Source organism: Hevea brasiliensis, chromosome 2 (genome assembly GCF_030052815.1).
Source record: "Hevea brasiliensis isolate MT/VB/25A 57/8 chromosome 2, ASM3005281v1, whole genome shotgun sequence".
Lineage (NCBI taxonomy): Eukaryota > Viridiplantae > Streptophyta > Magnoliopsida > Malpighiales > Euphorbiaceae > Hevea > Hevea brasiliensis.
In genome coordinates, this window is record NC_079494.1 from 107,447,955 (window position 1) to 107,520,043 (window position 72,089).

General features: G+C 30.4%; 6 protein-coding genes across 13 annotated transcripts in view; 1 reads left to right on the forward strand and 5 right to left on the reverse strand.

Annotated features, from left to right (window-relative positions):
• LOC110649183 (uncharacterized) overlaps nt 1-382 on the reverse strand; it is a 3,265-nt gene extending 2,883 nt beyond the window's left edge. For 3 of the 4 annotated variants that reach the window (XM_058137932.1, XM_058137940.1, XM_058137941.1), the window contains exons 1-2: nt 215-381; nt 7-124 (exon numbers count right to left, since the gene is read on the reverse strand). In XM_058137932.1, the coding sequence (XP_057993915.1) occupies nt 7-124; nt 215-315 (219 nt within the window). In that variant the 5' untranslated portion in view covers nt 316-381. Of the gene's footprint in view, nt 1-6; nt 125-214 lie in introns of all 4 variants that reach the window. The other variant, XM_058137937.1, reaches the window with a different exon arrangement.
• An 8,321-nt stretch (nt 383-8,703) lies between these two features.
• On the reverse strand, nt 8,704-10,899 carry LOC110649187 (probable inactive receptor kinase At1g27190). Its single transcript, XM_021803656.2, has one exon. The coding sequence runs from the start codon at nt 10,750-10,752 to the stop codon at nt 8,935-8,937; it is 1,818 nt and encodes a 605-aa protein (XP_021659348.2). The 5' UTR covers nt 10,753-10,899; the 3' UTR covers nt 8,704-8,934.
• A 3,471-nt stretch (nt 10,900-14,370) lies between these two features.
• On the reverse strand, nt 14,371-16,228 carry LOC110649186 (transcription factor MYB1R1). Its single transcript, XM_058137951.1, has 4 exons — nt 16,090-16,228; nt 15,632-15,956; nt 15,337-15,548; nt 14,371-15,255 (listed from the first exon to the last, which is right to left on the reverse strand). The coding sequence occupies exons 2-4, from the start codon at nt 15,939-15,941 to the stop codon at nt 14,812-14,814; spliced, it is 966 nt and encodes a 321-aa protein (XP_057993934.1). The 5' UTR covers nt 15,942-15,956; nt 16,090-16,228; the 3' UTR covers nt 14,371-14,811.
• A 13,233-nt stretch (nt 16,229-29,461) lies between these two features.
• On the forward strand, nt 29,462-34,730 carry LOC110645197 (protein COFACTOR ASSEMBLY OF COMPLEX C SUBUNIT B CCB4, chloroplastic). 5 transcript variants are annotated; one of them, XM_021798260.2, is made up of 9 exons: nt 29,462-29,620; nt 29,698-29,864; nt 29,997-30,096; nt 30,207-30,280; nt 30,773-30,954; nt 31,086-31,156; nt 31,492-31,575; nt 32,485-32,639; nt 34,474-34,730. In XM_021798260.2, the coding sequence occupies exons 1-8, from the start codon at nt 29,513-29,515 to the stop codon at nt 32,572-32,574; spliced, it is 876 nt and encodes a 291-aa protein (XP_021653952.2). In that variant the 5' UTR covers nt 29,462-29,512; the 3' UTR covers nt 32,575-32,639; nt 34,474-34,730. The 5 variants fall into 5 exon arrangements, with proteins under 5 accessions (XP_021653952.2, XP_057993937.1, XP_057993944.1 ...); XM_058137954.1 differs by having other exon boundaries at nt 31,492-32,639; XM_058137961.1 differs by lacking the exon at nt 34,474-34,730 and having other exon boundaries at nt 32,013-32,632.
• Nucleotides 34,731-35,183: 453 nt separating this feature from the next.
• LOC110645196 (glycosyltransferase family 92 protein RCOM_0530710) lies at nt 35,184-37,508 on the reverse strand. Its single transcript, XM_021798259.2, has one exon. The coding sequence runs from the start codon at nt 37,139-37,141 to the stop codon at nt 35,387-35,389; it is 1,755 nt and encodes a 584-aa protein (XP_021653951.2). The 5' UTR covers nt 37,142-37,508; the 3' UTR covers nt 35,184-35,386.
• A 21,004-nt stretch (nt 37,509-58,512) lies between these two features.
• On the reverse strand, nt 58,513-62,949 carry LOC110645194 (TORTIFOLIA1-like protein 4). Its single transcript, XM_021798258.2, has 5 exons — nt 61,840-62,949; nt 61,569-61,677; nt 60,811-61,385; nt 60,049-60,560; nt 58,513-58,848 (listed from the first exon to the last, which is right to left on the reverse strand). The coding sequence occupies exons 1-5, from the start codon at nt 62,650-62,652 to the stop codon at nt 58,836-58,838; spliced, it is 2,022 nt and encodes a 673-aa protein (XP_021653950.2). The 5' UTR covers nt 62,653-62,949; the 3' UTR covers nt 58,513-58,835.
• Nucleotides 62,950-72,089: the final 9,140 nt, after the last annotated feature.

Sequence of the window (72,089 nt, forward strand, 5' to 3'; positions counted from 1 at the left end):
AAAAACCTTCTCAGAGTAGAGGCAGGGAACGCAGGCGCCAGAAGGAGAGCAATCGAAGGTAAGGTTAGTTCCGCGAGGTTTCTCTTTCAAACCAAGTAACAATCTGCGCCCAACGCCTCCATTTCTGTATCAAAAAGGGGGAAAAAATAAAAATAAAAATCAGCATCCAAAATTTGAACTTTAATTTGATTAGATTAAAGGCAAAATTGCTTACGTTGCGTGATCAGAGGCGTGAATGGAAGATGCACAGAGTAGCGCCACAGCTACCAAGTATACAAGGAGAGGGAGAATCACTTGTGAATTCCATGGCTCCATCTCTCTTCTATTTCTCTGCGTTTCACTTGTGAATGGTTTTGCCCCTTTTTTTTTTTTGTTCAGATATAATGGTTGGTAATAATTTATATTGATTTGCAATAATAAAAATAATATAAAATATTAAAATAATTTATGTCTCATTATATATTTAATAAATTTTTATTATAATTACACTTTTTTATTTTTAACAACATTCAATTCAATTGCAAGCATTGTTTGAATTTACAGCATTCAGCACTCAAAATATGTGGTCAATTATTGTAGGTAGCTAATTTTCAAATGAATTTTATGTGTAACTTAGCTCTTGCAATGATAATAATAAAAAAAAAATTCGTCTGCTCCTGCCTCTGTGAATTTAAATTAAAAAAATAAAAATAAAAAATCCATAATATGATCTATTTGCAAACAGATCTCTGCAAATAGAATTCAAAGTTTAAAAAAAATAAATAAATAAGAAACGAAGAAGATTAAGAGTATGTTTGGATATTTTGAAGGGGAGGAAGGAAAATAAGAGAGGGAAAATAAAATTATTTTCCCTCTCTTATTTTCCTTTCTCATGTTTGGATAAATGAAAAATAAAAGAGGAATGAAAGAAAAATAAATTTATTTTCCTTTGTTTGGAAAGAGATTGAGTGGAAAGAAAATAATATAAATTACCATTTTATCCTCTTTTATAAATTATATTTTTACTATATACTAGCAAATTCATAAATAATAATACAATTAAACTATTTAAATAATAATAATAATTCCCTCATCCTTTCTACTTTTTCATGTAATATAGACGGAGATAAGATTAACACAAATAATATAATAATATTTCTTTCCTAAATAAAAAATAATATAATAGATTTTATAGATCACATAATACAATTAATTTTCTTACAATACTTAGATGCTTGGCATTCCTATAGCCATAATTAACATTGCCTATTGCTGCTATTGTTTCAAGCAAAATCTAATTCCAATATTGATGGTATGTCTTATTAACCATTAAAATTTATACATATAAATCAAAATACTATCATTTATGCTTAATATTACATACAAAATAAATTCACATAACACTAAATATCATCAGTTAAACAACATACAGTCAATTAGCCTTCATCTTTAAAACACTTGTCATTCACAACTCTCATCAACCATTTCAAACGCCTTGCACGTGGAACACCAAAAAATGACCTTGTTGCTGATGGATTTTTTGAAAGGTAACAATAAGCTGTCATCACGAAATCTGGATGGACCCCTATTAATTCCAACTCTGTAAATAACTCTTCCTCTTTATAATAATGGGGTCAACCACTTTCAAGAATTGCAAGAGACTTTTCTGCAATAGCATTTCCTCTTTCTAAGACTTCTGACACCCTTTCAATTCTACTATTTAACCTTTCATATTGCTTTTCTAACATCTCCATCATTGAAACTTTGCATTTATAACCTCTAGAAGAAGTGCCCTGAGAATGAAGTGAAGGTTCAGGACTATTCGTATTGTTATCAGTGACCTCATTAGCCCAATTGAACTCACTGTCAGACATTATGACATTTTCAAATGTGTCATTCAAATCAATTTGAGATGAACTTCCCTCCCGTTGCCAGCGTCTAACATTTTCTCTTGCACTTTCTGCATATTCACCTGTAGCTCTTTGGTTACCATAAAGCTCATATAGCTTGTCATAATTATTAATTGGTGTATGCATCCACTTGCGTGCTTCTAGTTTTTCCTAAATTAAAAAAAAATACCATTTTATTAAGTAAATAATTACTTAAACAAATCTAAATTAATGCAAAAGCATATAAATTATACTACTAAACTTTAACTCAATATATTCTTATAAATATTATAACCTTTACCTGAATTAATTGCTCCTAAACATCAAAAGTAGCTTCAAACAATTTTGTTACAGGATTCCAAGTAAAGCCACTAAGACCATGAAATAAATCCTTACACTCAGCAAAGATTCTCTTCAAGGTCTTCATTCGATTCTTAATGTTTGATTTTTGAATTACAGGGCCAAATGCTGCCCTTAACACTTGTAGCATATTGTCAAGAGCTCTAGTATTCAATGTTCCTTCAGGTCGATTCCCTTATGATCTTCTTCCAACATAGCATTTATCAACACATTGTCCATTTCATTTGTCCATACCACATGGTCTCTTACTGACATTGAACTTTCCTAGTTTGGAATCTTTTTCCTTCTTGGCATTTTTTATCTGCAAGAAAATTACATAACATATTTTTGCTGAATAGAAGATATTAAACTTGGAATGTAAATTGTATTCCACACATGTATATATAATAACAATAAATATCTTAGCAATATATATTTACTTATTAATGTTAAGAGATCATATATACTAGTTACACATTGCTAGTAATTGTGATTACAAGTTATTATAATAGTCATTCCACATTTGCAATGCTATTTGTTCCCTTAACATAACTTCTATTCTATAATCTGCATCCGTTACTAAACCACTAGTGCCCACATGGTGATCAGCCTCGGCATGCATAAGCTCACGATCAACTTCAGCAATTAAATTTTCATCTGGATCAACACCCATTAAGAAGTTGTGTATTATACAACATGCCAAGACAACTTCATTCATTGTTTCAAATGAGTAATGGGGTTCAGTGCCACTAGCTATAATTGGAAACCTTTTCTTAAAAACACCGAAAGCTCTTTCAATGACATTACGGAGTGATGCATGACGATGGTTAAATAATTCTTTAGCATTTTGAGGTCCACGTCTGGAGTATTCATTCAAATGGCAACGAACACCTCGATATGGTGCAATTAATCCACTCCTCAATGGTAATCCAGCATCCATGAGATAAAATTTTCCTACCAAAGGGGGAAATTAATGAATTTTTGTCCAATAACATACTTAAATGCAAAAGCTTTCCATATTCAATTATACTTACCTTGTGGAATTAAAAGTTTGTCCTCTCTATCCAATGCATTTTTTAGGATTCTTGAGTCAGAGGCAGTTCCTTCCTAACCAGGTAACGCATAAGTGAATTTCATATCAAAAGAACATGCTGCTAACATATTTTGTGTAGGCCATTCTTTTCTCCCACGAAATCTAGGGGCAAGTTCTCTTGGCACTTTAACTCGAATATGTGTTCCATCTAATGCACCAACACAATCCTATATAGACAAGTACATGCACCTAGATCTTCTTAGAAGTTATAGTAACTAAATAAAATACGTAATATATATTCATTTGACCTGAATTTTGCTTACCTTGAAGTATGGATAGAATCTATTATTATTCAAAATTTGAGGGGGAACATCAGCTCCAGTTGGTTGATTAAGGAACTTGGCTTCAAGTGCCACTACTGCTCTCAAGACATTATGAAAATAACGGCTTATTGTCTCACCTGATCGATGGAAAAAAAAATCCCAATGCGCGATTTCTAAAGTTCTGGCCTAAAAATTGTAAGAACTTAGCTACTTGCTCTTCCACTGTAGCACGTCTAAAGTCCTTAAGTAAACCAATAGCTCTGAGCTTTCCACAAAATTCAGCAAATGCGACTGGACCCATGCGAAGAATATCACGACAAATGACTTCATTTGCAGTGAGCTCACGCATTAACTTATGTAGTAATGCATCTCTTTCTGCATTTATACTGCTTAAGGGTTTAGCAATAATCATTGCTTGGATGTTCAATAACCATAAAAGATTAACGATATAACATAATAACTGAACTATAGCCTCCACTCGTTGTCGTTGCCAAGTGTCCATAACATGTTTCCACATATTTTCAAACTCTAAACCATCATTTGTATTGGATATTGACATGTCATCACTTGCATCATCTACATTATCTTCTAGGCAATTTTCTCCACTATGTTCCCTATCCATCTACAAATTAAATTATTAATACACTACTCCTAAATAATAAAAAATAAATGCATCAAAATATGGCATAATAAGATAAAGTAAACTATTTAATTGCAAACACATCTATATGTACTTATACTTTTTTGTGTTAGATTTTATAAAGTTTAAGTTTTACGTAATTGCTTTGTTTAATGATTTCTTAAGGCAACCTTAAATATGAAATTTAAGCCAACATAATGAAAGTAATACCATATCTAATGAGTAGCATGAATTTAAAAGCATTATAAAGTAGAAATTGTGCACCTCAAATTCAATATGTGATTCAAGAATTGACAGACTTCAACACGGTTGGCACCTTTCCAAATGCACTAATCAACACTTCAGGAAGAATCCGCAAATGTCTAAAGAAAGCATGCAAGTGTAGCAAATTTCTAAATTACAAAAACTAGTACAAAGTCATAAATAAATAAATATATATATATATATATATAAACACACGCATATAAAATAAATGAAGATAAGAGAAATTAATTAATCTTAATCTAACTCTTTGCTAAGTTGTGGTTGAGCATTTCAGATTTTCTTTGCAAATGTTCCTCTTTTATTTGTCCCTCAACCAGTTAGCATGCTTATGGCCTTCTACCAGTCTAATAGAAGCTATTTTGTTTCTTTCATTATATATATGTATATTGTAAAAGATTATTATTTGTTTCTAACAGAGTTCCACCCTCATGAACATAATTCCATAATATTAACAACAATTACACCCAGCCATGATCTAGTTCAGGAAAAATATTTCCATAGGCCCAAACTAGATAGGAACTGGTTTTCCCTCTCATTTCAACCAGACTAGTCCATGGTGGTATAAACTTCAAACTAGCATTTTTTTTTTGTTAAAAAGGAAAATCAACATTTAGATTGGATCAAATTTCTCACCCCCCTCCCCCCCTGGCCCGGCAGTCAATCCCAAACTCTTAGTTGTAAGGCCTAGAACCAGCCGCTAGCTAGGTCAAACAACAAATCAACAATTAATTAATTTTACTGGAAGGTGTTTCCTTTGATGGTACATTGTTTCATAGTCCATTTTCTCAACAGTTATTGAACATCAAAAACAAATAGACCCAAGTATGTTTAAATTAAGGTGCCAAAACATATGCCACAGTTAGAAGTGTCTAGTAATAAAAATAATCTCACAACATCTAAGAGAGTCAAGAAATAGGTACAAAAAATCAGACTTGAAAAATATACAACATCAAGGAAATAAGTGTGATTATATCATTGCAGCATATTTCCTAGGCAATTTCTTTAAATAAACAGCACAAACATAGTAGGAGCTATCAAAAGAAAAAAATCATTTATACATCAATAAAGCTGACAGGTGATATTCAATAGCCATTCCATTAAGAGAACTGGTTTTCCCTCTTGAGACTTATCAAATGCCTTAAGCTTGAATATTACATAATGCATTCATCTTTCTCCTTTTTCCCTCTTTTATGGATACAGAAGCATACAACTTAATGGACAACAAAGAAAAATTGAAATTGTATACTTTTTGTCCATCAAATTATGCATACAACAATGTATTCAACTTCTTATGATTGTGACCAATTTGAAATTATTAACTATAATATATAAAATAGGAACAACACCATCAGGTCATAGGTAGATTTTTTTGTTAAGCTCACAATGTATGGGAAGTGAAAGTTCTCATAATCATAAATTGAATTTCAAAAAATCATAGATAAATATGTAAACCTTCACATGAACAGATAATTTTATCTTAATCAATTTATGCTGGACAATAGAACTCTAAAAATAAATTTACTTTTCTCAAATTTCTCCATGATTTCCCGCCATCCAAACAGAAAAGGAAACAAAGCAATAATACGTATTTTAGTCTCTCCCATCCAATTTAAAAAAAAAAAAAAAAAAAAAAAAAAAAAAAAAACTCAAGCCTCGCCAATGAACAGAATGCATGAAAGGTAAATAAATCAAAATAATGAAATTCAAATGTTATTCTATCCTCATAAAAACCAAAAAACCATTTCAGTTAGTTTCTGTACACTAAAACACACACACAGAGCATAAGATCGAAAAATTTTCCTCTCAAATCACTCACTTTCCTACTAACCAGGGAAAAAAATTAAATATGAAGTGTACCGTATTGGAAGGCCCAGCTCTCGGTCGCTTGAAAGTCGTTAAAGAAGCCCAACATTGAACCTTGGCTTAACCACAGTACTCCAGTACTTCAAAATGCTTATCGCTGCAACTTGTCATACGATGATTTATTAGATTAGAGAGTTAACTCAAGAATTGAGAATCAGTTGAAGATCTAGAGAAGCAGATAATGAAATGTACCTAGGGTTTTTGATTTGGTAGATAGCCACTCAATAAGAAAGAAGAAAAAGAACAAAAAAGCAGAGACACTAATTTTTCTCCAATGTTTAGAATCTTCACTTTTTTGCTGGAGTAACAATTTATAACGAAGGCAAATCGATACTGAAGGAAATATCTTAAATCGTTTTTCAGTGGTAGATGAAAAGGAATTTTTGGCAGAGGGTTTCATTTGCCATCGTCAGGCAGAAAAAGAAGATATAGAAATGGAAGGGTAGTTAAGTAATTTAATATGCAAACACACACTTTGCCCTCTGAATGCTTATTTTCTCTCCGATTTGGAGAGAAAAAATATAGAGGAAAATAATCTCAACTTTCCTTCCCCCTATTATTTTCTCAACTTTATCCAAACAAGAGAAATGGTCATATCAAAACTATTTTCTTTTGCTTATTTTCTTTTCTCTTCCCTTTCTCCCTTCCCAAATAGAGTGTAAAAGAAGAGAAGGAAGAAGAAGAGGAGGAAGAGAAATGAAGGAAGGAAACGTGGCAACTGCTTAGGAAGAATAAGTTAAAAAAATAAAATAAAATAAAAGAAGAAATGATTATATTCGAATTTTTTAAAAAAAAAATTAATAAGGTACGTACGAGTGATTTATATTGTAGCAATTTGTTTATTTTTTATTATTAATCTAATAAGCAGCTCGAAGTTAGATTCCTCAAGGCCCATGGGCCTTTGAACATTGTACTTTTTGATGTTTGGGAATTTAAGATTTCAACACTTCCAGCTTAACATTTTTTTTTTTAATTCCACGCTCATGCATTAATAACTTTTTTTTTTAAATATTGATATAGATATATATCCAACTCAAAACCACAAATAATGAGGTTAATCATTTTAAAACTTTATTAAAGTTGTTTTCAAGACAATAAAATCTCACACAATAAATAGACGTTTCTCATATAAATTTGTGACTAATACAAACAAGATTATTGTCCTAATGATTAGGAGATTATCTCATTATTGTGTAGTTTCAAGCTAGTTGTTAAATTTGATGAGTTTGGCAGGCTCATATTAGAATCCTATTCTAATATTGATTGCATTCACGCAGTGGGAAAGGCAAGCAATTAAACCATCAATTGAATTGAAAATATATGAGCCGATTCATACGATACAAAAGGAGTGGGGTCAGGAACATGTGCTCATGCATTCAAGGGACACGAGCTATGCCCCTAATCCCCGGAACACAAAATAAAAGCCATGCTTCGCATTAGATGTGTGCACAAACTCTGCTGGCTGGGGCTAAAAAGGTGCCATTTTTATGGTCCCGACACATATAAAACAAATGAAGAAAAGGTTAGGTCAATATCAGTATGATGGAGACAATGTTGACCATCAAGCTCAACCTTCTCCCCCAGGACAATTGTTAATTGTTTTCACGAGAAGTTTGTGCCTTCTCAGATGGAGAAATGATTGTTGTATAATTTGTTTCCTCTAGACTTTTGTGCCTAGTGACTTGGCCACCCGGAAAGGATCCAGATAGATTTTGATTCAGCTACACAGAAGTGTCGTTGCGCTTCGGGTCATCGAGCATTAAGAACCAAATCAATCAATTCTCTGTTTGATGATGAGGAAATAGGTAAAGTATCATTTTAGTCTACTTGATAACCTTTTTAAGGTGCTTTACGAGGTTTATTATTCTACTTTTTTTTGTGCCAGCTTCATTACTTCCCACATTAGCTAGAATTTAGAGAGGGTCCCTTGGGTGATTTAACTTGGTAACTTTAATACTTCATAACAGTAAATGGAGGCCCTGCTCCATAACGTTTTCTTTTCCACTCAAGTACCTTTGAAATTGAGATATCTCTCAATGAAGTCAGCAAAAAATCTTCCCAACTCCAGCTAACACCTAGACTTGTGAAAAAGCCAGTATAAAGATGACTCCTCAAATAAGCATTCGTGGAAAGAAATTATAATGAGATGCTAGCCATTTGACACAATAATTTTCAGACATAATATCCTAATTTTGGAAATTACCCAGAGATAAGCGAAAGATGACTAACTATTACATTTGATATGAGTATGGCAACAAAACGAGGAAACTGGTCATCCCTTAATCCTTATGCAGCATGATCAACGCATAAACTTTAAAAACATGGAAACAAGCATATTACAAATGAGTGAACAAATATTCAGAAACAACTTGGTGATTGATGACAACAAAAATTACCTGAACTGCATTAAAGCTACAGTGCATGATTGATTGTACAGAATTATCCAACAAATGAGAGCATAACAACAAGGAATCCCATTCAAGTAGAAATCATATCGTTCGCTTGAAAGATCTTCCATAACATAACAGAGAATGAACCTAATGCTTCTATTCTCAACTACAATACAATTAATTTTGTTCTTCATATAATCTTGTCTCCCTAAGGCTACTCTTTATATTCAGGATCTTGTTTACCAAAGATCAACGGGAATTCATCATGCTGGTCAGAAAAACCATGTTTCTCGGCCATGCTCTTTAAAGATTCATATACTCGGTACATAGAAGGCCTATCCTTGGGCCTGGAAACCACACAACTCCAAGCAATCTTCAGGAACTGCATTATTTCATCATCATGACCTTTCCCATATAGAGCTTTATCCATGGCTTCCTTGCTTCGACCAGTGCTCACTAAATGATTTACCCAATCCACCAAATTCCCTTTGAATCCTTCCTCTGCAATACTAACTTCCAAAGGCTTTTGCCCTGTAACCAACTCCAAAAGCACGATCCCAAAGCTATAAACATCCCCTTTAAATGAGGCAACCATGGTACTTGAATACTCAGGAGCAACATAACCAAACTCCCCTAAATCTCCATTAACAAAAGAACTATCATTAGAATCTCGAGAACCAACCAACCTTGCCAAACCAAAATCAGTAAACCTAGCATCAAAATCGTCATCGAGAAGTATTACATTAGAGCTAATATACTGGTGCATATATGGTGGCTGGCATCCATGGTGGAGCCAAGTAAGCCCTCTAGCTGCACCAACACCAATCCTAAGCCTCGTAGGCCAATCCAAAAGACCAGAGGGACTGAAACCAAACCCACTCCCATGCAATTGAGAATACAAGGTCCCATTAGGCATATGCTTATAAACCAACAGCCTCTCTTCTTCAACAACACAAAATCCCAATAAAGGCACCAAATTTGGATGCCTAAGTTGACCTAATCTGTTCATCTCAGACCTAAACTGCTTCTCGGTGAGCTTACAATCACTAAGCCTTTTAATAGCAAGAGCAGACCCATCAGGTAAAACAGCCTTGTACGAAACCCCAGTTCTAGTTGAAATCACAATATTTTCCAAATCAAAATTATTAGTGGCTAGCAATATATCTGCCAACTTGATCTTAACAATGGGCTTTTGAAACAATGAGACTTGAACAAGCTTATGTGACCTCAACAACTCGACCCAGCTAGAATCATCCTTGCCACTACCAAACCCATAACCTTTCTTTTTGTCACTTGGCCTAATATACAACCACCACCAAATCACAAACCCTAAAATCAAAGACCCAGCAGCACCAATAACACCAGCAACAATGATAATGCCAAGGCTCTTACCACTCAATCCGCCGCATTTACCAAGAGGCCTACCACAAAGCCCGTCATTCCCATCAAAATCAGCCTCAGGGAATGTTGCCAAATCAGCCGGTAGCGAACCGGACAAATCGTTATCCGCCACCGAAAACCGTTTCAACCGGGCAAGGCTGCCGAGACCGTAAGGGATCGAACCGGACAACTTGTTTCCATTCAAAATGAGATTGTTCAAGAACTTGCAGTTAACGATCTCAGGCGGAATGGAACCCGAGAAGCGGTTACTGGAGAGATCTAGAGTAACAATATAAGGCAACCAAGTACAGATTTGGGAAGGGATCGAACCGGAAAGTGCATTGCCGGAGAGATCTAAGGTCTGGAGGCTGCGACAATACTTGAGAGAATCAGGAAGCTGTCCGGCAAGCTGAGACACCGGGAGCTGAAGGCTGATGATTCGGTTTTCCTTCTCATTCCAGCAAGAAACGCCATTAAGCTTGCAAATAGAGGCAACGGAGTTGTTGGTCAAGTCCCAGGAAGCCAGTCTACTGAGTGGGTCAGTGAGCGAGTTTTTCAAGCCTTCAAGGCAAGTAACGTCATCCTCAATGGCAAAACAGAAAGGCAAACTAAAGAGAAAGAGAAAGAGAAAGAGCAAAGGCAAGATCCCCATTGTATTTCTAGTCGGTGAGAGCTGTAGGAGTTAGTTGGAGACGGTGAAGTGGAGGTGGAGAGATTGTAGTGTCGAGCTATTTTTATCAACGAGTCCTTGTTTGGGAAGTTCAACGACATCGTTTTAATTCCACTACAGCAGCGTAGGCCGAAACTGGGGTCCCTTTAGCTAATCTTGATAAAGGGAAGCTGAAAGTTCACAAGAACAAGGGATGTCGACAAGTAGAGTTCAAGTTTAGAATTTGATTAGTTGAAAATCCTTACTTGTTTTATTTTTTTTTTTTGGGTAAAATCCTTACTTGTTTGGGAGTGGCCGTGAATAAATATTTATATTTAAATTTATATATTTATTATATATTATAATTAATTTTATATAAATTTTAATATACATAGTTAATCTAATAACTATTAACTCGTTATCAGAGCTCATATTATATGCACAATCTCTATTTATTATCAAACCAGCAAGCAAATGATGCTTAGTTAAATCTTTTTGTTGCCTATTTAATTTTTATCAACGGCCCCCTTTAGGCATATAATATGGATAGTGGTGGCCCAGACACTCCACAGTTAGGACTTGGACGGTTGAAACGCAGGCTAATGTTTCTTGTCTTGCCCAATAATTCCTCCATAGAAAGCAGAGTTTTCTCAGCAGATGATTCTTGCAGTTGCCCAATAACTCTTCTCAATTATGAATGGTGCAGCCCCACTTGAGACGAAGGACAAAAAAGGAGGGCAATTCTTGGAGCAGGAAAATTATAATGAAATATGGAGTTCGTGTCCCATCAGGCTCCGATGACGACGCACCTGGGACCATGCCACGATCTTGTAAAGTCTATGCCTTTCAATGGCACGCACCTTTGGTAAAAGAAGTGGACAGTAGCTTTCAATAAAGCATTAAATATATTGAAGTTTATTGGCATTAAAATTACTTTTTAAGTATTTAAATCGATTTTAAAATTTTAGATTTTTAATTTTAATAAAATTAAATAAAAAAGAATAATTAAAATCTTGTTCAAAGATTTTTTTTTTCTTTTTTATTGAAGTGACTGGATTATCTTAGTAAAGCCAAAGTACTCAACTTTCGCGCAGTGGGAAAAAAAAAGTCCTATGATTTGATCTGTCTTTAATAGCAAATATTAGTTCCATCTTTCTGAACTTTATTTTAAAGTATGGTATGTTATGTGATTTCTACTTTTCTATGTTATATATAGTGATTTTTTTTAATTTAATTTATTATATATTTAAAATATAAAATATAAAAAAAAATTTATTTATTAAATATATAATACATAAATTTTATACATTTAAATTTTAAATTCATAATGCATTGAATTTAAGCAATAATTTCTTATTTATATAACATTTATTTGGTATTTTTTTATATCAATATTGAAATTATTATTAAAAAATATATGTTTAAATATTTTTTAATTATAAGAATTATAGAACAGTTAAATAGCTATATGATCCTTTAAACATCTAAAATGATGATTTTTTGAAGCAATTTTTTTTCTTTTAATCCTCAATCCCTAACTAGGCCATAGTCCTACATAGAGATTCATATATTTTTTTTCAAGAACCCAAATAGGAAAATGGTATGAAAAAAAAAAAAAAAACAAAACTCGGAAAACTTGGAAAATTTTTAAAATATAATGTCTGTATAAACAATGCTCATATTATGATTATTGATCATGATGGTTCCCATATTAAACGATCATAGTGGAATCGTTGTGTGACTAGAGTATATACATATGGCACCTATTGGCCACATATTGTTATCAAACCCAGAATTATTTGAAGGAGGGTAAAGTGTGCTTGCACACAGTCTAATAACGATGGCGGTACTGTTGTTGATTCTCTCTGCACATATAATAATGAATGAACTATACGTCACGCAATAAAATTAAGTTGATTAGGTGGTGGTGGTGGTTCTGGAATGGAATTTGTCATCATAATTCAAATTTGGTTTATTGGGATAGATCATTTTCTTGGTCGTTCAATTCCATGATTTTGAAAATTGTCCTGAGCTTATAATTATATTTTGATGATGCTAAATTAATTACTCACTTAAAAAAAGAAAATTATCAGATATAGTTGGATTACTGTTCTATGGAATTCCATATAAATGGATGATAAATCTCTTATTGCGAGCAATATTATTGGTTTATTACCATAAATAATCACCTAAATATTCCCACTTGTTTATCATTTCTCTGCTGTATCTGCAGCTTTCAATAGTTGATTATTGTAAATATAGAGCTATGGCCTGCAAAGATAGAAACGAAAAGAAATGCCCTTGTGAGATTGCCATGGAGTTGGTGGGAAACCTTGTTAAACTGTCATCTTTATCTCTTGCTAGCATGAGTTTAAGCTCAACTCTGAGAAGATTGCCCGCAGCTGCCACTGGGCACCTTGTGCCTGTGACCGGAACACTTGATGCCATAAACATATCATCTGTGTCTCAACAGCCAAGAAATATCAACATACAAGGACCGGAGGAGGATGATATTGATACAAGAGCTTCAAAATATATCAGAAGGATGCGGGACAAGAATTCAAAATATTGAATTCTGCGTCCATATATAAGTAGAGAATGGTGAATTGATCTTGTTCTTTCTGTTCTGCTTTCTTTCTTTTGTCAAAAACCATTTCAAGAACTCATCCAATGCAATGAGGGATTTCCCTCTATTAATTTGTAAAAGACAATTAATCAGGAACGTTGTTTTCAAGGGAAGGTACTACCATAATTCCCACTAGAATTTGTGGCTTGATAGTTTCTTCTGATCTGAATTGAAGGGCATTTTGCATGTGTAGATGAAGGCAGTTTCAAAGTAGCTTTCAGTTTCCAACTCATTATCGAAGGTTGGATTGTGTTAATTATTTAGATGAAATCCTTATCAAACAAGGTTAGATCGAAATCTTTCTATTAAACGCAGGTTCTGATAAGAGATTACCACCAGAAAAAAAAAATGTGGTGAAGGGATATATGGTCATTTTGTACTGAACAAAGGGGTAGTTCAGAATATGACACATGAGCCCTCCCTCCATTATTGTCATGCTGCAATCTTTAATAATCTGGAAATGAACATCTCTAGCGCTACAACAACAACCCTTATTAATTAGGAAATGATTAATAAGTTTTAATTATATACGAATCCAAAATATAAATTAATAAAAGAATGCATTGTTGCCAAATAAAAATATTTGTTTTTAAGTGACATAAAATTTTTAGGCTAATTTTAATGTTTAGAGGTATTTTCTTATTATGAATTCAATCCAATTAAAGACACAAACATATGATATTATTTAATAGATAATTTCATCGTATATTTAGTATCTTATATTTGCGATAGATCGATCTAAATAAGAAAAATTCATTAATTATATAGCTTATCAAAAACAAAAGCAAATCCTTCATTAATCTAAGTATAAAAGATAGGTTTATCAGTACTATTTCTTGATTTATTCGAAAACTATCAAAACTAATTTGGACAAAAATGGTACAATATCATAAATACCCGTTTGTGGTATATCTCTTTCGTTTTAGTAAATGAATGAAAGGAAATACAGTGATTCTTCACCACATAAACACCAAACCAAAACTTCAAATTGGAAATTCACATAAAAACGGAGTAGCATATATTTAATTATAAGCTTTGTCAGATATTTTGTTTCCTTGTTGAGAGTCCTGAAACAACACCGATCAGCTAGCTAGCTAGAGAAGAAGGCCAAATTGAATTCAAAGAGTACTGGGTGCTCCTCTATCACTTCACCGCAAAAAGGATGCAGACAAATAAACAAGAATCCAATATGTCTTCCCCACAAAAGAAAACGACGTCCCATCTTCTTTTTATTTTCTTCCCCTCAACCTGTACAAACAAGGAATCACCTAATAGTAATAATCTAATGATAATAATAATCAGCCTAGCTATTTTTCTCCTAATTAATCCTTTCCCTTCTCATTTTAATTATTAGCTAATCACATATGTTCTATTTCTACAGCGATTAAACAACACCTTTACAGCTCCTGCCCCACCCCATATGCACAACATATTCTTCAAGCAACACTAATGACGCTGTCTCCACCTGACATGGCCTGAAAAGTTGAAGAGTGTGTCGCTGTCGCTGTCGCTGTCGTTGCCGCCGGCGACTGCTCTTCTGAGGAAGGAGTAGAGAGCTTCAGTGACAGTGGTACGGGTTCTATGGTAGGACTCTTCTGGTTCAAGTTAAGATCAGCCATTTTTGAAGATGGAGGAACTGGAATAATTGGTATTGGACGAATGAGCTTCGGTGATGTCTTCAGTTTGGCGTTGCTTGATCCTAATGAGAGGTTCTCCATCGTGTTGTCGCCGGCAACCTCTAATACTGCAGGGCTAAGCGATACTGGGAAAGTTGACATGGGGAATCCTACAAGAGTATTGCTGAAGTGTGGCTGTGGTGGCAGTGGTACAGTTGCAGTTTCTTGGTGGACTTGCTCTTCTTCCATTGATGAACCCAAGAACTGTAAAAATTGAAACCAATATAAACAGATAGCAATAGCAATAGATATGTACGTAATACGCTAAGCTATGATGAGACTTACTGTATCAGTGGTGATGTCAAAGAGACTAGATCGGCGGCGGCGGCGATGATTTTGGTTGTTTCGCCGGAGAAAGTACTTTTGAGCATGACTAGCCACCTGGGTAGGCGTACGTGTCTTCACAAAGTTTCTTGAAATTCCTCTCCAGTCTCCTTTCCCTACTTTCTGCAACCCTAACAGGAAAAGCTTGTGTTCTTCCTCAGACCATGGCACCCCTAAAATAAAATCCAACCAGGAAAAAAAATCAGAAATCAGAAAATTCATATTTACAAAAACTAATATTCGTAATAAAAAATACCTCTCTTTCGCTCGCGGCTCCTGCCTGAGGCGTGAACGACGTCGTCAGATTCATAACCGGCTGCAACATCAGCGTTGGGGTCCTGAGGCTGCGGCTCATACTGGGAAAGATTATTCATACTAACGCTCTTTCGAAAGGAGGCACCTTCAGTAGTGACTCTGACACCAAAAAGCATGATACCATTCTCTCCTCCTGTGGCGGCAGAAGAGGAGGCGGCGCCACCACCAATAGGACCAGCAGCAGCAGGACTCTCCCTGCATGTCCGAGAGTTATGGCCATTATTTCCACACTGTGAGCAACTGCGAGACATCCTTGGCCTTAGATGCTGTGAGAATCAAAAGTTAGAAGAGAAAGAGAGAATACAGCGTTAGAAAGCAAAACAAATAAAAGAGAAAATGGTATAATGGAAAAGATGAGGGAAGGCTGCTTTGGTTGATATACTAGTTTAAAGAATGTACTTATTTAGAGCTATGGGATTGATTGTGCTTAAACAAATATGCACTACTGGCATGGACTTTTCTTGGATCACAATGATGTTGCTACCATGCTACGCGAGGGGGATTCAGAGGGTTGTGTTTTGTGCTTTATAACGAGGGGATGCAATTTAATCATGATTCTTGACCGTCCAATTTGTTGACTTTGTGATATCATCGATGTAGACAAGGAACATAGTCATATAGTGATGTCTTAAAGATTATTAGATGTAACTGGTTTATATTCATATTTTATAATTACATAAAAATTATTAAAAATTATATTTTTGTAAGAGAAAAAATATTATTTTTATATATATTAAAGATATTCTATAATTTTTTTGTAATGTATTATTATCTTTTAAATTAAGGTAAAATTTAAGTTTTAATGTTTAATATTTCTTTTTTTTGGTGGGCGATATCAAAAAATTATATGTAAAAGAGGAAAATTTTTAACTCGATTAATTGTAAACCCAATAAATATATATGATAAGATGCATTTATTTTTATTTTAAATATGTGATTAATTAAGTCTATGGGTATATTCTTATGTTTCTACCAATCTGGCTTTAGTCATTGGTTGCTTTCTTTTGGTTTATGTATTCATCATGTGAAAATTGTTTAGTATTGCAATCAAACATGTGTTTCCAAATATTTAAATACTAATATTATTTTTTATAAATATATAAAAGTAATAATTTTTTTTCTTCCAATACCCTTTACTCCATATATTACTGTACTATAATTTAAATTAGACATTTTTGTATTTCTACCATTTTTCTAATCTTTATGTGGAGAATAAATTTTAATTTAAAGGAAAAATGTCATAAATTAAAAAATTATTAAATTTAATTAAAAATTAAAATTTTAATATATATTAATTATAAAATTTAAAAATAATTAAATTATTTTTAACTTCTTTTAAAATAATACTTCTTTAAATTTTGTTTTTCTCCCAATTTTAAAACCTTGGTTAATAATATTAACTGTTATAGTAACTATTAATTTTTAGTTGTTAGATATTAATTGTTAATAATTAATTTTTATATAGTGATTTAAAATAAAAGTATTTAATAAAAATAAATAAATATAAAAATTGTATTATCATCTTGGTAACTCTAATCAAAACGCTTTCTCAATTTTTAAAAATTATTAGGGAAGTTTTTTCATAAACTACTCCATTAATCTTTAAAAGCTAGTATAAACATCATATCATTTAATAATATAAATAAGAGGTATAATATAAATAAGGGATATAACATTTTGACTAAAGTCAATATACTAAATGTGAAGAGCCCTAATTCTAAAAGGATCATTACAAGAAGTTGACAAATTATTAGATGCACCTGTAGTGTATATGCATATTTACTAAAAAAATAATAGATCTCATTTTTTTTATTTTTATTATGTAATTATTTTTATATAAGTATACGATATATTATTTTTTAGTGCATCTGATATACTTTATAATTTATTCAATAAGTTATGCTTTTATGCACAAATTCCAAAGTCAAAATATGATATACGAAACCATAATGGAAAATTTTTTCCTACAATGTGTATGGCTTCACTTTATACATTAATTCAATAAAAATAAATCATTAAAAAAATTTAAGAAAATTTTACATAATGTTCAAGTAAAATTTACTTTTTAAAAAAATTACTTAATTTTAACTTGTCATCCATATATTAACTCAATATATAAAACTACTTCGTGATAGAATTAATCAATAATTCTAAGTATATGTTATTTTTTTCATTTGAAAATAAAAAGATACTTCAAAATATGTGAATATAAATACATTAATTTTCATAAGATTCATTTAAAATAAATTATATATAAAAAAATTTTAAAAAATTATTACATAATCATACTTGAATTTTATTTCTTTAAAAAAATTTTAAATTAAAAAAAATAATTTTTTTTTATTTTAAACATAAAAATTAATAAAAAAAATAATTAAATTAAAATTTTATAATCAATTTAAAATTAAGTGAAGCTCGTCATAATTTTAATTAAAATAATAATTACTGATAAATTAAGTGTATACAAGCAATAATTACTAATTAGTGAGATATGTCTGTCCACTAATGGAAGCTAATGCAAACGGAAATAAAAAATAAATGATTAAAAAAATGAAAAAAAGGGATGGTGGAGAAGCAAGTGCGTCTCTCCACCGTGAACTTGGCATATCCTCTTCCCCTATGAGGAAGAATTGCTTGTCCCTTCTCCGATGTCCTCCCCATAATTAATTACTCTGATGGTGGTGGTGGTGGCAGTGTTTTTATGGTTATAGAATAGAAGAGAACATGGGCCCACCCATCATCTACAGTTGCTTGGCCCGGATTGTATATTTTTTAATAATATTTATCAATTTTAAAAATACTATAGTGTAAATAAGTAGAATTTAAATATTTTTTAGAATTATCAAATTTTTATATATAAATTATTAAGTCAAAATAAAATTTTATATACATTATTAATAAAGTTATATAAAATTAATTGAATTTAGATAATATTAAAATAATATAATTAAATTTCAATTTATAGTAAATTTTAATTAAATTCAAAATGAATTTAAATATTAAAATAATTAATTAAATTTAAATGCAGTGATTTTTATGGAATGAATTCTATAATTTGCCCAATTGCTTTATAATTCTTTTATTTCAACCTAGACCCACAATTATGTTATTATAATTATTTCGCCCTACCGATCATTCTAGATGGGCCATTTATAAATCTTGCATAAACGATGTGGACATTTTTCCTAAATACATATAAAACCCATTAATATTAATTAAGGTATTAATCAAAATTCTTTCTCCTCTACCTTGTTTGATATTCTATTAATTAAATGCAAATATCTTTAGTTTTAGGACACGTGGCCAAGGACATTGACTAAAACCAACCTTGAATATAAAGGTTGATTTGCAAAATGGTAATATATGTGAAAATCACACCATTCGTATTAAGTTTGGTTAATATTTTTAAATTTTAAATTAATTTTAAATTTAATTAAAATTTATTATTAATTATTTAAATTCATTTAAATTCCATTATTATTATATAAAAATATATAGATTTATTTAATTTTATATACTTTAATTAATAATTAATATAAACAATTTTATTAATAATTTATATTTTGAAATTAATAATTTCACAAAATATTTAAATTTTATTTTATTACAAATAAAATATATAAAAAAATTATAGTTATTATTAGAAAAATATATATTTTATATTACTCAATACGTAAAACTTAAACTCGACTTAAATATTATTATTAATATTTAAATTTATTTTAAATTTAATTATATATTATTAAAATTTATTTTATTAATATTTAATTAAATCAGACATTCATAAAAATTTGGCTAGTTACTATCTCTATTGATTAGCATTAGACTAAACAAATTTTGTGACATCAAATCCGTGGACTCTCCACTCGTTGAAAGAGAAAGAAGTTGTTCATATGTGACCTTAAGTTCACGTATATCACATTATTGGATTTGGATTAATCACATGGATTAAAATGCGGTGCAGCATTACATCAGCCGTAAAAGCAAGCTGCCAAAATATCTAATCCAAAACATTGACGTTTAGGTTTGCCTGCCTAGTTTATTAGATCATGTCTAATGCCTAGTTTATTAGATCATTGTCATTAAATTAGATTCACTAGTCGACTCTCAAATTAATTTAAATTTATAATTAAATTAAATATAAAATAATTAATTTAAATTTATTAAATAAAGTAAAAAGTAAAATGGGTGAATTAAATCGTAAAACTCTAATTTTTTTAAAATAATTATTTTATATGTAATTATATAATTTTTTATTATTTTTAAGGATTCAGAGGGGCCATATGTTGTTGATGAATTGTGATTGTAAGAAATTTAAATTTATAAGTGTTATTTGAATATTTTTGCAGGATGAATAGGTCCTAGGTGCAGGAGAAACTCTTTCAAATTTTTAACATAAAATATGGCGTATTTGTTTCTTAAAAGTCTTATTTAAAATTTGTTTATTGATAAATTTGTTATATAATTATTTTAAGTGAGTCGGATCAACCTTCCTTCTCCACCCAATCGCTGCAATGACATCCTGTAAAATTATAAGTAGATATTGATCTTATTTATAATTTCAATATTAATATATTTCAGGCATGCTCATGCATTACTTATACATATATGTATGTAGTTAAATATTAGGTATGCTCTGTTTTGCTTTATATTTGTTGATATTTTCTTGGTTGTTGTGTTATGACATTCTGGAGCTGTGTGTGTGAGTTGGTGTATATGTGGTGTTCATGGGTATGGGTAGGACAGGTAAACGCGGCTGGAGCTTGGCTCGCTGGGACCCGATCCTTATTATGGATAACTCGGGGTAGGCACGACTTTGAGTTGATCTTACTGGCACAGGTTAAAACAAAGAGAGCTGTGTAGGGGGATCAGCTCCCCATATATGTATGTGCGAGTATGGATGAAGGAGCAGAAGCATGAAAAATATTAGTTTAGATCATTGAATTCAAAATTTTTCTTCTAGGTTCTCATGCATCATGCAAGATTTATTATTTACCTATTTGATTTCAATGTTTAATAGCATATTAAAATATTTTTAATATGCTTTTAGATCTACATTTGCCATTTAAGATTTTAGAATTAATAAATTAATTCATTAGAATCCTATATTAAATAAAAAAAATGTGCACTAACTTTTTGATGCACTGTAGTTGTGTTTGGTACCTTTGGGAAGCACCTAGGATACTAGATGTTGTCCCTCTAGCTTGTCAACACTAAGATCACCAATGGCAGCCCCTTGAACAGCTTCTCAAGCCTTTCTAATTAATTAGAAATTGAGATTTTGCCTTTTAGAGATATTACAGATGTATATAGGATACTAAAAACGATTTCTAATAATTTTAATTCAAAAGAATATTGACAATTCTCTTTGAATTGATGAGAGATGAAGAAGAAGAGAGGAGAGAGTCTCTTTGGGTGGCGGCACACAATGAAAGAAATCAGATTGTATTATTTGTTTTTTTATACTTTCCCTTATATAGCTAGGTCATCACTTAAAACCCTTACCACATGTCATCTTTTGATTGGCTCTTAGTTTAATTGATACAATCACATTGTGCTAAGTATCAAACCTAAATTAATATTTACTTTGATTATCTTACATGATTAAAAGATAAATGACAAGCTTATGTGTAGTGCCATGTGTCACCATCTCATGGTGCCACATGTCATCCTGTAAAATGATCAAATTACCCTTGTGTCTTAATTTTAAGTTCTCAACCCAAAATAATTATTTATCTTCTTATAATCAATTTATATCAAATATAAATTAATTAATTAATCTCTATTAATTCATTTCTCATAATTAAATTCATATTTAAACACTTTAAATATAAATTCAACTTATATTATACATCCAATAACCTAGATTTGGTTTCAAGCCATGCTAGGGACTTTGCAATCTAATTGCAAACTAAACCTATTTAATTAATCAATTAAACTCTTTAACTAATTAATTAAATCACATTTAACTTTGTGATTACTTGTGTATGTGTGTGACTTAGTAGGCTCATCACTAATTGGCAATGAAATATGATATTAACTTTTAATATCATCAGAACTCTTTCTTACCATAAATGATTTCTCTAAATCATTTTATGCACCTCATAGACTATGGTTAATGATGTGGCCCAACCGCAAGTGCACGGGTCGTACAAGTAATATAAAAAAAGATATCGTTCCTATGAGGAGTTGTGTTAATGATCGAATTTTTGATATAAAAAATTACTAATTTAAACTATTTTTGAAATTAAAGGAATAAATTGATAGATGTTGAAGTGTGAAATCTATATGTGTAAAATTAATAATCTATTCAACAATGTAAAGATTTAACTAAATTTGCATCAAATTAAAATAAGCAAATTGAAATATGGTAAGATTTAAAATGGCAAGTAATTAAATTCGATTAGAAATTAACAATGATAAAAGAGCGATTTCGGAGTTCGGGAGTTCATATTCAAGCTATTTTGGGATTTTTAAATTGGTAACCCAATCTTATGGAATTTACGGGTTTTAAAGAGATTAATTCTTAAATCTTTTGAATACTCTTTCTAGTGGGACAAATGGTGCCTTAATCAATCTAATCATACTTTCATGGTGTTAAAATTAATCAAGACCCATAAGTTCTTTAATTAATCTGTAAATCCTCTTAATCCTTAGTCTATTTCTAGATCTAAGTTAATTAAGTTCAATTTCTTGATTATCTATCATAATATTTTTTTTCCTTTCGTTGCTTCAACCATGGATTAAGAACAATACTTAATGGGATCCTACACTAAGCATGTCATTGAGCACACAAGAAATAAATAAAATTTCATTAAAACCACAAAATATGGATTACCTAATCAAAATCCACAAAATTTCTCAAATATTATATCCCAACTCCAGAATCTAATAAAAACTATTCACTATCTATAATATTTACAAGAAATTATGAGTTATCTATGGAAATAAATCTTAAATCTAAGCTAAAAACTAAAAAACCCAATACAAGAAGGGTAGGAAATAGGGAAGAAGGGAGGAAAACTCCAAATCTGGTCTAGGAAAACTCCAAACTATTTACTATCTATAATATTTACTTTGTTTTCTGACTCTTTCTCTACTGCTGCTCATTTTTTCTCCTCCTCCCTTTCTAAAATGAGATAAGGACATATATATATCTTTTTTTTTTTTCTGACAAGTAGCCCTAAAATGGTGTGTTTAAGATGTAGTTTTCATGAGAAAATCTTCTGTTAGCTCATTATAAAGACTCTATAAAATTGCATAAGTGGACTGCATAAGTTATGCAGGCTCTTATGTAGTTTTCGGCAGGTTTTGAGCCCTCTGTGTGAAGCTGCATAAGCAATGAGTAAGTCTGCATAAGTCATGCAGTGACTCATGTAGATTTCGGCAGGAATGGAAAAATTGCTTCTTCTCCCTGTGCAGAACTGCACAACTTATGCAACAAGTTATGCACAATTTGGCCATTGTATTCTTCAACTTTCCAACTTTGTTTTTGACATCTTTGGCTATAAGAATCACTTCTCACTGGTAAAATTTCTTTTTAGTCCCTCAAAAACACCATTTTACCTACAAAACAAAGCAAAAATTACAATTTAATTCAAAAATTGACAATTATGAAAAACTATCTAAATAACTAATAAATTTAACTAAAAGTGACTAACAAGTGAATAAAATGGCCATGAAATTAAGCTTAAATGACTATGTAAAATGCATGTATCAGTTAACACCTAGCATAGCATGCCATGGCTAACTAATTAGTAATAAGGTTTACCTTAAATGAACCTATAATCATATGTTACCATGCACTAGAATATCTCTATTACAAAATTCCAATTCGAGCTGGAGTCATGATTTATGTCAAACCCCATTTGCTATGAATATTATGTTCTCTTTTAATTCCACTTCTTGATTAAAAAGATTTTCTCATCAGAAACTCTTTTCTGATAAAATCTATCTGTCATGGCCAGGAACTTAAAACATCAAGAACAATTAAATGAACATAGAATTTTATCCCTATTTACTTAGGGTAACAGATTCCATCTTGATCAACACCTACCTCCATATATAACTAGTAGGAGCCAATACATGCCCATATACCCATACACAGTATAAATATAAAAGCTGTATCAAACTTAAACTACCTATATACAAGATAACTGTGCTATCTCAGGTCTAAAAATTATATGCACTGATATGATTTATGACAATGTATTAACAAGAGTAAACTCCGTGTGCTTTTCATAAATGTCACCGGTTCGGCCTACTTAGCATGTATAAGTACCTATCATGTTTGTTATATGGTATGAGACTTACCATTCCATCTTATTTATATCTCATATAAATACATTGGGAACAAATATGAATATAATTTTTCTGGATAAGTCATATCCTGTGTGAAGTATCCTCGATTGTGAATCAATTTATGATACTTTGTGTTAGAAATACTGTCACTCATATTCTTAACAACTTAATAATAAAATTTCTAACAAAATATCAATGGACCTCTTCCATTACACATAAATATATTATGTAAACGGAAAAATGAAAATGCATTTTATTAATAAAAACATGTACAAGATACATACTAAATGATATGCTCTAGGGCATACTACTAACATTTGACACGGGTGTATGAGTGCCACAAATTGTCTTTGATATTATTTGACCTGATCTATATGGTTTGTATGAATATGATGCATTTCATTTATAAGAATACATTAAAATTAGATAGTTATAGAAATTGTATGTAAAATCAATATTTTACTCTATGAGTCGAATGCTCACTCCTGTTCACCTTATTTTTCCAGGTTATAGGAGAGTTTTTCTCGTGTTTAACCCGCCTTCTTCTTCGCAGGTATACTTGTCATTATTTTCATATTTTGAAATGTTAAATTTGAAATTATAGACCTCCGCATGTGTAGGATCATAATATTTAACTAGATTGTAACATTGATTAAATTGTGGGTAATTTTATAAACTATATGTATGTGTAATTGTGTGGATGAATACCTATGATGGATGAGGGAGTTGGGCTCCCATTTGGCTTTATATGGATTATGGATGATAGTGTGGGTGAGCTCAGCTCCCCAAATGGATTGATTTTGATATTACAGGTGAGTTGAGAACTCCCCGTTGGATAGTCCATATTATGGTCGAACTTTGTCCAATTCTTTTCTTGAAATTGGGCAAAATATGGGCTTTATGTTTAGGTTGGAAGATAATTGGGCTTACTATAGTTTTTAGGGGTCTTACGCTGACCCAAATCCTAGTGTCGGTCCGACTCGTGAGGTCGGGTCGTGACATAAATCTCAAAGTAACTTACTATTTCTAATTATATTTTACCATAGGCATTTCTATTTCAAATCTTAATAAGATTTCAAATAATTTATTAAAACAAATATATTTGTTTAAACGTTTCTAATATTATTTAATAAGTTATTTGTAAAATTTATTTAATGACTATTGAAAATTTAATTAAAAAAAAGTTATTTCATGTAAAGCACAACTCACGAATAATATCATTTTATGCATTTAAATTTTTATAATTTTTTTTAGTATTTAATCCACAATAATAATAATAATAATAATAATAATAATAATAATAATAATAATAATAATAATAATTTCTAATCAATAAAAAATTTTAAGCAACAATGATCAGCCAATTATTATAATTCATTGTTTCAAAATAATATAGTGTCTTCTTTCTTTTGTTTCTGGTATTAAATTTAGGGCTTCTTTTAATTAATTAATGAAAATCAACTTATATGCATTTTATTAATTTGAATTTATAAGTATTTAAAATTTTAAGTAGTTACGTATTCTATTGAAATACTTATAAGTGACTGATAAATAGTTACTGCGTTTAGTAAAAAAATTACTTATAAGCACATTTATTATTAAAATGATTAAAAATTATATTAAATATGTGATTTTTCTTATTTAGACCTGAACTATCATATACCTAACACACAAGATATATGGTGAAGCCCACGTATTAAATATATATAGGTCTAGGTAAGAGTTTCCTATTAATTTTAAAAATTAAATGAGAATAATATAATAAAATATTTTATCAAACTAACTTGTAAATATATAATTTATAAACACCATGCAAAATGAAAAGTTATATCTTCCAACTTATTTTTTTTAACTTATAAACTCAATTTATTAGTTCAAAAATTATTATAAATAAATAAATATTTATAAAAAATTTATAAACAAATAAATTAATTTATTTTTAAAATTTATAAATTAATTTTATCAATTTATAAGTCCAAGATAAATATACTTTTAAGTGAATTAAGAGTTAGTAAACAACTCTATCTTGTAGAATCGATAAAAACCAAATCAACCTTTACAATAGTACTAAAATATATAAAAAAGAAAATCATATAAGAACAAGATGCGGTGCATTTTCAAATCCTAGCTTGATAAGATAAGAAGATGACTGCAGCAGTGCCCTATCCAAGAATCCATAGCCATTCAATGAAACGGTGCAATTTGCGTCAATTTTGTGAAAGTTATAATTAATATGTGATGGGATATGGATATGAGAACGTGCCAAGGGTAACAAAATATATGAATCATGGCTTGGAAGTTTCCAAGTGGACACTTGAGCATCAATAAAGTAGATGGTCCATGCTACTACCCTAATTAACACGATAAGTACCTTTTATATAAGCTCCCATTTCTCCTTCCAATAGATAAATATTACTTTCATTTATTCTTATTTTTCATATTAAAATTTTTGTTTTATTTATATATTTAAAAAAATAAAAAAATATTAATTATATTTTTTCTTAATTATTATACAAAATCCAAATGCAACAGATAAAAATAAATAGAGATAATATTAAATAAAATAATCATTTACTTTAATAATAAATTATAATTAACACAAAAAAAATCATTTTCAAAATTGAAATGAGACATGATAAAGTTATTATTTTTGGGAATAAATGTAGTTATCTAGTGCATCATAATTTTAGCTTCAAGATCACAAAATCTAATACTTTTTGAGTTTTGATGATAATAAAACTAAATTTAAGTAATATTGAGATGAGTTTTGAATTTCTCTTTTTCTTTTTTTTTTTTATAAAAAAAAGTGTTTAAAGTATTTGAAAATCAGGGAAGATAAAGCTTTAAGTGCTTTGGAAGCTTGAAGTATCAAGAAGATTCATTAAAACTTAGTACTAGAATTTGTAAACAAGTAAAGGGAAGGTATTGAACTTGAAACAATATATATTTTGGTCTTTTAAAGTTTTAGAAATGTTTTTGAATCTTATCTTAATCATTTTAAAGGTAAAAATTAATTTTTGATAAGTCTTCTAAAAATCAAAACTTTGAAAGGCAGTAGTAAAATTAGTTTTTAATTTTAAAAATCATATGTTTGATTTTGATTATGCTTGATAAATGATATGTGTGTTTTTTTTTTTTTTTGTTAAAGAAGGAGTAGCAAAATTAGTTGAATAATTTTGAAAATTAATCAATTAATTTATGAGATATATGGAAGTCACTGTTTCATGAAAAAATATAAAATAATGAAGAAGACAAATTACTCATTTTAAGAGGGTGTTTGTCTTAAATTATAAGTTCTAAAAATAAGCTGAGATGACCAAACTTTTTATTTTAATACTTATAAGTCACGTGCTTATAAACTAGTATGATAAAGTATTTTACTATATTATTCTTATTTAATTTTTAAAATTTTATCACAAATCTCATTTAATATTTTTTTAGTTATTTTAATAATAAATGTGCTTATAAGTTATTTTTTACTAAATACATAAATTATTTATTATATATTTATAAATATTTTAATCAAATACGTGACCATTTAAAATTTTAAATGCTTATAAAAAATTTTAAGTATTTTTTTAGATATTTATAAGCTGATTTAAATAAGTTAAGCCAATCAAATTATGAAACAAAAAAATATTCAAGGATTTTCAAAGAGTTTAATTGCTTTTCATTAAATTATGAAAAACATAGTGGTTTTTTATTAGCAAATTTCTCTTATTTTCTCATAGGTTCTATATAAACATCTTTATATGGTCAATGGTTGGCATTGAGAAGCACAAAAATTGAAATTTGTGGTTTGAGAGTTGGGAAAACTCTTGTATTTAGTTAACAAGCAATAAAGAAAGCTTGTTGGGAGAGCTTACTTGAAGGATCTAGTTACATTTATAATTACCTTGATTAAATTTCTTTTTATAATTTTTAAATACTCTCTTACATTTTATCATTGAAATCTATTTCCTTTCCATTAAGTTAAAATATAAATAAACTCTACATAAATATATATTTTTTATAATAAAAAAAATTAAAATTGCAACATTATTAGATACTTGCCTACTCATAATGAATTTAATCTTTCCTACCCATTAATGATTTTAAATTCTTAAATTATAAGAAGATAAATTATAGTCTTGATTCAATATCTAAATACAAACTCAAGTTTCTACTCTCTCTCTCAATGCTCTTATAAAAATAATAAAGTTATTCATTAAGGAAATATAAAAATAATAAAAATAAATAAGTTTAGACGCATAATTATTAAAAAAAAATGTTTAGACTCATAATATATAAAATTAAATTTATTAATATAAAGATTATAAGAATATTTTATTAAGATCCTAGCTATCAATTATTGTTCTAGTGTCAACATCACCTAATAAAAATTGTATTACAACCCCATCTATTTCTAAAACTTCGCTCTTCCTTTTCTCTAGAAAAAATCTTATTCTTCATTATAATTCAATCTAAAGAGGAGGTCCAACTGCTTTGGCTGTCAACTCCCCTACCCCATTTCTTTAGATAGTGTTTTAATCTATTGGTTGTTTTCTTTCTAGTGTTTTCTCGGTCTCTAGTTATGAAATCCTTATACCCCTCATTTGGACTTGGAGGTGACTTCCCTTTTTATTTGCTATGAAGCTTATCGGAACAGGTAATGGTTGGCAACTTCAAATGTGGGTATCGATCTGGTCACCTTGACACGCATTTTTCTGGATTTGTCCAACAGTCCCAGATTCTCCTACGGTTTGCTACATTTTCTCCTCCTTTTCTGGGCGTGCATGCGTTGAGCAAGGACAGCATCTGTGTGTTGAGTGAGGTATTTTTAATCTCCTTCTGATGTTGATGATCTTCCTCTTGTTGTTCAAGCTACCAGCCGATTTCTTTTGGAAGACTAGTGAAGAGTTTGCTAGTGAAGATGAAGTCGGCATTGGCGACCGTGAAGCTTGATTTATTAAGTCCTACTTATTTAGCCATGAGATTCAGGATTGTTAGGGTTTGGACCTTTTTCTGGACTTAAGTTGGAGTTTTATGTAACTTTATTTTAATAGGTTTGATCATTATAATCCTATTTCATTTAATGAAATATCATTTATGTTATAATAATAATAAATTATATCACTCCATAATAGAAATAACAATATCATGTTGTATGAAACAAGTTGATTAATTAATTAAGGCAATAATTAATTCATAGATTGGGTTTAAAAAAAATAATTAATAAATTGGTTTATTAAATACTAGGTGAGGATTGGGGAAGGGACATTCTAATTATCTCTTAACATTGAAAATTAAAATTCTAGATTAATTTCAACTTTCAATTGATACCTTATTTGATCAATAATGGTAGTAATAATAATAATAATAATAATAAATTTTAATTCAGGGATGCGGGAGCTGTCTCAAATTTAAATTTATTAATTATAAAAAATATAATAATAATAATAATAATAATAATAATAATAATAATAATAATAATAATAATCCAACGACCAAATCCAGAGGAGAAACGAACCATTTGATCGCAATGGAAGCGGGAACTTTCCTCCACCTCCATGCCATTCCCTGGAACCCCAAACGCAAAGCTTCACTCCCCAATTTCCGTCGCTTCGTTAGGGCTTCTTCAAATTCGCAGGTGAGTTACTTTGCTTTTCTCTTTCTCATTTACTTGCGCTTTCTTCGTTTTCTTTCTTTCAATCCCCACATTCATAGGCACGCTATAGAGGACCAAAGCCCTACAGAAATCTGGTCGCAGATTGGGTATCCAACAATGACGACACCGTACGAACCTTCCCAATATTCGTCGGAGGAGCTTCTCTCTTGGCTGTGCTCTTCAATCGCGCCGCTTCTGGTATAGCTCCAGTTGCCGATGCTAGTAGGTAAATTGCTCTTCATTGTGTGGGTTTCTTTCAATTGATTGCTTGCAAATGTGAATAATAATGTGTGGAAGTTGATTATTTCTGTAAGATTGGCATCTATCAGGCTTTTGTTGTAATCTTTGAACTTGGCAGTTCACAGTCCAGAGCTGATTTATTGACACTTGGATTGGCTGTGACCAATATATTAACGGGCCTGGTATGGCTCACAATAAGGCCAAAGTCAATATCTCCGGTGAGGACTCTGCATATGCTCTCTCTCTTACGTGCGAGTGTGCATGCAGTTATTATTGATGCTTCATTTTTTCCTCCTGCTGATTGGAGAACATAATTCTTTGGTTTTAGGTAAATCCTCAAGGTGTAGAGTGTCGAATTATATCTTCCTCCCTCCCTGACGTTGTGGTTTCTGAGTTATTATGGTACTACTTCTCGTTTTCAATATGTCCACCATCCTTATCATAATTGATGACTTTGAGGTGCAAGTACAATCTAATTATTGACACAAAATGATGTAACCTCGACTGGCTTGCCATGGTTTTGATCTGTGAATTTTGGGATCTCTTTGAGAAAAATAAATAAAACACAGAAAAGGAAAGTGGCTTCTGCTTGAATTAATATTTTTCCAGATGTTCATGGTCATTCCTGACATTTTAAATTTTGTGAAAGCTTTACTACTTTTTGAAAGAGTGATTAATTCTCTTGGTGCTAGATGTCCAGGTTGAATAAAATTGGCTAAAAAAAGTTATTTTCTTTATCTGTTTACCAAAAATGAAAAACAAAAAAGAATAAAACTATTAATTTATATTAAAAAATGTTGGCTTCCTTCCCCCAAGCTCCCTTCTTTCATGAATTATGAGAGGAAGATAGGTAAGGTATTCACCATGAATAATGACTTTTGGTGCTTATTCTAGGGTATGGGAATCCCTGTCAGCTGTTACTTGCTGCAGATCTCTAGTTGCTGTTTATGATAGCATTTGTATCCTACAAATTGGTATGGCAGCTGAATCTCCAAATGACGGTGAAGCACTGCCTGTGGATGCTGCCAAATTGATGCAAGGATCGCTTTTTCAAGGTGTTATGAAGTCTGGAGCTCGTAAGTAATTGTCAGGATTTCTAGGATTTGTTGATCTTTTTTTAACTTTTTTGGCTTGCTATTCATGATTTTAAATGTACACTTGCTGAAGAAATAGCTTAAAAAGATGACCAACTTTAATCCGTTTGCAGAGAGCTATTTGGCAAACCTATCTCTCTATCCTGGAAGGTCTGAGCTGCCATTTTTTCCTAAAAATACACAGGTTATCGTGCTTGTTTCCCTGAGTTTATATTCACCACAGTTTACAAGACAAAATACCCTATTGCTAATTATTCTGTGCAAATGATGTTTGTTTTTCACTTATTCTAGCGGAAATTGATTTCCTTGTAAATTAGAAACTATATTGTATTTCTCATTTTATACTCTATACAAAAAAGGGAGGTAAGAAAAAAATAACAATCATATCATCTTTATGGGAAAATTTTTTATGTTATGAGTTTTTCTGAGCTTGAAGGCTTATTTTATAAATTCAAATGCACAGGGTTTTTAATCCCTCCTCATTAAAAGAATTGCTAAAACAATTTTGCTATTTGCTAGGCAGTTATTTTGCAACCACTTGGAGATAGAGGAATTGTGATAATTGGTGGTGACACAATTAGGGGTTTCACAACTTCTGACCAGGTGCTCCTTTTCATATCTTTATCCGTATCTGAACTCCTGGAAACATCTATTTCATGCTTCCATTTTCTTTCTGCTGATTTTAATGTCTCTCATGTCCCAAATGGATTACCTGCTAGGGGAGTTAAAAAAAAGTCAGATAAACCTGTCTGACCTTACCAACATCAATTTAACTGACCTAGATTTATCAATATCACTGCAAAATCTATTGGGTTGGCTTAATCTTGTAGGAATACTATCAGCTCCATCAGGTCAGGTTCAGTTTTTACTTTGGTGATGGTATCGTTTGTAATCTGACTCATAATTTTAGAAGCACAGCTTGGCTTTCCCACATCACTTTGCTTCTTGGATATGTGATTTTTTTCTAGGACTTTTTGATGTTGATGGACTTTTTGTTGATGTCACTCACGTCAGTATTGTTGCTGTTGTTCTCCTTCTAGGGATTATATGGTTTACAAGGAGCAGTGTTTGGCTGGGCACCATAATGGTTGCGTTCTTGGAAAATGGGAAGTCTGTGGCCTGGAATAGGAGATATTATTGGCCCTACTTTAATTGGGCATATTAAAGCTAAAATGAATATAAATTTTTAATGGAGAGCTGTAACTGCAGTTAGCTGCTCAATCTTGATAGGAAGATGCCACTGGACATTTAAATTGATCCAACCTAACAAGTGAACTGATGACAATCTATTCAGATTGGCAAAGAAATATTGAGTCCGGTCTACATATTTCATAACCAGATTGAAGCTCAGTTCAGGCTAAGACCCAACCAAAACTGACTTAAATCTTTTTACACCCCTTATTACCAACATTCTAATTGGTCATGCCTTTTTTTTTTCTCCATTTATCTGCAACTCGGATTTAGATTTAATTTTATTTTCTGTTCTTTTTGAATGTTCTCTCTTATCTGCAGGCATGGATTACATTTATTGGAGAGAAAATTGATGCTACACTAGGAAAATACGTGATCAACAATCCATTGGCAGTTCAAGATAGAGTTTGAAACTACATACTTTCACGATTTTTGAACTTAAATGGGCATTATATTTACTGTATCCTTTATTCAAGGTAATTTTGGTTTTAGCAATATGCTATCTTGCTCTTACATTACTAGTTTGAGAAACAAGTAGTAATGTATTTTGCCCTGTTTCTTTCTTTTCCTTTTTTTATTTTTTATTTTTTTCGTTACTCATGCTCTTGGCCTTCTAACATGTCTTATCCCTTTCTGTTCATATTTATAATTTATGTCTGATAGCATCTTCGATATCTATGTTCAAAGTAGGCTAGCAAGCAAAATTTTTGTCAAAGACATCAATCTTTTAATTTATCATCTATATATCCTAACTCATGGAAGTGGCAAATCGAAAAGTTGAAAATGGATCAGCTTGTCCATTTATTGATTAATTAAATTGTGCACATACCCAAGCCACCCTTTAGCAACAAACCATTAGGCAACAAAGTCAAAGTAACTAAACTACCAGGGGCAAATAATCTTTTGGTATATTGAGATGTTAATTAAGAGTTATAATTGGGGATAACCATCCTCAATGCCATTAATCTTTCTTGCATCTCATCCCAATGGAATTTGATCTTGAGTACCTCCAACTTGGAATTCTCAAGTTCAAACTTTTGAAGTGTCTTCTTAACAACAAACAACATTTAGCCCAGCTCATGTATCAAGTGTGAATATTTCTGCAGATGTTGGATGCATCAACCTTCAGCTATCATATAATAGGTGTACAGTCAATTCAGTTTTTAGCTTACACAAGTAACACAATTCAGTTTGCTACTCCTCTCCCTCGACAAACACAGGTTACCTAAAAGTTTTACAAAATCACAACCTAGTAAAATTCCAGCAAAATCAACAATCAACAATCCTAGTTTTCAAAACTAACTAGTTTTCAAAAATCAACAAAATCAATTGCAGAAAACCCAACTTGCAACGAAATCGATACCAAACAATGTCATCAATATACCACCAGAACCATCAACAAAAAGTTTTTCTCTACATGCCAATTGCTTCTCTGAAAAGAATTGTGAAACATTTTGAAATCCCTAAATTGCATTTGTGGCTTCTAATGTTAGAGGAAAATGAAGTGGGGACAAAGAGAGCTGGTGCTTGTGGCGGCGAAGGCTTATTTGAGGGGGCTATGGCACAAATCACAGAGAGCCAAAAGTAACAGAGAGTGATGGGAGAGAAAAAATTAGGGATTCTATATATATGAAGGCAAAACGACTTAGCATTCCAAATTTTGGTCGATTTGATTTTTTGGTGAAAATAATTGAATCTAACCGAAGACTGAACTTTCTAAAAATACTAATCGAACCGAATCTTTAAAAATAAATTAAAGATGTTTGGTTCAGTTTTTTGGTTTTAACTGATTTATGCTCACCCCTGTTTTCAACTGTTGGCCATTGTTTCATGTTGTCCCTCTGAATGGTAATGTTGAATCTTGAAAACATGCTTTTTTCATGGCTAGTGCCATTGTAATGAGATGGATAGAAATGGAATATCTTAGGGTGGATAACACTTTCATGTTAATTGTTTCTGAGCCTTATTTCAAAATTTTGGGCCCTCAACATTGTTCCTGCTTCTCTATCCCAGTGGTCTCTGTCCCAGTGGTGAAAGTGAAGGCATGTAATTTACTTTTACCTCTCATCTGATTGCTTTTACAATCCATTAGAACACAAGTTCTTGGGACATTACTGTTGTGTTTTATTTGTTTATGTTCAAAACATGCACAAAGATTATTTTCCTTACCGTATACCCATTTTGGGATTTTTGATGCTCTGTTTCATGAATCTTGTTTGGTGCATACGTCGATTTTTTTTGTTAGAAGTTTGTGATGCTTTTTTTTACGTTCACATAAAAGAAATCTAAGCTTTATCTTGTCATCTTCAGGCTTCCCATGCAGCAGTTTGTGTTGAGGCTGGGGGCAAACTTACGAAGATTCAACATCACAGTGCCACCTGATCTTCAATTTGATTATCCATCGGTTGAATATTTTGGATTCTTACTTTCTTGGAGATCATAGTTACCATCATATGGCATTTCCCATTTTTGCATGAATATTACAAGGAATTGACGGTATGTGGTTAATGATGTAAAGAATAGGCATTCAGATGATTTTTAATATTTATCTAATCTTCCCTCTTTCATCTGCTGCATTACCTTTGATTGGTGGATGGAAGGATGTTATTTTTGTTGAGCATGTCCGGATTAGGTTTGAAGGACACTCGTTAATTAACACAAATATAGTTTATCTCAAAACTTGCAAGATCAAAGTGGCATCAGGTTTTATATGCCTTCTTAATTATTTGGACTATTTCTCTTCATGGCCGTTTTGGAAATCTAGACATGGATCACTCACTAGGCATGTCTATCAATGTTGAATTTTCAGAGCATCTGTTCTACCAATAATATATATATATATGATACTAGTATTACTTCATTTAATAAAAATGAAATCCTCCAGTTCTCAAACTTTCAGCATTTAAATTTAACATGACTCTCTTCATTGGAATGTATTTATTTGTGAACCACTGTATTCAACTTCACATCATCTTTAGAACACGACTTCTATGGGAACTGCATTTTGAAATGAAGAGCAATGGAGCAAAAGAACGAAGAAAAGAATCATTTCATATTTTAGCAACTTTACAACCGTGTAACCGTGTAATTTGAATGTTTATGACAAACCAAAAAAAATAAGATACAAAAATTGCTGAAGAAACAAAAGAATGGAACCCTGCGTGTATGATTAATCTGTTTTACAATGGCGCCTACCTGCAAGCACCTTCAAATCGTGAATTTGTTAGAAAGGAGACCTCTCCCAAGGAAGAAACCCAGTTGCAGTATCAGCAAAGTTGGCCAAGACAAAATCCTTAAGACCAGTGTCCCAAACTTCACAGAACCGTAGTCGCCAATCAGGAGGTTCTATGGCCACTGTCCCTAGTCCAGGTGCTCTGTCTTTTGAACCCTTGTTTTGGTCCTCTTGCCAGTTAGCAACATAGGTAGAAACTCGCCTGAAGAACTTGGTTTTGAAAGTATCCCACACCTGATATTTATAGTGGTTCACTACAGCTTTACTTTCAGGCACATTCAGGTACCTGTATCCGCGCTGTAGTCTAAAGTGATGCACCACATTGAGAAGGGTTGCATCGAGTAGTTCTGGGCGCACAATAGATTTGTGCCGTTCAGAAGCTTGAAGCCGGCAAGTATAACCAACGGTTACTCCCTGTGATGGGGCTGCGGTCAAACCAGAAGGTCCAAAGCTGTGACAAATTATTCTTATCTCTGCGTATTTTGGTGAATTCGTGTACTTCGCAACCAGGGTTCGAAGTGAGCTCTGACCCTGCATATCTCGTGCACGGTGACGAGGGAAGAAGAAAAACTCGTCCACATCAAAGAACCCCAGCCACTTGCATTCACTCCTTGCTCGCAAAGCACAATGTGAAAAACCAGCCTCCTGTGCTTTAGTCCACGGCCAAGCATGCCTACTGACATTGTAGTTCTGCAAATTAAGCTCATCAATTACCTCCTGAATCTCATCGTCGCTATTGTTGTCATAGATGAACCATCGCTCCACCCCCAGCCAAGCATGGTAGACAATCCACTCCCGAAGAAAGGAGGCTTGGTTCCACAGCATTGTACAAGCACAGAGCTCATACTTTTTCCCACTGTAACTCCTCCGCTTATACGTCTTTGTACCATAAACTTTGGCTACAGAAGGCAGAGGTCCATCAATGGCGTTTTCATCAGCATCAACACGGCTAACTGTCACTCGAATCCCCATAGCCTTCTCTGGATTCCTCCGAACACTTCGGGGCAACAAACACCTAAGAACCTCTTGTGCAGCCGCGGTTGCTTCGGTAGTGAACACAAATCCTTCACCCTTATCAAAGTTGGTTAAACTAAAGTGGCACCTAAATTGGGTTGGATCTGAGTCCTCGTGTGGACGAAGATTCAATCCTTTAACGAACACAACCGCTGTGTTCAAATCCAATACAGCCTCATAGACCACTCTATTCCATGAAGGAACCGCCACCGCCGCATTACCCCGCAACAACCCATCACCTTCCGCCACCTCCCAAGTCCGCCGCAAGTTAACGGCGGTAGAAAAATTCATCGGCGGAAGCTGGCACCTAACGATGGACTTATCCCCACGATACTCATCTACAGATATAGCAGGCTTTAAAACCACATCTTCAGAAGACGAAGAATTGAACAAACTATAGTAAACACACAGAAAATTGTCACTGGTACGAAGTTTATTAGAAACAATGAGCAGCAAGTGGTCAGGCAACAAGACCCTATCCTCAACTATCAAAGACAGGGATCTAGCACCAAAGGAATCTCGAGTTAGAGCCAGACGAGCAGGCAAAAGCGACAAAGAAGCGGGTACATAGAGAACTGGGCGAAAAGACCCAGTACGGATAGGAGAGCGATCTGAAGAAATGAAGAGGAGAAAGACGAAAAAAGACAAGCAAACGGTTAAAGACCTTACAGAAAAGAAGTTGGCGTTCGGTTTGTATATTCGCTTCCGCTTGCGGCGCTGCTCAGAATCCATTATTCGGTGGAAATGAAGAAACAAAGAGAAAGAAGCAAAATTGGATTTTGAAGGATGGTTTTGCAAGCAGATCTGAAGCAGACAGTAGCTGTTCTTGGTCTCTTGATTTATGGGATTGTTGATTTTCGTCGGAGAGAAAGGAAAAAGGGCAGCATAACGCGTAAATGATGAGAGGACGGTGGCAGCGAAGAAGGAAGGAAAATGAGTATATGTTTGGACACTTGTTTTTGAGGAAGGAGGAAGGAATTGTTTTCCTTCTCTCTCGCATAAATGGAAAGAAAAGGGGAGGGGAGGGGAGGTAGATCAGGACTGGACGGGACCAGACTGTCTCAAAGCTGATTTCTAATGATTTCAGTTTTTTGCTGTTTCGGTTTCAGTATTGGTGTGCTAATTCAGTCTGATTTTAATTTTAAAATCAATTGGAATTTTTCTTAATTATAAAAAACTTTTTTTTTCAGAAAATCAGTATATTTTTTATTATAAAAATAAAAAAATTACATGTGTATGTGAATATTAAAAAAATAAAGTGAAGATAGGTAAAAATCAATATTTAACTTCTTTAAAATTCTCTCAAAATATAACTAATAAGGAAAAAATTGATGTTCATCAATTTTTTTTTTAGAATAAGATTAAATTTACCCCATATACTTATTGGGAATGTTTAATTTAGTCTATTTTTAAATTTTTATTTAATTTAACTCATAAGTTTTGATTTATGCTCAAATTAGTCAAATTAACAAAAATATTATTTTTTAAATTATTTAATTATTTTTTAAAATATTAAAATATTATTTTTATATTGTATAATTAATTAATAAAAATATTATTTTTATTATTCAATATTATTAATTAAACTGAAAATATAAAATATATATATATTTTTATATTTTCATATAATTAATTAAAATTAAAAATTATTACTATTCCAATTAATAATAACGAATAATAAAAATAATATTTTTATTTAATTAATTATACAATATAAAAAATAATATTTTAATATTAAAAAATAATTAGATATTAAATAATTTATTTAAATAAACTATTTGATATATAAACAAATTAATTGATTAATTAATTATACAATATAAAAATAATATTTTAATATTAACAAAAGTCATTTTTTAATATTATTTAAACAAAATAATGAAATATTTTAAAAATGATATTAAAATATTATTTTTATATTATATAATTTGTATAATTAAAATATTAAATAAATTATTTTTATATTATATTTTAATATTAAAAAATAATATTTTTGTTAATTAGACTAATTTGAGCATAAAGCAAAAGTTATGGGTTAAATTGGACTAAAAGTTAAAAATGAACTTAATTGAACCTGCCTAATAAGTATAGGGATAAATTAAACTTATTCCAATTTTTTTAAAAGGATTAAAAATTTTTTAGTAGAAAAAATGGATAATAGCGGATTTATCAATGCTATAACAGTTTTTTTTTTCAATAATTAGTTTTGATTAAGATTCACAATCATACGAAAATAACTATGGTATCACTAAATTAAAATTTATTGATTACAACAATTAATTTTTTAAAAGGAATTAGGAAGTGCATCTCTTAGGTACACCATATATATATATTAATTAATTAAAATTAAATTGAATCAAATCAAATCACAATTTAACATTTTTATAGATCAAGCCACAAGATACATAGAATGTAAATAATTATTGTGATAAGTTCACTTAATTAATTTGCATGGAGATTATAAATAAAAATTTTGCCTATAAAAAATCTCACATGATAATAATATAAGTGATTATTTGACTTGAAGTATCTAAGTTATCTCATATAAAAATTACGATATTTTGATATTACTTACATGTTCTAATCATGGATGATATATGAGATGGTCATTAAACGTATGGATGTATTTAATGATCAAGGTATAATAAATCATCGTAAGTAATTTTAAGGATAGTGTTCTTCGTATTCTTTGTGGATGATGATTGTGAAATCTTTGTGTGAGATGAAATAAGATTTACATATAGGATTGAAATCTTATTCATTTAATAAATTATTGTTGTAAAAATAAATATGACTTAGATATAGCAAACATATTTCATGCTTAAATGTCTAAATTTAAAAATTATAATGAAAAGATTGAATTATACTAAGAAACTTATCATTGGTATATTTAATTAATTGTGAAATTGATAATAAATTAAATTGTAATTTAATTTTGTTTAAAGGTTATTATTGTATTTGTTATTAACATATTAAAAACTTAATAAGCCACATATCATAAAGATTATATGTGAGAAATTAAAATAGGGTTGAAATCAAGTAGGACTAGATTGAAAAATAAATTAAAAAATTTTAGGGATTACAATGTAATTTTACAGCAACTGTTTTGGTATGTATAATTAAGGACTTAATTATATAAAATATCTAAAATTATGAGTTAAATATGACATATTTAATTTTTAAAATTAATTGGTAGTTAAGTGACTTTTCACTTGTTATAATTTCTAACGAAGTGATTCTGAGATTTTGATATTTTAAAAAAAATTATTGAGAAATTTAATCTGGCGATAGGGATTTCTTGTTGTCTGAAGCAACCTGTCGCTCTCTGAAGCAAGATAATAGTTTTCAATGATTTAAATGATAATCTCCTCAAAATTGTCTGCTTTAATTATTGATTCTTCTTTTGAAAGATCGTCTGCCCTTTAATTATTTATAAAAAGTCGCCATTTCTTTTTTTTTTTTTTTTATTAAAAGAAGTGATTATGCAACGCACAGGAGATTGAACCTTCAAGCCCAGAAACTTCGAAGGAGGTATGGAAACCTCGCACGCTTTTGATAGGAATAATTAATTTGATTTATAACTAATACTTTATAATAAAAGAAGACCATTAAACAAGCCTTTGGCTCCCATATATCAGTAGTAAATAATATATTTATATAGTTGATAAAATTATCTTGATTTTATTAGAGAATATATTTTATTTTTAAATTATGTGTATATATTTATTTTAAAAAAAATTTTAAAATTAAGAAGGGTGAGTTAATGTGTGTGAGTGTAATATAACTTATTAATTTTCTTAATTGAATTGAGTCTTTAAACTCTTAATTTATATATATTAATATATTTTGATAAAATTTTTATAATTTTATTATGATATGTATCATGTCATAAATCATGTGTTCATATTTAAAAAAAAATATTAAATTTTTTTTTAAATATAATTAATAAAATAATGTAATACTAAAAAAAATACGATATCTATAATAAATAATATAAATATTAAAAACTATGGTCTTTTTTTTTAGTAAAATATAAAGATAAGAGTGGGTGTCATGTCATATTCAAATTTTGTAAGTGGTAATTTTACATTTTCTTTTAATAATAATAATAATAATAATAATAATAATAATAATATCTCTGCCACTACAAAAAAAAAAAAAAAGAAGTAGTTGTCATTCTGTGATTGGAGGACTGATTAGGTGAGTTGAAATCGATAGGAAAGTTCTCCTTTATTTCAACCAAATCTCATTTCATATTTTTCATGTCGAAATGGCCCTTATCAAATACTATACTTGTCATCCCATCTAAATTTCTGGCATAAAAGTTTCATATCATGCCTTTTAGAATTGTATTTTATCTACTTGCTTAATTGGTTCTCATTTTTTTTTATTATTTATAAATTGTATAGACTTTTATTGAATGCAATGTATAACTTATGAAATTTATAGTAGCTCAAATAATAAAAATTAAAAAATAAAAAATTTAATAAAATAAATTAAAATCGATAAACTAAACTGAATTGAATTAAAATATTTAATTATTTCAATTTACACCAACCTAGTTATACAAAGGTAAGGAGATGACTTTGGAAGTTGGAAGCTACCCCAAATTATCAAAACAAATTGCCCCATATGCACCCAACTGAAGCATCAAATTCCAAGCAAAGTGGTTATGAAGGTTGAGATTAGAATTTTACTATGCATCCCTTATAATATATAATAATATGATAATTTTAAACCAAAAAATTATATCATAATGAATGATAATTTGGTGTTGTTGACTTGCACCTTTGCCTCCCTAACTTGTTCAAGGACTTGTGGAGATCGCTCATAGCTTTTTTTGGCAAAACAAAAGGGTTAGGTTGTTATATTTTATATTCAATTTTCCTGTAAAGCATTATTTTAGAGCTGTACTACCATGTCTTGTGCTTTCCAAAACCATTTCCTCTTTCAATTTTCTAATGTTTTGTGGAACTTTACCATTGGCTTGGGTCCATGAGTCTTATGGGAACTTTCTTTTTCCACCCTAGGTCCAATGTGATTTCAATTTTCATTTTTAAATCTTTAATTAAAAATTTCAAGTTGATTATCCATCAATTTCTTTTGGTGATGAATCAATTAACACAGTATCAAATATCCAGATAAATTGATGAATTCAGAAAATTCATCAGTGATATTAATAAGAATGGCAAAAAATTTCTAAGTTGAGAGATTAAAAGACACACCGTAATTTAAAATTATATCAATTCATTAATTTATACGGGCCATACGTAAAGCCCAATCCTATATAGCCCCTGTCCAAGTCCAACCTCCATTGCAGGTTATTGTCACTGGCTGATGCTACTGGTGGATTGATTGGCCTTGCTTGGTTCTTGGTTTTCTTTTCTTTGCTTATCCCATGACGCCCAAGCTTCTTTCATCGAACCATAAAAAGATGATGGGTCACCAGGAAACAGAACAGGAATCTGCTTTTATTCTACTTCAGTAGACCTAATTAATTTTCAAGGCATTATTAATAAGAGACTAGTAGTGTGTGCTCTTGAAAAGGCCAGTTGAACACATCCTCATTTATCACCCAAATGCTATTCAATCTGTGTGATCCTCTCCTGAAGGCAATTGCATGGAAGTGCATAAATGCACAGTAAAATTGCCTGCCAAAGTATACTTGCACTGATGCATGGTAAATCTTCGCGGGTTTTGTGGCTTTTGCCTTCTCCGTTTCATATTCCCATTTGCTCTAAACCCAAAAAAAAAAAAAAAAAGGGTTTTCGGCCCCTCCCCAATCAACCAAAAAAAAAGGATTAATCCATGTAAATTCGTCGCTAATACTATTTAGCGACAAAACTAAGCGTCGCTAATAATTTAAACAATGAGCGCCTCTAAACACTATCGTCACTAATCGTTTAGCAGCAAAAATTTGTCGCTAAATCCTTTGAAATGATCAAAATATCCTATATTATCTCTAATAATTTTTAACAAAAAAAATTTATCAATAAATACCTAATAATTTTATTTTTTAATATTACAATAATTAATATAAAATAAATTTTTAATATTATTTTAATAATAATTCTACTTATATTAAAAAAAATATATTATAATTTGTAATATAGTAGTTCTATGACTATAATCCTATAAGTGTTATTAATTCATTTAAAATTATTTAATTTATTTTAATAAAATTTATAAGTATGTATATATATAATTAAATAAAAATTCAGCATTAATTGCATATTAAAATAAAAAATTTAAATTTTTTTCATCAAATTTAAGTAGATAAACTACATTATTGATCATAAATTTATAAGTGTTTTTTAATTATTTATATTGATAATAATATAACTTCAAATTTAAAATTTATTTTATAAATAAATAAATTTTATTTATTTAATTTTTAATAAAAATAAAAATGAATAATTTTACATTCTCAAATTATTGTTTAATACAATAAATTAAAAAATAATTTATATAGAAAAATTTAATGAAATTATTATAGTTGCATTTCAATTTTGACTAAGTTAGGTAAATAGAATAAAACTAACCCTAATTTTATAACTTTAATAAAATCAACTAAAATTTAAATGAAATTAAAAAAGTGCTTAGAATTTTTTTTATTAATTATTGCTATTTTCAAATTAATTTTATTCTTTACATTAATAAAATATTATAATTTATAAATATATTAAAAATTTTAAAAAATGCTATTTATAAAAATTATTTAATTTTTATTTGGATAATTAATTGTTTAAAATAAAAAATAAATTTTAGTTTTACATTAAAATATAATATCATATTTAAATGTTTATTCATCTTAAATTTTTATCTATTTATATAAATTTTATGCTATTATTTAATAGCTAAATGATAAAAAAATCAAAATCTTTATAAATTTTTCTAATTTTAGTTAAACTTTTTAATTTTATCAATTTAATCACAGATTTTGATATTAGTTTTAATTTTAAAAATTAGCCTAATTAAATCACTTAATTCACAAAAACAATTTAAATATTTACATATATTATTAATATTAGTTAATTTTTTTATATTAATTTTAGCAGTTATTCTCAAATTGATATAAAATACTATTTTAATTAATTTATCTATTATTTTGAAAATTATAATTATGTTTATTTTGGTTTATTATTTATTCATACTTTATTTTTAAATATTTTTTTCCTTAAATTTAAAATAAAATGATAAAAAAAATGAATTAAAAGTATAAGTAGAAAGAAATAGGAAAAAATTTAAAAATTTAAATAATAATATTAGGTATATTATTAATTTATTATTTTTTTATTAACACGAAGTTTGTTAAAATTAATAAAAAATACTAAAATTATTGAATATATTAATAAAACTAAAAGGAGTAGCTAAAATTAATAATAGATAAAAAAATTTTAAATTATTTTTATCAATTGATAAGTTACTTATTTTTAATTAAATTTATTATTAAAATTGAAAACTTTTGAAAAAGTTTATGATGAAATTGATATAATTAAAATTTTTTACTAAAATTGATAATTAACATAAAAGTTTTTTTTTGTCTTTTAATCTTATTTAATTATATAAATATTTGAGTATTTAAAGTTTTATTAAAGAATAAAATTAACATAATATTTAAAATTATATTAAAAAATAAAATTAACATATGATATATAATTATAACAATGTATTTTTAAAATATATAATTTAACTATTCATTAATATATTTACCATATATGTGTTTTTTTAAAAATTCATTAATTTTTTTAATTTTTAATTTACCTTATATAGAATGATTATATATATTTAATAAATAATAAAAATCCATTCAATCATTAACCTAACTTTTTATTTATAGTGTTACATTATGTTGACCCCGTGTAGCTCAAAATGAGCATTGATTTTGATGATAACAAACTCAAATAGAATCTATCTAACTCAATTTTAAGTGATGTGTAGACTCTTTCTCTTATTTATTAAGAATCTTTGAGGTTGCATCTAAGGAGGAAGAGCACTCAAAGGTATGTTAAGATGAATCAAAGTTGAGAAAGAATAAGATTATGAAAGTTAAAACTCAAAGTAAAGGTATGAAAGTCATAGAGTTAGGAATTGAGTCTTAGGACTTGTGTAAAAAGAATAGATGAAAGTTTTAGTCAAATGGAGCTCAAAATTAATTTTTCTTTCAATTAATTTATAAAATTTTCTCTCATCATAACCTTGGATATTGCTATTGGAATATATATTTTTCTTAAGGTCTAAATTAGATTTTTAAATATTACAATTTAAAACAGGCATCTGGTAAATTAGTTTGCTAACTTATTTGCTAAAATATTAGTTTGCTAATGTGTTTGCTAAAATTATAGTTTGCTAATTAGTTTACTGCTGTCGCCAAAAATTTCATTAGTTTGCTAAATGATCAGAGTTGCTCTACTTAGTACAAAAAGACAAAATAACGGCTATTTTGCCTAGAACAGAGTGTATAACGTTCCAAAAAGGTTTCAAACAGTTTAAAATGATTTGGGACTATAAATACACCTTCTTTACTTCATTTTACACTTGATGAAAGCTTACAATTGCACTCCAATCTTGATTTTTCATTTATTGCTTTCATTCAAGAGCTTTAAAGTGTTTGAGCTACTATTAACAAATCAACTCATCTCTTCTTTATAGTTTGATTTGTATTGAGTGAGAGTGAGTGTTAAAACATTAAATTGCATTTAAGAGAGGTTGTATAAGCACCTATTGAAGCTTGAGAGTGTGAGTGCTTGAGATAGCACTTGTTTAAGGGTTCAAGCTACCTTGGTAAAAGCTTGGTGTTGAAAAAGTTGTAAAGGGCTTTTGGTCTCTTGCCTTTAAAAGAGCAAATAGTGGAGAGAAGACTCAAAGAGGGTTCTTTGAGAGAGTGGATGTAGGCTAGTTAAGTTGAACCACTATAAAAACCATTGTGTTTGATTTCTCTAATCTTAATCTCTTTACTTTTGTGTAATTTAATTTCTATGTGTGTTATGTTAAAAATTGCTATAAATATTGATTGAGGCTTGAATTGCAATTTAAAGACACATTCTTGAAACACATATCACTTTCACTATATACATAGGAGCATCTAGTTGAACAAAGCCACAATTTTTCATTAAGCTACAAGCAAGGGCCGAAAAATTAGTAAAGTCTAATTCACCCCCCTCTTGGACTATTTTGGGACAACAAATTGGTATCATAGCTTGTCTCTCTTGCTTAAGGTGTCACAACCTTAGAGTGATCCCCAATGGCTGGTTCATCTAGCAACACTACCGGTATACCTGCACCACTAGCTGAAGGCTACTCAATTACTAGACCACCACTCTTCAATGGCACTAATTACTCATTTTGGAAAGTTAGAATGAGAAATTTCATACAATCTATAGATATTGATGCATGGAGAATTATTAAAAATGGTCCATATGTTCCTCAAAAGAATGGTCAAGGAAATACTAAAGTTCCTAAAAATGAAGATGAATATGATGACAATGATTGGAAGAAAATTTCTGTAAATGCTAAAGCTATTAATATTTTGCATTGCTCACTTGACCTTAATGAATACAATCGTGTTTCAGGATGTCAAACTGCTAAGGAAATTTGGGATAAGCTTGAGGTCATTTATGAAGGAACGGATGTCGTCAAGGAATCCAAAGCAAACCTCCTTATCTGAGATTATGAGCTATTTGAAATGAAGCTAGGAGAATCAATTGCAAATATGAGTACAAGGTTTACCGATCTTGTCAATCTTCTCAAAGCACTTGGTAAAAGATTTGAGGAAGCCGAACTTGTGAAGAAAATTCTTAGATCACTTTCAAAATCTTGGGAAGCAAAGACTACAATTATCCAGGATACCAAGGATTTTAAAACATTCACCTATGATGAACTCATTGGATCTCTCATTGCACATGAGATGGTATACAAGAAAGATGAAGTTGAAAATAAGCAAAAGAAGAAGAAAAGCATTGCTCTCAAGTCAAATAAGGATGAAGATAAGAAGAAAGGAGTTGTACTTAAAGTTGACTCAAGTGACAATTCAAGTGTTTCAAGTGATGATGATGATGATGAAATGGCTATGCTTGCAAGGAAATTCAAAAGAGCTTTCAAGAAGGGAGGAAGTAAATACAAGAAATTCTTGAAAAAGTATACTCTCAAGGATAAATGTTTCAAGGATTCAAAAGAAGAAATTGTATGTTATGAGTGTCACAAACCAGGACATATCAAGCCCAAATGTCCATTGCTCAAAAAGAAGAAAGGAAAAGAAGACAGGAGCAAGAAAGCTATGAAAGTAGTATGGAGCAACAGTGAAGAATCTTCAAATGATGAATCAAGTGACAAAGAGACTGCTCATCTTTGTATGATGGCATTTGAAGAGAAAGTTGAAAGTTCACAAAAGGAAGAAGAAAGTGATAATGAGGTAAACTCTCTTGAACCTCCTAATGTAGAGGAACTTGAATTTGCATTTGCTAAAGTATATGATGAGTATAGAAACTATAAGAGAAAGTGCACTAAAATGAATTTAGAAATTGAATCATTGAGATCACAAAATATTGCCATGTCCAATGTGTATAAAGAAAATGAATTTTACAAAGGACAAATTGCTTTGTTTAAAGAGCTAGATTTGGAGTTGAAAAACTCAAAAGAAACTTGTGAAAAGCTCATTGAGAAAAATAAGGTTCTTGAAGCTAAAATAGAATCTTTGACAAATGATTTGGCAAAATTTACAAAAGGAAAAGAAACTCTAGATGTACTTCTTGGAAACCAAAGAATTTCAAATGAAAAATATGGAATTGGTTTTGACGGTTTCATGAATTATGGTAAATACAATTATCATTTCATTAAAGCATCTACATGCTCCTTGCCTAATGTTACATATTATTATTGCAATCAAAGAGGTCATATGATTAGTTTTTGTGTACTTAGGAAGGGTTTCCTTAAGGTAAAGAAGGTATGGGTGCCAAAGGGAATCTTACCTAAAGTCACTAACCCCCAAGGACCCAAAGTTGCTTGGGTACCTAAAGCTAAATGATTAAATTTTAGGTTTGTTTCAAAAGAATGAAGAAAAGTGAAAAATGGTATATAGATAGTGGTTGTTCAAAACATATGACCGATGAAAAGGACAAGTTTTAAAAAATCACAATGGTAGATGGAGGACATGTGAAATTTGGAGATAAAGGAAAAGGAAAAATAATTGGAAATGGCACAATTGGAACCAAAACTTACATTGAAGATGTGTCACTTGTTGAAGGGTTGCAATACAACTTGCTAAGTGTAAGCCAACTTTGTGATAAAGGTTTTGAGGTAAAGTTCACTTCTTCTCATTGTACAATCAATAACTTAGATAATGACATATTGTTCATTGCTAATAGATCTAATAATGTTTACTTGCTTGACATGAATAACTTTGAAACTAATCATGGTACATGTCTAGTATCTTTTGATAATTTTAGTTATTTATGGCATAGAAGATTATGACATGCAAGCATGCATACACTCTCAAAATTGTCTAAGAAAGAACTTGTTAAAGGTCTTCCTAAGATTAACTATGAAAATGAATTTCAATATAGGGCATGTGCACTAGGAAAGCATACTAGAGCATCTTTTAAATCTAAAAATATTGTTTCTACTACTAGGCCACTAGAATTGCTTCATCTTGATTTGTTTGGACCCGTGTCTCCTGCTAGTCTTGGTGGGAAGACATATGCTTTAGTTATTATTGGTGACTATTCAAGATATACATGGACATTCTTCCTTGCCCACAAAGATGAAACTTTTGAGAAATTCACCTCTTTTAGTAAAATGGTTCAAAATGAAAAAGGTTTTTGCATCACATCTATAAGGAGTGATCATGAAACTGAATTTGAAAATCATTTATTTGAGAAATATTGTGATAAACATGGAATCAACCATAACTTTTCAGCTCCTAGAACTCCACAACAAAATGGGGTTGTATAAAGGAAAAATAGGACCTTACAAGAAATGACTAGAACCATGTTAAATGAAAATAATTTGCCAAAATATTTTTAAGCTGAAGTTATTAATACTTATTGCTATGTGTTGAATAGAATTTTTTATTAGACCAATTTTGAAAAAGACCCCCTATGAGCTTTGGAAAGAAAGAAAACCAAATATTTCATATTTCAGAGCATTTGGATGTAAGTGCTATATCTTAAATAATAAGAAGGATAACTTGAAGAAATTTGATGCTAAATCCAATGAAGGAATCTTTCTTGGGTATTCAACAAAGAGTAAAGCATATAGAGTGTTTAATAGAAGAACATTAGTTATTGAGGAAACTATTCATGTTTTGTTTGATGAGGCTAACCCTTCTATTAGAAGGAAATATGTTTTTGATGACAATAATGAGCAGGTGTTTGGAAAAGAAAATATAAAATCAAGTCAAGAAATGGAACAAATTGATGACAAAGATGAAGAAACTCAAGGAGATACCATAATAGATGTCCATAATGCCAACAATGATCAAATCAATGAAGAAATGCCAAATTTGGAAGAATTACAAGTGAATGAACCCCAACATGAAGATTTACCTAAAGAATGGAGATTCTATAGAAATCATCTCCAAGAAGACATCATTGATGATCCATCTCAAAGGATAATGACTAGAGCACAATTGAGAAAATAACTTGGTAATGTTACCTTTGTTTCACAAATTGAACCTAAATGTTTTGAAGAAGCTCAAAATGATGAAAGTTGGATTATTGCCATGCAAGAAGAACTCAATCAATTTGAGAGAAACAAAGTTTGAAATTTGGTGCCTAAACCCAAAAATCATTCAATTATTGGTACTAAATGGGTTTTAAGAAACAAAATAGATGAAAAAGGCAATGTTGTTAGAAACAAAGCTAGACTAGTGGCTCAAGGCTACAACCAAGAGGAAGATATTAATTTTGATGAAACCTTTACTCCGGTTGCTAAAATTGAAGCTATTAGAATGTTGTGTGCCTTTGCATGTTACAAGGATTTTATGCTTTATCAAATGGATGTCAAGAGTGCATTTTTAAATAGTTATATTGATGAGGAAGTGTATGTTGCACAACCTATGGGCTTTGAAAATCATGAGCATCCAAATCATGTTTATAAACTTACTAAAGCTTTATATGGTTTAAAACAAGCTCCTAGAGCATGGTACGAGAGACTTAGTAAATTCCTTTTACAAAATGATTTCCAAAGAGGCAAAGTAGACACAACACTTTTTGTCAAAAAGCATCATCATGATACGCTTATTGTGCAAATATATGTTGATGATATAATTTTTGGGGCTACTAAAGAATCTCTTTGCAAGAAATTTTCTAAGATTATGCAGAATGAATTTGAGATGAACATGATGGGGGAGCTCACATTCTTCCTTGGACTTTAAATTAAGCAAATGAAAGATGGCATCTTCATAAATCAATCAAAGTACATCAAGGATATGTTAAAGAAATTTAAAATGGAAGATTTGAAGAATATGGGCACTTCAATGAGTTCAACAATTAAAATAGACAATGATGAAAAAGGTAAAGAAGTAGATACAAAGCTTTATAGAGGTATGATTGGCTCTCTTTTGTATCTTACTGCATCTAGACCAGACATACATTTTAGTGTTTGCTTGTATGCAAGATTTCAATCATGTCCAAAAGAATCCCATCTAAGTGCAGTTAAAAGAATCTTCAAATACCTCATTGGCACACACTCAATTGGTTTATGGTATTCAAAATGTGAATCATTCGATCTTATTGATTATAGTGATTCAGATTTTGCTGAAAGTAAATTGGATAGAAAAAGTACTTCAAGTACTTATCAATTTCTTGATTTTGCACTAGTTTCTTGGCACTGTAAGAAACAAACTTCAGTGGCTCTGTCTATAACTGAGGTTGAATATATAGCTGCTGGTAGTTGTGTTGCTCAAAATTTATGGATGAAACAACAATTGGAAGATTTTGGTTTAAAATATAATCTTGTTCCAATTAGGTGTGACAACACAAGTGCCATAAACTTGATCAAAAATCCAGTCCAACATTCAAGAATAAAACATATTGAGATTAGACATCATTTTATTAGAGATCATGTTCAAAATGGAGATATCAAAATTGAATTTGTTATACTGAAAATCAACTTGTAGATATTTTTAGAAAACCACTCAATGAGGAAACTTTTTGCAAAATTAGAAGGGAAATTGGCATGAGTGAACCACTTGGTTAAAATTCAATTCATATAGATTCAATATATTTGCATATTATCTAATGTGTAAGTAATTTGCTGTGATATTAATTTTCTAAGAAAACTCTATATAACAGTAGCTAACTTATTTGTGTATTCGTGAAAATTAGTTTACTAAGTTGTATGCTACTATTACGTGCCTAAAATTAGTTTGTTGTATCGTGTACTGTTCAAATTTTAAGCCAAAAAGTGTCTGTGCTTTGAACTTTCTGCGTGCCAATCAGTGTACTTACTCATTTACATTTTTTTTGCTATATATATATATATATATATACACACACATTAAAATAAAAATAAAATTCAAATAAAGTACACTAGAAGAGGGAAAGCGCGGGACTCAAGAAAAAAATCAATTTTTCATCCACTGCTACACGAAACCTCAACCCTTTAGTTTCTTTTTTTCTCTCTCGCCATACCCAACTCCTCTCTCACCTTCTTATCGGTTCTCGGTACCAATCTTACCCATTTTTTTTATCAAATTTTTCTTCATTATACCGACCCATCTACTTTGAGCGCCTCTCTCACTCTCTAATTCCTCACTCATTTCTCATTGCGTCAGAACCCCTCTTTCCCGATACCTCACTGCTTCAAATTCACCATTCATGGCTTGCACCAAAAGAAAAACCCCAGCCTCAACCTCGCCGTCCTCTTCTTCATCTGAAAAATTCCCTATTGCTGCCTTAAAGAAGAAATTGAAAGAAAAGAGGAAAACACTAGTAACTGAGTCTAATAGTGTATCCTCTGACCCATCTCAGGAAGTCGAACCTATGGTGATGGCACCAGAAAAGAAAAAGGGAAGGAAAGTGCGTGGATTGACATTTAATGCAAAAACGGTGCTTCAAAATTATTGGGCTCTCTTATTGACAAAGCGCTTCTAGACTATAAGTTCATAAAATGGGACAATTTTGATCAGGTTGATTTTCAATTTAAGGAACTCTTTGAATTTCAAGAATAGCTGACTGTGTGTGAATGCACTGATGTTTATTATCCTAGACTAGTCCAAGAATTTTATAGAACTTTAGAAATTGTCGATGAAGAAGACAGATTTAAGGTTTCTTTGAATAACAGAGTGTATGATGTTTCTGTTGAGTTGATTGCCCATGCCTTAAAATTGCCGAATGATGGAAATAGAATCTCTGCTCATAGAGATATTGCTAGAGTTCCAGGTTTTAATTTGACTGAATTTGAAAGTGAAGTTTTTCCTGCCAACACTACCACTAGTGAAAAATCCACTAGCACTAAAGCCCTTCAACACATTAAGATTATTCACAGTATGGTGAATTATATATTTTGTCCTAAATCTGGCAGTTATGGATATTTGAGTTATTTGGATATGTGCATCATGTGGCATATTGTTAATAAAGTGAGAATGAATTTGGCATATCTAATTTTCAAGAATATGTGTAAAGCTTATGGGATTGGTAAATTACCCTATGCACACCTCTTAACTGCCTTGTTTAGAGAATTGGAGATAAATGTCTCTAAGGAGAGTTCTAGGGCAGATTTAATTGTGCTTAGAAAAATTCATTCTGATAATGATGGCAGAAAGAAACGTTTTGAAAAAGGTGGATCCTCTAAAGCCAAAGTTGATTCAGATTTCCAAAGTGAGATTATGAGTGAGCTTCAAGGACTAAGAACATTTATTAATGAGAAATTCAGTACATCAAATTAGTCTATTGAACTTCTGAGGAAATTTGTGGATATTGCTGATTACAAAGTAAGTCATTTACTTACTCAAAATGAGGAGTTAAAGAAATAGATTGCAGATCTTAAGCAAGCACATGGAACTGATTTTGCAACTAGAGTTGAGACTGATGTACATGCAGATGATCTTTCTGCTCATGATGGTAGTGCATTTGATCATGCTAATGTTGAGTGTGGAGGCACTAGACTTGGTGAGTCTACTGTTGCTGTAGAGCATGAAAGTGAACAGGTTGTAGAACCGTAGTTGAGCCTACTGTTGAACTTGAGAGTGAACAAATTGTAGAACCTGTAGTTGAGTCTACACAGAAGAAGGAAGACTCTCTAAAGGATCAGCAGGAGAGTGCTCCACCTAAACCTTATGCAGCTGAAGCTTCTCAGGCTAAGAAGAGCAAGAAAATAGTTAAGTCTACAGTGTCCAATCTATATCAGACTCTGGCTGCTGCTCTTCAAAGCCCATCTGATGAGGATGAATCACAGGAGCATGATTCTTTGGCTGACCAAATTTCTCAGCCTCCTACTGCCAAACCCTCCAAGAAGAAGATGGTGCCTTCCAAAGCTATTCGAAGGAGCAAAAGGCTTAATGTTTAGAAAATGATCTGCTTTTTTAGTTTACTAATATGTTTACTACTATTGTTGAATGGTTTTTCAGTTTGCTACTGTTTACCTTACTGATTTTCAGTTCGTGCTTACTTGGTTCTTTTTGGATTAATATCTCCTGTTTCTTTTTTGGCTGATGACAAAAAGGGGGAGAATGGATGTGTGCTTTTATTTTGGGAAATTGGATGTGTGCTTATATTTTGAAAATGGAAGTATGCTTATGTTTTAGAAGTGTGTATGCAAACTATTATAGCTTATGTGTGCAAACTATTGTAGCTTATGTGTGCAAACTATTAAGTTTAATATTTTGCATATTGAAACTATGGATATCTCATGAATATTTCTTGTAGCATAAATTCAGGGGGAGTTTTGTATAATTATTAATACTTTTACTTTTTAAACTTGTGTGCATATATTTAGGGGGAGCAATTCCCGCATACTAACATGCTTGGTCATACATAAACTTACGCACACTTTTATTTATTCTTGATTGATGATTCAATTGAGTTTTGTCATCATCAAAAAGGGGGAGATTGTTGACCTCGTGTAGCTCAAAATGAGCATTGATTTTGATGATAACAAAACTCAAATAGAATCTATCTAACTCAATTTTAAGTGATGTGTAGATTCTTTCTCTTATTCATAAAGAATCTTTGAGGTTGCATCTAAGGAGGAAGAGCACTCAAAGGCATCTCAAGATGAATTAAAGTTGAGAAAGAACAAGATTATGAAAGCTAAAACTCAAAATAAAGGTATGAAAGTCATAGAGTTAGGAATTGAGTCTTAGGACTTGTGTAAAAAGAATAAATGAAAATTTTAGTCAAATGGAGCTCAAAATTAATTTTTCTTTCAATTACTTTATAAAATTTTCTCTCATCATGACCTTGGATATTGCTATTGGAATATATATTTTTCTTAAGGTCCAAATTAGATTTTTAAAGATTACAATTTAAAACAGGCATCTAGTAAATTAGTTTGCTAACTTATTTGCTAAAATATTAGTTTGCTAATGTGTTTGCTAAAATTATAGTTTGCTAACTAGTTTACTACTGTCACCAAAAATTTCATTAGTTTGCTAAATAATCAAAGTTGCTCTACTTCGTATAAAAAGATAAAATAACGGCTATTTTGCCTAGAACATAGTGTATAGCATTCCAAAAAGGTTTCAAACAGTTTAAAATGATTTAGGACTATAAATACACATTCTTTACTTCATTTTACACTTGATGAAAGCTTACAATTGCACTCTCTTGATTTTTCATTTATTGCTTTCATTCAAGAGCTTTAAAGTGTTTGAACTACCATTGATAAATCAACTCATCTCTTCTTTATAGTTTGATTTGTATTGAGTGAAAGTGAGTGTTAAAACATTAAATTGCATTTAAGAGAGGTTATACAAGCACCTATTGAAGCTTGAGAGTGTGAGTGCTCGAGATAGCACTTGTCTAAGGGTTCAAGCTACCTAGGTAAAAGCTTGGTGTTGAAAAAGTTGTAAAAGGCTTTTGCTCTTTTGTCTTTAAAAAAGCAAATAGTGGAGAGAAGACTCAAAGAGGGTTCGTTAAGAGAGTGGATGTAAGCTAGTTAAGCCGAACCACTATAAAAATCATTGTGTTTGATTTCTCTAACTTTAATCTCTTTACTTTTGTGTAATTTAATTTCTATGCATATTATGTTAAAAATTACTATAAATATTGATTGAAGCTTGAATTGCAATTTAGAGACACATTCTTGAAACACATATCACTTTCACTATATACATAGGAGCATCTAGTTGAATAAAACCACAATTTTTTATTAGGCTACAAGCAAGGGCCGAAAAATTAGTAAAATCCAATTCATTCCTCTCTTGGACTATTTTGGGATAGCACATTCTTTTTTAATAATTAATTAATAAATATAAAAATTTACGAAATAATCAAATTATTTTATAAATTTTTAATTTACGATAAATAATATTAACATATTAAAATCTTAGTCTTATTATAATTTTTATTTCAAAAAAATACTTATACAGATAAAAATAATAATTTATAAACAATTTTATTAATAATATATAATTTAAAAGCTTAATATTAAAAAATATTTTTTTTCAAATTTTTATAATTATAGCTAATTTTTTTAACAATTTTAGCACGGTTTTAAAATTTTTTTAATCTATAGTCAAATTTGAGATAAATCAATTAATGTAATATAATCTGAATTCTTGGTTTCTCTTTTAGTTATAATTTTGACTATCAATTTATTTCAATTTTCACTGCTCACTAAAAATAATTTATATCAAATCAGCGTATAAAACTAAAGATAAAAGTAAAAAAGATATTATAATTGTTATCAAAAGCTAATTATTATTCTAATATTTTTTTATTATTTTATTAGTAAATTATTGAAGTAACAATATTTGATCTTACAATCATATATGAAAAATTAACAAAAAAATTATATAAAAATAAATTAAATTACGAATAACGAGTATAAATAATGTGTGTAATACGTTTAAAAAATTAATATATATATATATATATATATATATATATATTATATAAAAAAATAGGAATTCATACAATCAATTCAATAATTCAAACAAATTATATATAAAAAAATTACCTAACAACTTCATTGCTAAATGGAGCTTTTAGTATAGTAACTAATTTGCCAACATATTTAAAAAATATTTAGTCTTATGAAAAAAAATAAGATTCTGTTATTTTAAATAAAAACACTTTGGAATATATATCAATATAAAATAATTAATGCATGTCTAAATTAATTAATTGATTAATTACTAAAATTATATATATATTTATAATTATAAATAATTAAAATAATTAATATATAGAAAAATAAATTAATTAAACATATAAGATAAATTAAAATTAATCAAACTAATTAAACACATACACACATATATGAAGAGCTGGAAGATATTTCCCAAGGGTTGATATGTAGCATTGTTCTTCACGATATTACTACATAGGTTTTCTATTATATTACCACATAAATTTTCTATTTAATTATCTTTTCTTTTTTTTTAAAGTATATTATTATTATCATTACTATATTTTTATGATGTAAATGATTTTTTTTAAAACTCAAAATTTTTGTGATTAAATTTATTATTTATAAACTATCATATTACTTTTTAATGAAAAATAATATATATATATATATATATTCGCAATTTATTTATAAAATATAATTTATTTAATTTTATTATTTTTATTAATTAATTATTTTAAATTATAATTAAGTTAGTACTTTTTTAATTACGTATATATAAGTTATAAATTATTTAATAGTTACTCTCTTAATACTATAATAAGTAATTATCATTATAAGGTAAGTTATAGTATATTAACATATATTTATTATATATACTTGTAATTTTACATATATATATTTTCATTTTATTTATGCTTTTTATATTATTAATATTATTTTTAAAAATAATATTAATATTAGTGAATAAAGATAATATTTATATTTCGTTAATATATTAAGAGGGTTTAATAAAATTTTGATATTTAAAATAATAAAAATAATCAAATGATTGAACTAATTTTAAAAGATTTTATTTCTTAATCAATATTTTTTTTATATTACTATATTTTTATTATAAAATCTTCCTTAAAAAGTTTAAGAGATAAAAAAAATTAATAAAATATATGAAACAATATTTAATGAATAAAAAATAAAATTTAAAATAATTAATAAAAAAATTTAAGATATTATTTAATTTTTATGTATTAAAATTAAATATATATATATATATATAAATTAATATTATTTATATATTAAAATTATTATTAATCACGTGCAAGACAATTCCCTAATTAAATTCTAAACCAAACCCCCAAACCCAAATTCAAAACCAATGTAAAGGTTTCAATCACGGGCACTTTGCACAAGAAAGCAATCAGTGATATGAGTAACAGTATTCATCTCTTTTATGTAGATGGGAGGAAACAGGGCACGGGATTGTTCACCTCTTTTATGTCGATGGGAGGAAACAGAGCATGGGATGGTTCTAATAAAAAAAAGAAAAAAAGAAGAAAACAAAGCACGGGATGGGAAATGGAGGCAGAGCATCAGATATACTCACCTGAGTTGTCACCGCCGTGTCTTTAGGTATGAGGTCTTTTTCTTCTTCTTCTTCTTTCTTGCAGTGCAATTTGGTTTTAACCTAACCCAGATTGCATGATCCTTTTTAAGTTTAGATTTTAGTTTTTTGTTTTTTAAAAGAAACACACGTTCGGTAAAGGAAATGCGTTTCCAATTTGAAGGAATTGCGAAAACAGCCCAAAGAAGTTTTCTCGCTATGTCCTCATGTTTCCGACAGGGAAACATTTCTGGAACGGGGAAACGCTGCCCCTCCCATTTTCGTGCATCATAGATGTCAGCAAGAACCTTGCAGTTACTACTGCCGCCACCATCTCCACAGGCTGTTACTGGGAAACAGTACATAAGGAATAACAAAGAGGTTCAAGTACAGCTACGACCCAAGAAAACCCTAGTAAAAAAGGCAAGAAGAGAAGTACTAGAACCAAACACCAAGAGCCCAACCATGGGTGTGCAAGCTGGTGTAGCAAGCTCTCAAGACTCTAAAATCACCACTTATCCTTGATCAATCTCTACAGACACTAGCATCGAGGAAACTTTCCCATTTGCTTCTGACATTGTTCTCAGTACCAACACCAGTAACACCAATAAAGAAAGACAAACACAACGCAGGTTGCATTGAAACCCCATCCAATAAGAACCAAATTTGCATGCAAAGAGCCTGGAAGCAACAACCACAAAGCTACAAACAGCCATGACAAACCCTCTTCAATTCTCCATTAGTTGCTTTTTAATCAAAAAAACTATCTACAATCCCAGCTGGGGGCAGAGAGGGACCCACATCTCAGGCAGGAGGAAGGGCGTCCTCCCCTGCCTAGAGGGGCAAGGGAAAATTGCCTACCATGACAGAGAAAGAGTGAGAAAGAGTCAGGTACCCTAGAGTAAGAAAAATCGAAAACAAAAAAAAATTTACTTGACATTTTAATGTTTTAGGTTTAATTACAGAAGAGTTGAGAAATAAAATTTCTCCTCTTTTCTTTTCCTTTATCTATGCTATTTGATGTCCAAATAACAGAATTTAGAGAAATCAATTTTTTTGTTCTTTTCTCTTCTTTCTATTTCCTTTGATCCAAAACAAAAGGAAGATAGGGAGGCATAGCCACAGAGAAAAAGGCAAAGAGGGGGCAGCAGGGTAATACTAGCATGTAAGGGTTTAAACTATAGAGCGACCAAAATGGCATAGTTTTATATTTCTGTCGGTTCTGTTAGCTTTATTTTTTTATTGAATTAACTAAATTAACCAGAAAAAACCAAAAATTTTCAGAATTACTAACCAGACCGAAACCAAGAGCCGAAAAGACCGAACTTGAAAAACCAAATTGATTTAATTCATTTTGGTGCTCACTCCTAGTTATATGGGCTGCATTCCCACAACTTAGCAAATTATTCATTCACAGTTGGGTATAAGCCTACAAGAACAAATCAAGAAATTCCAACAAAAATGCATGCTATCATTCACCATACAGAACAAGTAAAACAAGCCGCAAAAAGGCGTGCAGTGTGGAGGACTGAAGACTATAGACTGTACAGCATGAATCGGTGAGGATGCAAATGCTAAATAAGACTATTTTCTGCAGAGACTTGCTCTGGCACCTCATAAAAGACAATGCTGCCTCTAAATTAGGGAATTTGGATAGTATTTTACAGCAGTCTCAAATAATCAATAAGGCAGCAGTAAGTAAGAAATTTCACATTCATGACCTTCTGTGGCGGACTTGATGCCATCTTCAGGTTTTAATGACCAAGGATGCTTGTTCTCAGGTAAGTTTGCTGTTGAAAAATGCTCCCACTTTGACTAAGCAGACAATCTGACAATATACAAGAGTGATCACAAAGATTAGTATGGAAAACCAGGAAACTGCAATTATTTAATCATAAAAAGCAAATGGCAATGACTCAGAAAATTAATGTTACAGTAAAAAAATTATAATTAATATTTTAAAAAATAATAATTAATATTTGATTCAGCTATAATGTCCAACTACTTGGATACACGAAATGTTGGACTTCAGTGAGAAGTTGTAATATTTGATTTCTTACTTTGTATGCCAAAACAATAAAAATTCAACTAGAAAAGAAATAGGAAAATGCAAAAGAACAAAGCTTTTCATGCCATTATAAAATTTTTTTGGAATCATTTGCAGGCTGCAGCCTTTGAGACATTCACTGGGCCTAATGCTGATTATAAAAGTGGGTTAAGATACCAGAAGGCAGAAGCATTCAACAAAATTTAGTCAATCAATGTCAAAATATGATGGTACAGCATAGTTATTAAACTCGATCGAACCAGCTGATTAAATTAGTGAACCAGCCTTCAAATCGGTCTGAGTTCATAATTAAACAATCCAGCGTGACCCAGCAATTGAATCCCAGCAATTGAATCGGTAAATCAGTGTGATCTAGTTGACCTAACTAGTTCAATTATTCAATAAAATCTTCTTTTCTTTCTTAAGGGATAAAGAATTAAATTCAAAATTTCATAAAAAAAATTTTTAAAATAAAAATTAATAGAATTAATTTGATAGTTATTTTTTTATTTTAATATATTTATTTTTTTAACGTATACTTAATATTTCATTAATATTAAAAAAAATTACACATTATATTATTTAATATTTTTATATAAATTTAAAAATACTATTAAAATTTATTAAATATAACTTAATAAATATTAAAAATTTTATTTTAAATAATAAAAATTTTAATTAATTAATTAAAATTTTTATTTATATATTTTAAATATTATATTTAATTAATTTTTAATAAATCATTAGTTAAACCATTAACCCTACTAACCCATTCATCAAGCCCCGTCGCCGGGTCAACCTCCAAATCGGGTTTAATAACACTGTTGTAGGGCAGAATATAGAATGTTTTTTTTTTTTTTTTTTTTATAATGGACACCGGAACTTAAATTCAAGACTTAAAGCTTAAAACTCATTAATCCGTAGAAAGTAAATTTTTAATGTACAAGGTATAGAAAAAATAAAACTTAGATATCTAATTACCTGCTGCATAAGTTCACAGGTGCTGGACAAGAAACTGATGAAATTTCACTTAACCCATTGGATTTTTGATCTTGTCCATCATCTTGGATTGTGTTATTTGACATTTGACTTGAATAGAACCCCAAATTCCTCCTTGCCACACTGCGGGCATCAGCCAATGGGTTCGCGTTGAATCCACTACTGTTTTGATGCTGAAATCTTTGGCTATTCAAATTGTATGTTTCAGTGCTGGCATCTTTATTGAGAATGTTTCGTGCAGCATGCGGTGATTGCATGCTTCCAAGTGAAGAGAACCTTGAAGTAGAATAACGACCTTCTGTTCTCCTCCAGAACTTAGAACTCAAAAATTCTGCACCAGGCAGATTGCAACAAGTGTTATCCGCAGAGTCAGCATTAGGAATTCTTCCGCTTGATAATGCCAAGTCATAAGAAATTTCATCCAATGCCATCTCCAGGCCATGAACACGTGTCTCCAGAGAATTTATCCCATGCTGGGAGCTGCCAATGAATCTCTATATTCGAGTGGAAGTGAGAGAAAAATGCAGTCAGTAAAGGGCTCTCTAACGTTTGAGCATCAATATTTCACTATTGTGATACATTGTGAACAAGGCATTAGTGAATGATAGGGAATGAAATTTAGTAGGATGGTGAAGGAAGGATTCACTTAAATTAGATTAACACTGGAATAATGGCCAATGACGGGTTTACTCTCTATGCATAAATTATTGAATATATGTGTAATGAGATTAGCAGATAATGTACCTGGAGAAGGTCTAAAAGATTGGATTGCTGGTTTTCAATCTGCACAAGTTGATCACGGATTAAAGAAAGATCCTCAATATCTTTGTTCTCAAAGAATTCTTCATTTGGATTGTTGACCTCAACATCCTTGTTATAAAAGTTATCATCATCATTGAATGGAACCACCCTTGACCCAGATTTCAGACCACCAAATTTGTGCTGTTTATCTTCTCTGACACTACTGCAGAGGACAAGTTTTGTGTCTGGCGTACATTTCTCCTTGTTTGGATCCCCTCCTGATTCAAAAACTCCTGAATTGCACCTCTTGATATCATCCCCACAGCCCGTGCCTTGTGGTAGAGCAATTTCAATTTTCCAGGTGGAGCTTTTCCTGTGGTCCATTTTACGACACATAGCTGTCTTTGAATTGTCATTGTTAGTCTTTACAGAGTATTGTTTTCTGGCAGTGGTCACAGACGAAGCATCCGATGGAGGGGACCTGTTTGCGGGCACTGTTTTCTTTGGTTGAGGAGATTTGACACCAACTTCATGAGAATTATCGGAGGCAGAAGGGGAGCTTTCACCAATAGCTTTATCTGGTCCATTGCAAAAAAGCCAGAAAAGCATAAATCTTTGATAGCTTATTTCATTACACCAAAATGGCAACGCTAAACTCTTTCAATCATAAGGAGAAAACAGGACCAAAAAGAACAATCGTACTTGAAAGATATAATTTTTTTTAATTAATTCTGATCCACTATTAGAATAAAAATGGTTACCTGTTGAAGAAGATTTAGATTGAGATGATACTGAAACTTGATCAGAAACGCCAGGAACTTCCTTCCACGACTCCAAGGTACGATTCATAGTCTCCCGAACAGCCTTCACCTGTTACACCAATATCATATCAGGCCAAATATCCTAACTAAAATGTTAGAAGCAAAGGAAAGCATTTTCTTACCATTCCCACATTTTCTCAGCTACCAAAAGAGAAATCAAGAAAATCCAAAAAAAAAAGAAGAAAAGGTAGGATAATAAAAAGGACTGCACCTTATCAAATCTTCTGCTCTCCAGAGAACTCAAGCACGCAACTTTATGCTCTTTTGACAACTCCTTCTCCGCAAGGGCCACCTTCCCCAAGGCCTCCGCCGCCGCCTTTCTGGTTGCCCAATCCTCACTGCTCAGAAACTGCAGCAAACACGGTACTAACCAATCCAACACGCCCTTACTCGACGCGCCACCAACGCCTACAATATTTCCCATCACGCTCAACAACGCCGCTTTCGCTTTAAATCCCTCGCCCTTCACCAACTTCCCTAGCCTCGGCAACACCTTCCTCAACTGCTCCGCCTCCGGCTCTGGCGCCGCCTCAATCGCGGCGGCCAAACACATGGCCGCACCGATCTGAGCATTAAAATCCTGCTCAAGCGTCAACAACTCAATAAGCGGCTTCGACAGGGTAGAAAACGGTGGCTTGGTGATCTGCGACGACATAGCACTGGTGGCCTCGACGCAGGCGGATCGGACAGCGGAGTCAGCGTCACGAAGGCGGCGAGTAACGGTGGAGATCATTTTGGAGAGGTGGGGAGAAAGCGAGTTGCCGTGGAAGTTGGAGAGAAGAGTCAAGAGGTTGACGCATTCCTTGCGAACGAGAGACTTGGAAGAGGAATCGGTGTTGTGAATGCAGTTAAGGAAAGGGGAGAAGGAGTCGTGGCTGAGGGTCTTAGCGATGGTCTCCAGCTCGGTGGTGGCGAGAGAGAGAGTGTCGCGGTCGGAGAGCTTATTGAGAGAGGTGATGACCCGGTTCTTGAGATCGTTGACGGTTGAAGGGGGACTAGGTGGAGATCTTTTCTGAGGAGACATTGTGATGAACTCAAATTTGTGGGTTTGTTTTCGTCTCAGTGGTTGTGCATTGGCGGTGGCTATAGCGGCAGTGCCGGTGGCGGGGGAGATGATAGTCGTTTGTTAGTTGCATTTAGTGAGGTGCTTCAATGGATATTTAAATTTTGAGGAAGGGGCCAAGGGGATTTGGAAGTCAGCGGAATTTTTTCCCTCCTAAAAAAAAAATTTTGTGCATTTTTCTTTTTCACCAAAAATACAATCTGAAAAAAACTTATTAAAAAAAATTATCAAATTCTAATTTGGCACTCAATAATTAATTTCTTGAATTTCTGATTACTTTATAAATTGATTTGGAAATTCTGCTGCGAATTAGGCTCTTATGAATTATGATTTTCAAGATCCACATTTTTTTACTGGGAATTATGTTAATTTTACATTGAATTTGATCATAAAACATTAAAGCATTGAAAACGATTTTAATATAAATTTTGATTTAATACTATTTTGTTATCAAATTAATAATTCAAGTTTCTTATCCCTTAAATATTGACAAATGAGGTTATCCCCTGATTTTGAGAAATTCATAATATTAATTTGGCCGGTAGAGCATGTCATAGAATAGGATCATCTGAATCTACAGAAGGATAGAATGAATCCAGTCAATAATTTGGGGGTGAAGAGCTCATGCGCCCACATGGGAACTCCTCAGGGGCTGCCGGCTCTCTTACAAAACCAAACAAAATAACATGCATGAGGAGTAAGGACTGTGGTTTGGTTTTTTGCTCGGTGAAGCAAATTAACTTTGAATTCTCTTGACTTTAGTTAGAGAACAAATGATAATGATTTCCTGCTTTTAATTTAATCTCCAACAACAATTTCGGAAGTTTTTTCAAGAAAAACGTTTTATAATTTTTTTTTTTTTTAAAAAGAAGAATAATTACAAGACAAATGAATTGAATTTTTAAAGAATAGAATAGAGTGTGGAATTGGATGATAATCATCAGCTCTTGCTTTTGTTGCAAGCTAACCCATTGAAGGACCGAGTTTTTGCCCTCAAATCTTAATCGCTCAGGTTATTAAACTTAAATTCTAATTTATGAATGACCCACATGTCCACATAAGAGTATATGGTGGTGGATTCTTTGTCACATAATAAATTCATGCATCTATGCAAAAGCTAGTCATAGATGCCACCACTTGAAAACAAGACTCATGTTTTGATTTGATGCCACATCCCACATGATACCACCAAATTGAGCTACTGATGCCCAGAAAAACATCCCCACCTAAGCAATTCATTTCCTATCATCACACGCTATGCATAACTTCTATGGGACTAATTGCTACAAGTCCATGAAAAAATAATTGGTAAAATAATGAAGAAGAAAAGATAAACATGTAAAAGCTAGAAAATTGAAAATAGATTATTATTATTATTATTATTATTATTATTATGTTAATGAAGAAAGAGGAGGTAAATGCGGCGCATGTGACAAAGATATGGGAGGCAACATTGTCAAAGCGATCTAAACACAGTGGATCACGTGACACCGAGGATGGAAATTCAATGAACTGAAAGAAACAAAGAGTTTTTAGCAAAAGCAAGACATGATGGGATTTGGGGTTTTGGGGGTGAGTGAGTGAGGAGAAGATGCCCTTACCATATATTTATTTTGCTTGCAGCAGTAAAATGATCACCCTGCTTTTCCAAATCTTTTTTCATCATGAGGATCCAACTGCCTCATTAATCATTCGATCAGAACCACCAAATCCCATCCATCGATCTTATTACTAGCATGTTTGACTTGGATAAACTATACTTGGTAGCCAATGTGATGCATGTGATGATGATCATGGGAGAGGAGGAGGACCCACCAATGGTGAAGTAGTCAACTCAGCACACTATCCATAATTACACTGAGGCAAAAATTTTGGTCTAGGGACTAGGAGTGGCACGATTAGGGCATCTGAGGCTTTAAACTGAAGCACTGTAAAAAAAAGCCTAAAGCGGGTGTAAAAGAAGAAAAGAAAAGATGCCCCGTGAATCAGGTTAATGAACTGCAATTATTGAGAAGCATCAACATGGAAGCAATGAAGAAGTAACTACTAAATACTTGGTATAATGTTAACTTTCCCTAATTTGAAGGGCAGATAGCGACACAAAATGTACTATAATCCATGTGACCCTCTTCCCCTTTTAATCAATGCCAAAAGGGTTCAGCAATTTTTGGCCTTGTGCTGTTGTTATCAGATTTTGGTATCACTAGTTAAGGAGAAATTTTAGAATATAATTTACATTACCAAGGATTTCAGTAATATGGTATAAATGAATTTTATAAAATTTATTTATAAATTAAAAATTTTATTATTTAATTTAAATAAAAAATTATTTAAAATTATTAATAATTAATTTTATAAAATTTATTATAATTATATTTAAATTTTATTAAAATTGATAGAATTTATAGATAAATTTAAAATTTAAAATTATATATATATATAGTAAGTGAGAAAATTATCCTCTTGTTATATATTATTTTATTTTATATATTTCAAAGACAAAATTGATTTCATTTGAAATGAATTTCATATTTTATAAAATATATCAAACAAAAAATTAGATTATAATCATGGTAAAAATTTATTATCTATAAGACTTTGTTTGGTTTAATTTTATTATAAAATCTATTTCATTTACGGATGAATTCTATAATAAAATTCATTTGCAAATGAATTTTTTTATTTAATATATTTTATATTAAATGTTGAATTTATTTAAAATAAAATGAATATTGTGTTTGAAATAAATAAAATAATTTATAATTAAGAGGATAATTTTATTAATTGAAATATATATGATTTTAAAGTTTCAATTCATTTGAAAATTCTATCAATTTTGATAATTGATAGAATTTGATTTAGTTATAATAAATTCTATGAAATTGATTATTAAAAATTTTAAATAAATTTTCTTTTAAACCAAACATTAAAATTTTAGATTTATCAATAAATTTCACAAAATTTTGTATAATTCATTTATTTTAAACACTACATAAGAGCTGATTTTGATTTGAGAGTGCTTTTGGTTGACAGCCTAACTTGTAAAAGTGCTAATTAATTTCTAATTATGATATAAAACAAAACCATAACCAACTAATTAGGAAGGGAATGGAATTGTTATTGTATAAATTAAGTTTCTAACCAACGCATGATCAAATGTTGTATGCCAACTTTCGTGATATATGCAGACTGATACTGACTTTTCATTAGCCACAATGCTATATATCTGTGATGTTTTGTCGATATTGGAAGGAATTGTTTGATTGGATTATTTAATTTGTAGCATTCGGTTGATTGGAAAAATCACCTAAGCATCGTAGATGGTCAATTTCTATTAATTACAACTCATAACTACCGTTATGTTTATGGTAATTAAATTAATGATCTCTTTCAAGTTCAGCTATAATATTTCCTTAATTATCTTTTTTTTTTTTCTTGTTGTTGTTATCTTTTTTAATAAATGGTTGCCTTAATTATCTTTGTTGTTGATCACTTCTTCTTCTCTTTTAAAATAAAATTCGGCTTATTGAAAAATAAGGGTGCATTAAAATGTGATATTAATTATAAAATGTGAACTTGGGAAATGATCATTTCAACTGAAATTCCAGTTTGTATATATATATAAATAAGCATGAGTATGACTGAAGAACTGGTAAGCAGATGTTAACACTGAAATCTAAAAAGGTTTTTATATATGTATATATATCAAAAAATAATTGGTGAATTATAAAGAAAAATGTATCATTCTTCTTTTCTCACAATAATTAATGAAGAGATTCGAATCGTAAATCTTTACTCTCTATACTTTAAAAAGGTGATGATATATATCAATCAAACTACTTCCTTATTAACATACATCTCAACCAAATGTAGATAAGCATTTCCCTACATCGGACCATGTTTATGCTGTTTGACTTGGGGGCAGACCTCATTTCATAAGCTTGTCTCTTGGATTTGCTAGGCAATCACATGGGGAGGCCAAATTTTGTGACAAAAACTATCGAATTTCTTGAATTTTCTCCATCACTTCCCATGTGTGTTTTCCTTCTCCGACGACACTACCACATGAAAGCTTCAGTGTTGGGAGCAACAAAGCCAATGGTGCTGGGCAATTATTTATTTTAGCTACAGGGAAATTAAACTATGTTTGGCACCCCCACAAAAACATTCCCTCACTTGGCCAACTGCCAGTCGCCACGTGACAAAGGGGCCTTTATTTTGGCCACATATCTAGTTTGTTCGTTTGTCTTTGTTAGCTATGAAATACATTTCCCTTTGATCCATATCTTCTGATGTGGGGTTCTAGACTTTGTCCTACGAGGTGTATCTTTCAATATATGGCCTTGGATTTTACATTTGATCTTGCTAGACAAGAGCACAATATCATATGAAGCCCTTCATTATTTGGTGAAATGGAGTGGTGACTTGACTTCAAATAGACAAATATTATTATTAGCTATGAATAAAACCCGTTCAAAAAGATAAAAAGCCCATTTACAGTACCACTGATTTGGTGGTGAATCTTTGATGTTGGAGGTGTTTGATCCGATTTGATTTTTTATTTTAATAATATTAATTAAATATCATCTCTGTTTGATGGAATGAGTGAGACTTCTTAATATTCACTGTGGCTAAATTGTGGATTCTCTATGGGATGAATTAAATTAACGGAACCGATTAAGAACGAACTCTAAATGATCATTTCAATCAGAAAGTTTTCTTTTTTCACCTAAAAAAAATCCATTTACAGTTTAAAAAAAAGTTGAAAGATTCTCATTATTTAGATGTCTAGACTGTATGGTGAACCTGTCTTCGAGTTATAGGGTTCCGCAATTATGGTAGGTCCATCATTACTAGCTGCGGCTTTGTCTCGACTTTGCCCTACAATTACAAAAAAAAGTGTTAGTTAGCTCTGCCTCTTAGCACTACTCTTATCACCAACCCTCATAATTTCACATGGAACTGCAACACAATCATTGAGCCATTTTAAGCCTCATCTCTAGATGATGGGAGGAGTTTTTTTCTTTAAACTAACACAAAAAAATCCAATGTTTTCTTCTGTTTCAGCTTTTAATCTTCTAATTCTTGAATATATAATTAAAAGATCCAGTAAAGCTATCAAGTGCAGGATCTGCTGGCATGATATTGGCAGGACATCACTTCATTATTTATCATTTGATGCTTTCAGAATTATTATTAATTAATTAATCCTTACATATATATTAAGTGTAATTTATCAGAAAGATTGTGATGAAAGAAAGGGTGAGGCGATAATTGGAGCAGCTTAAGCTTCTGATCTTAATAGTTGGTAATTAGGTAGGCAGGCAGGCAGGCAGGCAGGCAATCTTACCAACTAATGAAGATTTATGATGATTGAGACCTCTTATTTCTCTCATCTCCTTGGATGGAGACACTTCGTGCGAGTTCTATGCAAAATACACAGTATGCAATAGCAATGGATAACTGATACACCTCAGGAAAGTGGTGTATATATAAGAAATAAAAACACAACTTGCTATAGAAAACAACTTGCTATTGAAGAGGCAGGAGACTTGCCTCTTCTAAATTTTCTCTGTTATTAATAATTAAAAAATGTATACATATGAATTAGGATACCCTAGTATCTATATTTATCCATATTTAGAGGCAAATGTGCAGTTAGTTATTACCACAAGTTGGAAGAAAATTTCATTTAATTTGGTGGAAATTCTTGGTCGCCGCCAGCTGTCACGCGGAAAATTAGATGCGATTATAGCTATGTTTGCTGCACGCAAAATTTGCATATAGAATGTTATTTTTTATGAAAATTATTTTATAAGAAAATATTTTTCAATCAAGTAATTATTTTATAAGAAAATATTTTTCAATCAAGTAATTTTTATTATTTGTGGTTGGATTACGTGGCCTAAGGCAAACCCAGGTAATACTTAGAACTTATGGTGGAGTCACATTAGTTTTAATTAAGTACAATCTCAATATTTTTTAAACATACAATTTATATAATTTTAATAAAATCGAATTTACTAGTAAATACTGCATTCCCATAATACTACCACAGTACTAAAAGATTTATGCCACAAAGGTACTTATGGACAAGAGTCGCCACTTGAATAATAATAGATACATATTTATTATTTTTTCTGAAGGACATCTGATTGAAGCATCAATTTCTAAAAGGACAATCGAAAAAACTTGATTGATACACTCAATTTTCCGATAGGATCGTAGATGGCAACTTACTCCTTACAGAGGTTCCACAACTGTCATCACTATAACTCAATGTTTAGATTTGGGATGGCAGGTATGTAAAAAAAACATGTTTTCCACTCTTAACGCCTGGTCTAACCTCGTTAATTCAAGTGTAGTTTTTCAACTAATATTTAAAATGTAATTTCTAAACCTAGACACATAAGTAATTAAAAAAAGAGTCATTTACATACAATTTTATGCATAAATACTTTCTATCGGAAGGGTTGCTAAATTAAATTAAATTAAATTTACCGAATGATTAAAATTAATTTATTATTGACAGCTTGATTTTCACATAAGTTTAATTTACAAGCAACTCTAAGTTTCTAATTAACTTATTTTATTTTTTTACCAAGTTATCTTAAAGATAATTAAACTAAATAATTTATATACACGTGTCATTTATTTTAATAAATACCCAAAAGTTCCAAACAATTATAATCTAAAAAATTGTTTATTTTACAATTTACTAAGTATTTATTTAAATTTAATAGACATATTAAACACTGGTTAAAATACAAACAAAATTGATTTTAGTATTTATTGAACAATTTTTTATTATTACTACATATTACATATAAAATTGTTATATCAATAAAATTTAAGGGATACTTGTTTTTTAATTATTGCAGTTGTCATTGGGGTAAATTATCATTAAAGAATGTCTTCTCTCCTAATACAGCAAATTTATCATTGTCTTACTCACATTAAACTCCAAACAATTATTCTTTTTGATACTTACTTTAGGGTCGCTTACTAATTTATTTTTAAAATAAAATAAACATTATAATTTACATTAAAAATTTAATCACTTACAATATAAGTAATTGTATTTCTAAAAGGCAAAATCTATACAATGGCCATAGATTTATCTAACATAGTTATAACACTTCAAAATATCATATTACATCATATAAAATATTAAATTGACATTCAAATACAAATTTCTAATTGAAGAACATCAAATTACAAAAATACATGATAATTCAAGCTTTTGATAGATTCACAGTATTTTTGTATTTGAATTTTTAAAATTAGTTAAACATGTATAAAAATTATACAAAAATTCCAGAAGAATTCAAAGACATCGTATCAAATTATAAAATTATTAGCTAGTCTAAAATTTCTATCAAATAATTTACAAAAATCATGGTTCACCACTGTTATGCATCACAGACAGATCTTCACTACCTATTTAAAATTAATGTAACTTATAAACCACAACAGATATCTATATGAAACCAATAAAAAAAGTTATAAAATATGTTGAACTTATTTTTAAAATCAAGAATTGCGAAAAATATATGAAGAGTTGATTGAGATATTAGCCATGCAAGTCAGCTATCCTGCAAATTGCCGATAAAAGATATCCTCATTTTAAATAGCAATAACTCTCTCAATTATAGCTTTTTGCACAATTTTTGAAGCTAAAATCATTAGATTTTCAAGAAGAATACATATATATATATTTTTTACAATTTTTAATGAAACAGAAACATACAAAAAATAATAAATAACATGAAGATAGAAAATCAATATTTGCAGAGTTGTAAGTTCTCCTCAAATCTGTCACATAAACATGAATGTTTTGAATATATGAGACCATTTAAAGGTATATTTATTGAATATTCATAATTTAGAATGCATGCTTTGAAAATTTTTTGAAGGTTTTTTAATAAAAAAGGAAGAAAGAAATAAGAAGGAAGAAGTAAGGAGACGGGAAGGCTTACCGAATTGAAGAGACAGAGTGACAATTTTTTTTTTTGTTTTTCTTATATTATGTTATTCTCTCCTCTCTTCCTAATTTTTTTTTTATTTTATGTGAGGTATCTATAGGATTTAGGTCAAAAAATTATAAAAGAATTTATATAATTTATAAATAAGAAGATTTAAAGAATCTTCTTCAGAAAAATTTTGTATTTAATTTTTATTTTTCTTAAAAAATAAAAAAGCATTGTGGGTTTTTATTTACTTAATCAAAATTTCTTCCCAAACCTTATGGGCTTTAGAAAGCCCAATGAGGTCAAATTAGTTTTTTTTAATAAAATAAATTTAAAAAATTTAATTTAAACAAAAAATAAATTTCATTTAAATTTATTTAAATATTTTTTATTATTCAAAATTATTTTCTCCAAAAAATATGTCATTATCCATTTTTAATGCCTCTAAATATATCTTATGGTGATACAAATTATTTATCATTGAGTTACTCATGGCCTCAATGCACATATCCACGAGATCATACAAATAGAAGTCTACATTATTTAGTTGTAATATTAAATTAATAATATGTGTTTATATTATATATATATAAAGTATTTTCACATTTTTAATAAAATTATTAAAATACAAAAAATAACTTTTATCTTGTGAGAGAAAGCATTCATTTTTCTAAAAAGTTGTTTAGTTTTTTTTTTTCCTTTTAATCAGGAAAATATTATTTAGTTTGCTATAATAATATTAATATATAATATTTGTAATATAATTTTTTTTATACTATGTAATTATTAAATTTTTTTTTATCACATTATTTCTGTGTGGGTGTGACTGTAGCGGGAGAATTGTGCTGTATGAGTGTAGTGCAGGTAAAAAAATTTAAAAAATTTTTTTATTAAAATAACTGAACGCTACTTAGTATAATGTCCTTAGTACAAATCAACTATTAGATGCTATTAGTGTCCAACTATTTTTTTTTTCTTTCAATGATTTTTTAATTAATTTTTAATAGATGAACACCATTACAACTAGTTTCTTTCTTTCCTCTAGCTCAACACATATCACCCTTGATGAAAATTTATCATGTGGATAATTTTTTTTTTTAAGATGCTACTTTTTTTTTTAAAAGCCCTCAAATTGAAGTGTTTTGAATATGCCATATAAGTGAAAACAAGTTGAAACAAACAGTTATTTTTTTTTAATTTAAATAAGTTTATTTTAGGTTTTTGGTTTCAATAAATTCAGAAAATTTTCCCAATAAATACTTTAATTTTTTTAAAAATATTTATACAAGTTTTATTTAAGTTTTTGGTCCCAATAAATTTAGAATCGCTCTATCACTAGGCACATCATTGAATCCCTAATTTCCTTCCTATTATTATAATTACTATTGTTGATGTTCCTTTGCATTCCAAATGCTGGCAAGGAACTCG

What these genes read in the sequence shown, in the direction of transcription:
- LOC110649187 (XM_021803656.2), bottom strand. Translation starts at nt 10,752, where the DNA reads ATGGGGATCTTGCCTTTGCTCTTTCTCTTTCTCTTTCTCTTTAGTTTG.
- LOC110649186 (XM_058137951.1), bottom strand. Translation starts at nt 15,941, where the DNA reads ATGTCTCGCAGTTGCTCACAGTGTGGAAATAATGGCCATAACTCTCGG. An exon ending in GAGCCGCGAGCGAAAGAGAG is followed by an intron (nt 15,549 to 15,631) that starts GTATTTTTTATT and finishes ATTTTATTTTAG; the next exon opens with GGGTGCCATGGTCTGAGGAA. An exon ending in TTGACATCACCACTGATACA is followed by an intron (nt 15,256 to 15,336) that starts GTAAGTCTCATC and finishes CAATTTTTACAG; the next exon opens with TTCTTGGGTTCATCAATGGA.
- LOC110645197 (XM_058137954.1), top strand. Translation starts at nt 29,513, where the DNA reads ATGGAAGCGGGAACTTTCCTCCACCTCCATGCCATTCCCTGGAACCCC. An exon ending in GGGCTTCTTCAAATTCGCAG is followed by an intron (nt 29,621 to 29,697) that starts GTGAGTTACTTT and finishes CCACATTCATAG; the next exon opens with GCACGCTATAGAGGACCAAA. An exon ending in TGTTATGAAGTCTGGAGCTC is followed by an intron (nt 30,955 to 31,085) that starts GTAAGTAATTGT and finishes ATCCGTTTGCAG; the next exon opens with AGAGCTATTTGGCAAACCTA.
- LOC110645196 (XM_021798259.2), bottom strand. Translation starts at nt 37,141, where the DNA reads ATGGATTCTGAGCAGCGCCGCAAGCGGAAGCGAATATACAAACCGAAC.
- LOC110645194 (XM_021798258.2), bottom strand. Translation starts at nt 62,652, where the DNA reads ATGTCTCCTCAGAAAAGATCTCCACCTAGTCCCCCTTCAACCGTCAAC. An exon ending in ATCTAAATCTTCTTCAACAG is followed by an intron (nt 61,386 to 61,568) that starts GTAACCATTTTT and finishes GCAATGGACCAG; the next exon opens with ATAAAGCTATTGGTGAAAGC. An exon ending in ATCTTTTAGACCTTCTCCAG is followed by an intron (nt 60,561 to 60,810) that starts GTACATTATCTG and finishes ACTCGAATATAG; the next exon opens with AGATTCATTGGCAGCTCCCA.